The sequence below is a fragment of the Tinamus guttatus genome, unplaced genomic scaffold, assembly GCF_059628265.1.
Source record: "Tinamus guttatus ecotype Peru unplaced genomic scaffold, ASM5962826v1 Tinamus_guttatus_pri_ptg000008l, whole genome shotgun sequence".
In the NCBI taxonomy this organism is placed as follows: Eukaryota; Metazoa; Chordata; class Aves; order Tinamiformes; family Tinamidae; genus Tinamus; species Tinamus guttatus.
The window spans coordinates 3,268,222-3,340,108 of NW_028288542.1; the positions used below are offsets into that span (position 1 = coordinate 3,268,222).

General features: G+C 41.1%; 2 protein-coding genes across 2 annotated transcripts; one reads left to right on the plus strand and one right to left on the minus strand.

The window, feature by feature from the left end:
* The first annotated feature begins 3,764 nt into the window (after positions 1-3,764).
* On the plus strand, positions 3,765-22,913 carry CYBB (cytochrome b-245 beta chain). The gene is made up of 13 exons (XM_010223052.2): positions 3,765-3,834; positions 6,564-6,659; positions 8,277-8,387; positions 11,294-11,378; positions 12,497-12,642; positions 13,429-13,619; positions 16,325-16,454; positions 17,282-17,374; positions 18,850-19,103; positions 19,674-19,836; positions 20,757-20,903; positions 21,727-21,851; positions 22,500-22,913. Exons 1-13 carry the CDS (start codon positions 3,790-3,792, stop codon positions 22,624-22,626), a joined length of 1,713 nt encoding a protein of 570 aa, XP_010221354.2. The 5' UTR covers positions 3,765-3,789; the 3' UTR covers positions 22,627-22,913.
* A 13,300-nt stretch (positions 22,914-36,213) lies between these two features.
* DYNLT3 (dynein light chain Tctex-type 3) lies at positions 36,214-41,112 on the minus strand. Its single transcript, XM_088521811.1, has 5 exons — positions 40,989-41,112; positions 40,107-40,148; positions 38,537-38,660; positions 37,489-37,566; positions 36,214-36,386 (listed from the first exon to the last, which is right to left on the minus strand). Exons 1-5 carry the CDS (start codon positions 41,016-41,018, stop codon positions 36,310-36,312), a joined length of 351 nt encoding a protein of 116 aa, XP_088377937.1. The 5' UTR covers positions 41,019-41,112; the 3' UTR covers positions 36,214-36,309.
* Between the last annotated feature and the right edge of the window lie 30,775 nt (positions 41,113-71,887).

Genomic DNA, 71,887 nt, shown 5'->3' on the forward strand with positions numbered 1-71,887 from the left:
TGTGTGCAGCAGTCCAGACCCGCTCTGTGCCGCTTCTGTTGGACTTCAAGGCTAATGTGACCAGCAGCATGTAGATCATTCATGGAGCCCTGGAGTCCAGCACATGGGTCTCTTGTGATGGTTGTGAAATGCTCTGTGAGGAAGTGTGGGAGCAGGGAGCTACACTGGGCCTTATAGTGCAAAGTGAAGGCACAGAAGGACAGAAGGTCTGTCAGTCCTCACTGGAGTCTCAATGACTTTTTTTTTTCTTTTTTTTCTGGTTGATGTCTATATGTTTTTCTGCCCTGTCCTCAGCATGGAATCATTTGTCTTGCAAGCAAACTGCAGGAGTTTCAGAATATTCACTCCCTTGAGTGAATGCAAATCAGTGTGGTGACAGCTTCAAACTGTGTGTGACGGCAGCTCTTCTGTGTGATGCAGAAATGGGTCCTTTTGGCAATAGACCTAAGGTTTAGGATGAAGCTTTATCCCTCAGGAAGGAAGGCTTGACAAGACTCTTGTCTACTTTTTCTTCTTTTGGTGGAATCATAGGAAGATTGAAAAAAAGGGATTTCACAGCATTCAACAATAGATTTCGGCCTACATAGGAGGCTCGTCAGGACTTTTCCTTGGCTTTCCTCCTGCTACATGGGTAGGGGCTCAGTGACACCGTCAGTAGTGTAAGAGCTGCATCTCCTTCAGTCCGTTCTGCTCATCAGACTCCTCTGAGGTTTATACATGCACAGTCCTAACTTTGTCCCTTTTAGCGAGCAGGCATGAAGGACCTGGGCCTACTGCAGCTGCCTTGCCTTTTAGTTTGTGTAGGATTTAGCATGAGACACTGTTGCGGGGATCATGACAGGAACTAGATTAATTCATAACCTAGGCAGTAACATTACTGCAAGGATAAAGAACCCTGAGACCTGAATATTTTTACAAAAGTGCCATGCTGAAAACCATTCATTGAACTTTTCAATACAAAGAAGGGTGAAAAATGCTGTGCGTCATCAGCTAACTTGAAAGAAATTTTAGAGACAAAGATAGAAAGTGTTTAGATGGAAAGTAGAGAGAATTTTCCTACTCCTATTTTACACAATCTCACATTAATACACAGCTGGCAATGTTGCTTTTTCTGGTATACGATGTACTTTTTTACATAGACCCAAGTACAAAACATGCAAGTCTGTCTCTAGAGCAGTGAGCTTTCACTCATTCAGAAGGTGCAAGCACCACAATTAAATCAAGGGTTTTGTGTGGGTGGTTTTGATACCAGTTCTGCTCGCACCTGTTACTTACGGAAGCCAGACAAGGTTTGCTACGTGTTGTCCTAGTTTTTTTTTTAACTGTTGTTTTGTCACCAATGGAGACTCTTCCATGGGTAATTTACACAGTGTAGGGGCAAAGAATACTTATAGAACATTAAAAAAACCAATTGCAACAAGATACTTTTCCCATTTCTTTTGGAAATATAGGGTCATTTCAGAGCCGTGACTGAGTTAAGATCAGCAGCACCTCTTGGGTTTATGGCTTATCAGAAACCTCCTAAGACAGTGAATCCCTGTTTTAGTGGCTCTGGTGTCTGAGGAGCTGCCGGGCAAGCAAAGACTGCTGATCCTCAGAGCGTCCTGGTGCACGTGGCTGCTCAGCCCAGGGCTCAGCCCAGGCCGCTTAGTTTAAAGTACTGAAGAAAAGGGAGCCATGAGGAGAGTACTGCCATTTCTGAGCAGGGAGGACTTTCTAATCTTGACAGTGAGAAGGGACAGCCACCGATCAGGATCAACCCCTTTCATTCCCTGACCACTCAAGCTGCTGAGCTCCCAGAGGCTCCCTCCCTAAACACTGGCGCAAGATAGGGGACCAGACCCTCTGGTGATATCAATTTGGGAAGGTCATCAAAGCAACTGACGCTGCATGGCAGCCTGAACTATCACCAGGCTTGTCAAAAGAGGATGAACTGTGAACTCTGCTCAACAGATTCTGATGACTTCACTTTAGTTTTCAGATACTGAAACCTGGGAGTCTTCTGAGGAATAAGCAAGATGATTAAATCATGGACTATGTGACAGGATGGAGGACTGCTCTTATCACCTGGGCTACCAACTATTATTTCTATACTTCCCAATAAGAAATAATAATTTTGAAGTTGGCTGTCTATGACTTCTTTGTTTCTGCAGTAAATCTTTGTTCAAGTCCTAGTTATGTTACTTTATGGAAGTCATATTCTGGAAGACATTTAAGAAAGGCTGTAAGTTAGGAGTAGAGACAGGAAGAGATTAGTTATCAAGAACACAGGTACTTATGTTGCATCTCCTAATTCTCATTTCTTCACCGTGACCAAATGTCACATCTCTACCAGAACCAGTTTCTAAGCTAGTTTCTAGCTAGTTTCTAAGTGAATCTACAGTAAGGTAAATTGTACTGAACACTTATCTTTTCTCTCTGGTGTAAGTTGCACAATTTCTATGTCTGCCTCTACAGTTCTTGGTAGCTGGTCAACATTTTGGTCTAAATTGCAGATCAGCTCTACAGTTACTCTGCAGAGCAAGTCTACACTATTCAAGTTTGACAAGAAGCTTCCTATTTACTCCTGTAGGCACAGGATCTGGCCCTGCAAAATATCCGTGTGCTCTGAGCCTGTTAATACTCTGCATGGTTAGGCCGTGCTCTCTGAGACTTTCTAAAGCAGCAAAATTATTCAGGAGCTCATTGAGTAATGTGTTATAGCTCTAGCAGAGAGAAAATGTTGCTAAAACAGAGCTTCTGCATAGAGAAAAATAAAAGATTTTTTTTTCTTTAAAATATAAAAAAGATTTTTTAAAATGCATTAATATTATAGCTAAGTCTTTGGAAAGAAGCTATACTTGCCTTACTCACTTTCAGAAGAGATAAACATTTCTATGGAGCCATGGGTGATACACAGGAAAAAAAGTGAAGAGGAAGTATGTCTAGAAGCACTTCTCCTCTCTAGGGCACTGACCTTGCCAAATCCTCAAATCTCCCTCTAATCCTCCATTTTGTGCTCTTTACCATCAGTTGGAAAGCTGTCATACCACAAAGACCAAACATACAGAAATCATTATCTCCCTCAGAAAATCATGATACTATTTTTGAAAAAGGAATATAGTTGGGATAAATGTCCCCTGGTTCCTAAGCTCTACAATACAGTGGGACAATACATTTTCCATATGTTTCTCTATAATCACAACAGCAAAATGCTTCCTTTAAAAATTATTCTCACATAGTGACGTGATTCCTGGGGCTAGAATCCTACGAAAAATAGGATTCAACAGAGGGAAAGTGGCAGGACTTGTGCACTTGCACCAGACAAGAGAAGTGTTGGGTTACATCTGGGAGCTTCTGTGGACAGCAAATTACTGGAAGATAAATAATCCCAGTGATTATTCATCAAGGACAATCATAAAGAATAGCAAATATAACCTGAGTGATTTAAAAAAAAAAAAAAAAAGGCAAGACTGGGAAGGACTCTTCAGGGAGTTGTAAGTTGTATAAAGTGCCAATACCTTTCTGAGCTGAAAACCCCAGCAAAACCCAAACTCTGTACCACACAAGGAAGAAATATTTTGTTTCCTTGGCTTGTATATGTTTAAATTACAAAAAAATCCATGCAAAGGTGATAGAAAGATGGGTTGAAAATGAACTATGATATGATTCAATGGTTAACTTATTTCCTAAATGAATGAGAAAGGAAACAGGTTGCTGCAAGCTTCTACTCTCACTTCCTTATGAGAGAAGACATAGACACTGTCCCAGAAAGAACGGGGCCACTGTGCACGCTCTTCTCAGGCAGTCATGGGTAACTGGGTGGAGAATGAAGGACTGTCCATCTTTGTCGTTGTAAGTACAATTTTTATTGTGATTTGTGTCTAGCAAACAATCCGACAGAAAGCTGCCATAGGTAGATCTCATTGTGTCTGTGGATGATGCAGCTGCCTTTTCTGAAGCCAGGGCAGCAAGTGCAGTTGCATTATACCTGAAGGGTTTGTTTTATAAGGAGCTCTAGCTGGAATCCAGGTTGCTGCGGGCTGCATTGTCAGATGAGAAATGATTGCATATGAACTCGCATTTGCTTTGCTATAAATATTTAAGTATCCAGAGTTTCTGATGCAATAGCGATTTAAGGAAAACAAATAACATTACATTTCACTGTTAAGTATGTGTATTTTGAAAGAGAGAAAAAAAAAACAATAAAAGCAAGCACTTTTATAAACAAAAATGGATGTTACTGAAAGCACAGTGGATATTTCTTGGTAGTAGAAAATTTGTCGGTATAGTCAGATTCCAGAATTAAGAGCAGTGATTCATGAATTTCCTATTAAGACAACTTGTATTTGAGCTAAACTTGCATTCAGCTGCTCTGAAAGTGGATTCTGTTAATTCCAGGCAACATCCAAATGTACTGAAAATCATCCTTACATTTAGAAGAGCTAAACTGTAAGGCAGGTCTCCTTGTTTGAGGAAAGAATTTTGTATTTCAGTGTTCCTTTTTTTCTTCTTTTCTTTTCTTTTAATCTCTTCCCAGGGCATTAGAGTGGCCTCGGAAGAAATTAAGGATATAAGAGCCATAGGTATTCAATATTCTGTAATAGCAAAATGTAGTACCAATTACGAGATTGTTGCCAAGTATGGTTAATTACATATACACTGAGAAGAATAAAAAGAAGACATAGAACTATATTTTTGGAGACTGAAATATGAACATGTTTATTCAGAAAAGTATTTGCCTTGCTACAAATGATCAGTACTTATAAATTACATTGCCGAAGCAGAGATCTAGTTTAGAAACACAGCACTGACACTTCCGTGCTTTGAAAGAGCTGTATTATTTGCTGTACCCAGTGACTTGAGGAAGTTGAAACTGTCAAGAGGTGAGCTCTGTCATAGTTTTCCCATCAGGACTGCAATATTAACTGAATTAAGTAAGAGGCCATTATTTTGTTCAAAGGAGGAATTTGTGTTCAGAGTCTCAGAGCTATACAAGGTCAGCTCATATACAGGGAAGGAAAATAAAGAAGTCGCTGGTTAAAAAAAAAAAGAGAAAAAAACAGCTAAAACAGTTAATTGGAGGCCTTTACAAAGTGTCCTGCTTTGTTCATTACCATTTTGTTGTACACCAAACAACTACAAGGCAGCCCAGTGCTTGATAGAAACAGGACAGCCACATTTTTATTACTTTTCTCAACGAAATGGATGCAGTCTTCTTTTTTGTTTTGTTTTGCCTGACATGTCAACCTTATCCCCAATGTATGTTGCCTCCACTGGCCCTAACCAAAGAGCATGGATGGCTGCTAACTCCTGCAGCTCGGCCCAGGTTGTCACAGGGTGTCACAGTGTTTGTTGCTCAAGGGGGTCCACATTCCTTACGAGCCAACACCAAGGAGCGTGAGGCTCCGTCACAGATCATGCCAAGCATCTTAGTCTTTTGGACATGCTGTCTAGTTCCTGTGCATGGGAGTAGCACACTCCTGCTTTAAATATGCATCCTCAGTATTTTACCCTGAGCTGAGCTTAATTTTGTAATGAGGGTTTGGGGATTTCTCATATACTGGCTTATGCTGTTGGAAAATACTTCAATTCCCTGCCTTTGCACCTTACAGGTGAGGCATTTTCAAGATCTAAAATAAACCCCAATGCTGGCTGAGCTAAGGAGCTCAGCAAGACTAGTGCTTATAACTATGGGCTAGGTGGGGCAAGAGACTGTAGTATCACAGTTTCATCCCGAATTTATGACCAGGCTACAGGCCTATTGGTCTCAGTCTTTGTCTCCTCCATCTTCATGTACTACCTAGTAAATCTACTTAGAACAGAGAAGCAGTGATACAGTTTGGTTTCAGTGGGGGTGTGAAGTCAGCCAGCTGTCTCCAGAAGAGTGCGTGGCCAGATTCATCACGGTCTCCTGGGATGGACGTGCCTGTAGATTTGTGCTCGTAACTTCTTTCCCTAGAGAAATCTACCGTGTAGGATGTGCAAGTATGAGAGAATACTGAATCTCAGTTTTGGGTAGCCTAAACTCCACCTAAGTGCCTATGTTGAACTTTTCCTGCTGGCTGACTTCAGGCCTTCAGAGGCTCCTACTTAGCTGAAAATATTAGGCTTAGGACATACGTGTAATTTTGGACATCTATATTTAGACCTCAAGCTTTGTCCTTTGGCACAGCTCCAAAACTTGCCTTTGGCAGCTCCTCTTACAAAGATGAGTATGACTGAGGAACTTCCATTAAGAAGAGGCCCTACCCTAAAGGATGTTTAGAGATTCAGCTACACTTACAGATTTAGACAGACTCTTAATTTATAAAAATCACAAGCCTAAACTCTGAGCTATACAAAGTTTTCCAGTACCACTTTTTTATTGTGTTTCTTTACCACTCCAGTACTCCTATGTATATACTTCAAAGTCCATTTCCACCAGAAAAATATATGTCATTTCTGCTGATTAGATCCCGAAGTGCACCTATCTGTGCAAATAGGAATGTAATGAGCTAATTGTTCATTTTCTGAACTGTGTAAATTCAGACATATAGACTCTAACAACAAACCGTAAAGTTTGCTGTTCACTTCTCTTTCAGCTTGTGTGGCTGGGGTTAAATGTCTTCCTCTTTTGGTGGTTCTATCTTGCATATGATCTCCCACCAAAATTCTTCTACACCAGAGTCCTCCTTGGCGTAAGTAAAAAATACATATTATCCTTGACATGTACCAAACACACAGCACTTTTCCCCTACTTTGATTTGAATGAAACAGGAACAGGTTGAAGCAGTAGATTCGTGTAAAAAGTCATATGTAAACAAAAAACTGAAGGGAACAGAGAACTGAATAGAAGAGCGCTTTTGAACAGAAAGTTTATATGCAACAAAGATAAAGCCCATTTTGAAGATGTCTTCAGGAACCATTATATTCCTGATAATTAAAGAAGTGAACATATATTGTGACTGCTTTTTTTTTTTCAGAAGATGAATAAAATATTTCTATTAGAATTGCTGTGCAATCATTTCCCTTTGCAATCATTCTCTCATCGTATGAACAGGTTACATCATTGTTATTAGCCCTGAAAAGCCGGTATCATTCATATAGTCATCGAGTGACAGTAGTCAAGAGATCCTGAACCCTAGCCTACTCAATATAACATAACCGGTTATATTGAGCATAATGTGTCCTGCTGTAAACTTGCTTCCAGAGGTAACAAGGGTTAGGACCAATTGATGGTCACATGAATTTGATTATTTGACTTGTTCACATATTTTAAAAACCTGATCACAGACCCCAAAATCACAGTCATCCTTGAATTACAGAACACATTTTGTAAAAAGTTTGCCAATCTATGGTTTAATTCAACAAAGCTTGAAACCCTGTTCTTGTATCTGGCTTTGGGTCTATGGATCAATTTTTGTCTTTTATTATCAAAGGCTGCATTTGCCTTTGAAGTCACAAAGATCTGTGCTTGGTTAACTGCAGTCCAGTGTAATCCCAAGTCAGTTACTATGATCTGAAACTTGGAAGGGTCCCAGTCTATGCACGGAGAGCAAACATTATCTTTTCCTTCAATTCCGTGTGCTTGGATTAATAGAGTCACTCTCTGTCAAAATCCGAAACCCTTCAGGATATAAAGTTCAACTTAAGAGATCATATTTCTAGAAGATGAGGTAACTAATTTAGACTCCCCTTACTGACAGCAGAGAGGCGTAACAAAGAAGAGCCCCAAGCACTAATCTTCTGGAGTTAAATGAACTCTTATGAACATGCCAAAGCTTCTGTTGTATTGGTGATAGTCATAAGAGAGGCAAACCTAAGTTTCTGAAAAATTCTGGGTCAAGTCCTATTGCCTTTCTGAACATAGAACCACTTCCCTCAAGAGCTCTTCTTCCTTTTACCCCAACCCCTCAGCCAACTGAAACCACAGTGTTAAGATTGTCTGTAGCCTTGGACAGGAAACTCTACTAATGTCCTAGACTTCTGTGTTTGGCCAACAGTTTTCAGACATTGCAGGGAGTTTTTCATACGATCATGTTATTCTATGTAATTTAAAAACTGGAAATAGAAACAAGTTTTTATCTGGAGAAATGTGTTCTGTTTGCATGTGAGCCCTTGACTTGGCCAGAGCATGTCTACCCTTAAATGTGAGCCTGTTTAATTACCTTAAGTTCTCACAAAACTTTCTCAAAAAGTTGTGGTATGATGCATAAAGGAAATTTGTTTCTCCTGGATAACAGTCCCCGTGAGAGATCTCAGTCTCCTGGATAATACTTAAGTAATTATTTTAAGAATGGCTTCTCTCATTGCAGCGTGCTTTAGCTCTAGCAAGAGCTCCTGCAGCTTGTCTGAATTTCAACTGCATGCTGATTCTGCTGCCAGTGTGTCGAAACTTGCTGTCCTTTCTCAGAGGATCAAGTGCGGTAAGATGAAGAAAGAATTTCAAAATCTATGAAAGCAGAAGACCCAAGCAGCCTTGCAAATGTGCCAAGCGACATCGTCCAAGTTCCCCAGATATACTATGCTTTGGGGGTGTCTTTTTCTAGACAAGACCAGAGTTTGGCTATGATCAAGAGTAGGGTCTATATGTTAATGGTACATCTAGTACTGTGGTGAGATACTGAGCCTTGAATCAGCCTTATTTTCCAGTCTTCCTTTTTTCACTGTCTCCTATGCAACATGATGTGTTGTATATGTATTGCATGTGGGGGCTGGAAGATCTGAACAAAAGAGTTGCCTGTTATTCAGGAGTCCTCCATATAGAAGAAATGTGGGTATGTAAAAAGAAAAAGAATAGTAAGCACAGCTGTAGGGTCTAACTGGCACTTGCACCGCCCTGGGAAAGATTAACTAGTGTTTGTCAAAATTCAGACGGGCTCCACAGGATGCAGATGTCAATAACTAATGTATAGTCTGTAGGGTCTAGTGTAATTTGACCAGTGTATTTGGAAAGCAATGAGCTTGTGGGTATACACGACCTTCACGAGGTCTGAAAGAGATGCCACAGTCATTGAGCTGAAGGCCAATTGGGAAGAGAGTGTCTAAGGTCAAAGCAATGATACTATTTCAAAGGAGCTGGAGGAAATTTCAGAGAAGTTACTGCAAGGCTAAAAGCTCACTCCAAGAGCAGGGAACGGTGTCCCAGCAAGGACTTCATGCTACTTGTCCTGAATTGCTCATCTCCTAAAATAGATAGTTCAATGTTTCTAACCAGGGTCCTCTGAAGCTGCCCCTGCTCTGTTGGCACCCGAGCTACAGAGTGAATCCTCCTCCCCATGGTGCTGCTACAAGCGCCCGGGCTCACGGCAGGCTGCACGTGGGAGCCGTGCAGGCAGCGGCAGCCCCGTTTCTGCGGGATCCCCGGGCTCCCTCACCCTCTGGCTGATGATGTGGGAGTGGATGGGGAAGTGGAGGCCTCTGAGGACGAGCAGGAAGGGAGGGAGGGGCATAAAACAGCATGACAAGACAGTTGAGATTAGTTTAACTTCAGTTGCTTTTTGTAATACAGGGATACTTCAGGAAGGAGGGAATTTTGCATCTTAAGCAAAACATGCACATTCCTGTGTTCCAGGATGGTGGGCAGGGGACCGGCTGCTTTTGCCTCTTCTGCTGTTGTCTCTAGTTAGCTGTACTTGGGAGGAAAAACACTATGAGGATTTCTAAAAGACCAAGAGTTTTATAGGTCACGTAACTTATTTAAGGGCTGGTGACCTTTCCAGCGCTGTCACTGCCACCCCTGGGGTTAGGGAGATGGGAGAATTGTTCAAACCTATTGTTCGACAACAGTGTGGTGGAAATCCCTGCCCTTTACATCTTGCTGGTCAGCAATCTGCAGACTGATTTATCATTAATTGAAATAACAGCTGTACTCTTTTGCTGTATTCAGTGCTGCTGCTAAGTGAGCCTCACTACTCATTCTAGCTACAGCATTTTGCCATTGCTTTGCCACAAGCTCCTTCAAGGGAAAGCTCAAGCATCCCTACATACTGTTGCCAAGGCAGTCAGGCAGGAGGGACACTTCTTTGCCATGCTGCACTTTATTCTACAGGCTTTTCAAGTACCTAAAGGTACGAGATAGAGAGAAGACCAAATCTCTCCTGGCTGTTATACTCTCCTGAGCTCACTGGGATAGCACCAGAGTTTGCTATTTGATCAGTGTCACTGCTGGAAAGTAACCAAAGGGAACAGTTTCCTCATATATTTATTGATACAGTTAATATTCATGAGCTATTTAGTAAAGGACTGTTATGGAGGAGCAAGGTCGCTGCTCCTGTACCTCCACTACATGGAGAGAGAATCAGAAATGAAATTGTTTTGGAGGTTTTTGTCACCTCTTTTTCTAATTTGTGGCTGGATGGTTGGGATGATCCTCCCTACCCTCTGAGCTGTGATCATTATTTACCTTTCACTGCCATCTACGAAGTCCTTGTCTGGACAATTGGGAGACACTTTGTTTCTCTTAATTTGCTGTGAGAAACATCTAAGTGGAAGTAGGTTTTATGTGTAAATTCTGTATTAGTTTGCATAATGTGTTATTTCCTTCGCCAGTCACGAAAAGCAGTACAGGATAGGATACAACAGAGAACAACTACAGTTTTTATTCTATAGAGACCACAACACCAGTCTTAGAGGAATTTAAGCAACAGGAAAACTGCCATTGACTCTAGTAGAATTTTGATGGAGCCTCTCAGGCACCTACATAATTGTTAATGAAAATATAATTTCATTTTTTCTCAAGAGCCAAGGTCTTCCACTTGTATTAGCAGAGATTTTTTCATTCTGTTTCTCTTTGGATAAGTAGTAAGAAGTCCTGTAACAAGTCCTAAGTGAATTTCAGACAAGTACACCCAGGTTTTGTGGGGAGGAATCACTTCATAGGACTGTAAGAGACTCCCATGTTTGGGGTGGAGGCTCTGAGACAGTCATACCCAAGCAGTGCTGTTTATTTCTACAATGTAAACCATAACAGTATCCTAATGCTAGCGCAGGCTATTCAACACTACCAAAAATAAGAAAAATCATTAACAATCACTTTACCATGGCAGAAGGTGATCCCTCCCTTAGTTCATTATATGTAATTTAAATTTAACATGGATAAGATACCTACTTTTGCCATACTGTATCTGAAGTTTTCCCTCATGATCAAGTAATTGGTTTCAATGATGTGACATGTTAAAACATAATCTAGTATTCCTGTGTTCTGAAGAGTGACATATTTCTGTGCTGTCCATTGCTGTGTTCAGGGCTGACATTTTTTTCCTTACATTTAAGTAACTATGCACAGACATCACAAATAATCTGCAGCTACTTTTTTTCTTCACATCCAAAGTGCTGCTCAACCCGTGTCAGACGGCAGCTGGACAGGAACCTCACCTTTCACAAAATGGTGGCATGGATGATCGCCCTTCACACTGGTTGGTACCCAAATGTTTCTTCGTTTATTGCTTTGCAGAGAGCAAATGATAAATGAGGAAGGACACCCTTCTGCTGCTCTGTTAACACCATGCAAGTTAGTGTTCAATAAAGGGTATTATTAGTAATGCTCTGAGAACCAGACACTCAGCCTGTAACTCTTGTTTAGAGTTTTTTCCTAGCTGGCATGTCTGGAACAAATAATAGCAACAATGAAATAAAAGTACAAAAAGCGTGGACAAGGCATCTAAATTTTTTTTTGCATTTTATCTCTTGTTACATTAGCTGGAGAGTTTCTATTATTTTTTTTCAACAAATTTATCACCTCTCTGGCCAAGTACCTTACAAGTCATATATCCTAGAACAGTGAGCAAATTGCTTGAGCTGAGCGGGTTCCCCTCCTGAGCTGTGACTGCAGTATGGCCGCTGCTACATTGGTGGGAAGAGCACGATAGGCCACAGGGGAGCTCCGCAGCGGAGCTGAGTTGTTCAGCAGGGAAGATCAGTCCCCTTCAGGCCTTGCTATGAAGGTTAATAAGGACACGGTGATACAAAAGGGGAAAAATTTTGAGAAGTGTTGTGTGTCTGCCCCTCCTAATAATATGCAGTGTAACTAATAGCGTGAAACACCTCTCAGTTAAACTATATTTATGGACAAAGTGAGCTCAGCAGAAACATTACTAGTGGTTATTTTCAATGCGGCAGAGGAAAGAGGCACTGGGAATTTTGCCATCAAAGAGATCCAGATTTATTTGTCGACTCATCTGCAGAATTCTGGTTTGATCCAGGCAAACCGCTCAAGCCTCCCTTTCCTTCACTCTCCAACCAAAAACTGGGGTATTGCTCTGCCATTTGATTGTTTTCTTGAGCAATAATGGGCTGGAAACTTCCTCCCTTCACATCCTGCCACCCAAAAAGATGTAAGCTGCAGATGGAAGCCCTGCGATAGTAAAACATGCCAGTAATCTGAAACTGTGGTTAATAGGGTAGTGCAAGAGAGGGAGCGTGCAAAAGTTTTAAGTTGCCTTTGACAAACGTTACAAAATTTAGAATGTCACCTAAAAACCCTGAGTACTTCTCTTGTGCTTAAACCTGATTACTTGTCTGCTGTGGCTGCTAGCAATTCACACCGTCGCACACTTGTTCAACGTGGAGTGGAGTGTGCACGCACGTGTTGAGGAGAGGGGCACCTTGGCAGCTGCGCTTTCTGGCCTCGGGGATAAGCCCAATGAAAGCTACCTGAACTTCGTTAGAAAAACCATTCCGGTAAGCAACACCAGGCTGTGATGAATCACTTCCATCCCCGCTCTTCCATAAGATTACCTGAGCTCAAAGGCTACTCCTGGTGGGCACGATTTGTGTTGGAACCACTTTGCTGGGAAACCCGGTGCAATGTGGTCTTCTGTATTTGTCAGTAATCATTTTATTCTGGATGCCAGCATTGTTTCCAGCTTTTTCACCTTAAGATTTCAAAATAGTTTTAAAACATTTCTTAAAAACATAACATACCCTGTAAAGAAGCCTTCTGACTATGGTAAATGTGATCCACACAGAAATCAGGGCAATGGCTTTGAACTTGGGCTCTCCATTATTAAGATCTGGGTAAAGAAGAAAAACGAAAAAGAAACCTCAGAAATACAGAGTGCCACATTATGGGAGCCACAGGATCATAAAGCCACTGAAGAGAAGAACTTGTGCTTCCCTGCCTAAACATAGGGCCTCAAGCAGCACACGGGCTCACTTTTCTCAAGGCTACACTGCTGAACAGTGGCAGAGTCAGAAACAGTTTTTTGTGTGTAAACAGGCAGAAGTCCCTTTCTATTTCCACTTATTTTGGAGTGAAGTTTCGTCTTTTATTTTACTAAGGGTAAATCTGTAGTGCAACAAACATGAAAGGGTTTCCAACAGCACGATTGGCATGTAAATTCATAGAGGATAACTTAGAGACTTGAAACGAGGTAACAAATTTGGAAGTAAGACAGACTAATGTTTCAGCTGGCTCAGCTTTGGTGCATTGCTTTTCTCAGACAAATGTGTGCAATTATTTCACAGAATCCTGTGGGGGGCCTCTATGTGGCTTTCACGTACTTGGCTGGTCTCACTGGCGTTATCATTACACTGGCGCTCATACTAATCATCACGTCATCCACCAAAACCATCCGAAGGTCGTACTTTGAAGTGTTTTGGTACACGCACCATCTCTTTGTCATCTTCTTTATTGGTCTTGTCATCCATGGTGCTGGGTGAGTATTTGCACTTACCAGGCAATACGTGATAACTATATCTTGATCTAAAGCCCCCCGTCCACAGAGGTAGAGTGATTTCAGTCATAAAGCAGCAGTTGTGTTTGGTGGTGGTGCTGGGGCAGGACCATAGGGTACAAATGACACATGCATGAGGTTTCGTGAGAATCAGGCACCCTTAAGCTCCCCTTCTCTCGTATTTAATTGAAAAGCTTTTTTTCTCAAGATCCCGGCCTCTGCTTATCCTTGTGTAGGGAATTGCATCACACACATGTACATAAGGAGATCACTCCATAAAAATAACACAGGGCCTATAATTTTCTTGGATTGATGATAACTGGAATAGGGGTTTATCCTTCAGACTTGGAGGGCTTTTAATATCAGCGGTATCTAAAAAGAGATTTTTAGTTGCTGCAGCTCAGGTGTATGCAAATGTAAGTTTTTGTAACTTCCAAATGCCAAACAGCTTTTTCCAGTGCTGCTTTGTTCCATAGCTTCAATACTTTCAATTAGCTGAAAAGCCTATTGAAACAATTTTAGCACCCCATTAGAAAAATGAACCTCAGTTACTTTTTATAAAACCACAGAACAGATGTACAGAGAAAAAGAAAAAAGGCTAATATATCCAGGCCAGATGTCATAGCTCAAAATTGTATGCAATATTTAAAAGGAAATTCTTGTTGTTATATCTTTAAAAAATACCTGAGGATCCAGAGCATGGGGGTGCTTGAAAAGCAGAATGCTTTAAAAATGCTTTGTAAAAATGACTATTCAAAATCACTTCCTCTTAGTTCAGTGTGCCAGAGAAAAGAGAGAAATGATGTTACAACAGCAAGAGCAAAACCAGAGGGCAGATGAGTATCACTACCAGTACATTTGTCCACTTCAACTTTCAAAGCTGGAAGGAGAATGCTAGAGCAAAACCTGTTGAAGGAAAAAGACACATGGTTCTTGTCTCAAGCGGGAAATATTGGGTGATGGCCTATAAAATGTCCTACGTTGTCAGCAGTTACGCCACAACAGGATCAGAAAGCAAGCACTGCTCTTTACTCAATATTTAGCTGTCAGTGGGTGGCATATATTTCATAAATAGCTGTGTGCTATTTATGTGTTTATGTATACATATATGTATACATGTGTATTTGCACATACAGAAAACAGAATCAAAGATAGTAGAATAAAGGGGCAGATTTTTATCTGGTACAAACTGTTATAGCACTTTTGTAGCTTTGACTTTTTTTATGCATGAGTCATGTCTCACAGACAAAAAAAAAAGCTTAAAACCTCCCATCAAGGTAAATGCAAAGAGGAAAGATTACAGAGACACTTTGGGAGTGGAAGTAAAGCTTTCAACAGCAAGTAGCTAGAAGCCTGAACTACTGCCAACTTAATTATAGTACCGAGAGAAGCTCTATACTTAGTAATAAAGGAGTAAGTATCTCCTTCTCTTGCATAGGGTACCCGTTTTGCCAAACCGTGTGGTGCAAGGCAAAAAATACCAGGCTCCCCTCTTCCCCTCAGAGATGGGGTAGGAGTGGCAGAAAACAGGCAGAAGAGAAGACGGGCTCCTACTGTTCCTACAACCCACCACGCAGGATAGCTGAACTGAGCCAGTTATCACTAGTGGGGAAGGAAATTGCAGCTGGTGATGCCCCTGGAAATGGCAACTCGTGATGCTCCTGGGAACAGTCATCCCTTCTCTTTCTTTTTTCAGACAGGATGTTAATCAAACCCTTAATGAGGAAGAGGTTCATTAGTAATATTTAGTAATCTATTTTAGCTCCTAAGATTGTGTACAGACCTTCTAATAATCCTCTGATATATTTGTCATAGTTAGACATATATATGACTCAGATGCCATGTTTGTTTGAAACATGAAGTGAAAGAAATTGAAGTTTAAAGAAACCCATCTTGAAAAAAAAAAAGATAAGTCATGGAAGAAGGTATCAACAGAATCATATTGGCATAAAACTGATCAAAATCCATCTGTTTCTAGGGTAGGTCAGCAGATCTTAATCTGAATTTCTCTACAGTGACCCCGATCCTACTAATTGCCCTCCTTTAGGAGATTCTTACACTCCCCTGAGGTTGAGAGAACTCCACACAAATAGGAAATAGTGTGCAAGTTCACGACATATTTTTCCTGAAAAACAAACAAACAAACAACAACAAAAAACAGAGGGTAGATTATCAGCTGACATAAAGTGGCTTTTATGAGTCAGGTGGATCTGTGTTCATTCAGACTATGTGAACACCTATTCTACACTGTTAAATGGAGAAAAAGGGCTAAAAGTCATTGGAAAGGGCTTTCCAGAATTTCTATGAAAGACAAGAGAAAAAAAAAATGACCTATACTGCTGACTAAGAAATTGATCTTCTTGCCTATTCCATGTTTGTTTTTGTTTTTACTGAAAGAAGTAAGGATTCCTACTGAAGCCACATGCTTGAAATCATAATGAACTCACTTCTCAGTTCTCAGATACTTGTAGTCAGTATTTTTTCCTACGATCTTTCCTGCTCATTTTTATCCTCTGAATAACGGTTCTGTGGGTGGATCAGAGCAGTAAGGCTGTATCAAAAGGGGCATTACCATTTCAGAAGTACATAACTGTGCGTGATGTATGTAGCTTAACTTTGCAATACGTAATATTATTTCAGATATTCCATTTCCATGTCATTCCCTTAACTTTTTATATCATTTTCAGGCGTATTGTACGGGGACAGACAGCTGAGAGTCTGGATGAGCATAATCCAGACATTTGCTCTAAGAACTTCACTGACTGGGGGAAAAAAGAGGCCTGTCCAATCCCCCAGTTTTCAGGAAATCCTCCTATGGTAAGGACAATTGCACTGAGCATAAATCCAATAAAAATACTTGCAGTTTGTTCTTTTGTTAAATAACATATACACATGCTGTAGAAGAGCAGTGAGGTAATCCTCAATGCTCTTCAGTGGCAACCTAATATACAGCAGTAGATTGCAATACGACGAATTACAAGCAGAAATGGAATAGAGACAGACAAACCACTTCCAGTATCAAAAACTTCTCATAAAAGGAACACAGTTTATAGGCAAAGCAAAAGAGTAAATCCTATCTGAGAACTAGTTACCTAAATATATTCTGTGGCCTGTGGGCATTCCTAGCAACTGCCATAATCCACAAAATAAATAATTTCACATTTTTAGTGGACTAGTGTTCATTAAGAGATAGCAAATGCCTCTGGAAATGTGACACCGACCCTTCACTTGCCAGGGACTAACGAGGCTGGTTGTTCACAGTACAGCCAGACAGATTTGCAGAAACCATATCTTTTCCTGCAGTAATACAGACGTGAATCTAAAACACAGTCAGAGCTTCACTCCACGTTTCACTTACATACCTCCATTTTTAGGCAGATGATACAAAATTACTCATAGGAGAACACATTTCTATAAATAATCTACTCTATGTGAGCAATTTTAACTCCTGCTGCAAATCTCAGTAGAAAAAAAATCCCCTCTCTGGGCAGAAGTTATTTCCAAAATTTCATATCCTTTTTGGATTCCCTATGCTGGTTGACAAAGAACCTAAATATCTTAAATGTAATGTCCATTAATTTCCAGTCCAATTCAATGTAAACTGTCATCCTCCTCATTTCACTTCTCATTTTATTCTGTTGCAGACATGGAAATGGGTTGTAGGTCCTATGTTTTTATACCTGTGTGAGAGGCTGGTGCGCTTCTGGAGATCACAGCAGAAGGTTGTTATCACAAAGGTATGTGTTGATGCTATGCTTAACAGTGGCCAAAATATTACTGATTTTTCCACATAGAATGTGGTGCTGCAAAGCCACAGTGACTCTGACAAACTGTGAAAAGTTATCAGGGAAGAATCTCAAGAAGTGTGCTGCTACCATGCGAAAAAAGAACAAAAAACCCACTGCTTCCTAAAATATAGATATAGTTGTCTCTAAACCCCAAATTAAATGCTATGTGGTTCCCAAATTAAAACAGTACCAGAGGACAAAGTTAGCTACGACACAGGACTGAGTCTCAGGAGTGAGAGAGGGATTTTATTGGTGACCTAGGGAAACAATACACAAAGTAGAAATTCCATGGCCTTAAAAGCAACTTAAGAAGCAATTTTTTTTTTTCAAAAGCTGCCTGGACTTTCAGGAATCTTGAATTTTCAGCAGAACAAATGACTTCGGAACAGGAGACTTAGACAAGTGCCTATTTTGCGTAGCCAAAACCAATCTCAAGCTTAGACAGTATGTTCCCATAGTATTTTACAGAGATATTCAAGGTGGTTCTGAATGTATAGCCAAATTAGCAATTGCTGAATGCTGAAATGCATAAAACCTATCCTTGCCTTTCCTATTCAATTTCCTCACGTGGCACTATGCTTCCTCTCATGGGCATACCCTGTCAAAGCTAGTTTGGGGCATGACAGCAGGTATCTCTGCTGTTCCCTGGCATGGTGCTGACATATTGGAAGGCTCCTATATATTAGCATGAGCACTAGCACCAAAATATCTCTGTGTGATTTCTATGCCATTTGTCTGCCATGTCTTCTTAGTTTCCTTTTGGCAGGAAACTTCTTTCACAATGCTAGGCATTCATACTCATATCTAAATAAGATAGGCAGACTCAATCCTCCCTCTTCCGAAAACTGAAAATAATCTTGCCAGACAACTAGAACTAAAATATTGTAGTGATAGAAATACTATCCCTGCTTCTAGAATATTGCTTCTATTTATTCTTAACTAAATTAGGCACAACGCAAACACCTACAATACACTGCTCAGAACAATACAGTGAGAAAACTTCAGTTTCTAGTGGTACTATACATCCAATTCCCTATCTGTATGCTAGCCTTATACTTCTGCCACCATATACACATCCATCGCATTAGCAGTGTGTACTGTGCCACTGCGTCATGTGCATCTGGCATTAATTGTGTGTACAGACAGACCTGAGGATGTGTTAGATGTGTTAGACCTGCCCCTTTGGGGAAACTGCAAGTACAGTGTGAAAAAATGTTCACCAAAAACTCCGCATCTCCTGCAGACTCTTCTCTGGCGCTCAGATACTATTTCTCACTCTGTATCAGCTCTGCCGGAAGTGAAGTTTCACCTGCTTTTCTTGCTCCTATAGGAGAGGATGATAATGTTATGAAGGATGTAAATATATTTAAAACAGTCGTGAAACCAGCCGTTTTCTTTTTTTCCCCTCATTCCTCTCATTGCAGGTGGTCATTCATCCCTTCAAGACAATCGAGCTCCAGATGATGAAGAAGGGCTTCAAGATGGAGGTCGGGCAATACATTTTTGTCAAATGTCCTGCCGTGTCTAGACTGGAATGGCATCCGTTCACGCTGACCTCTGCTCCAGAGGAGGATTACTTCAGCATCCACGTCCGCATCGTAGGGGACTGGACAGAGGCCCTGTTTAACGCCTGCGGATGCGATAAGCAAGAATTCCAGGAAGCATGGAAGTTGCCCAAGTAGGTACAAAGAACCTCCATGGTAAAACCCACCCAGCATCTATGACACTAAAAATTTTGCTCAACCAAACAGGTCAAACCTGTGACACAGTCCTTAACTCCTTCCATTGAGAAAGCTGGCAACCATCTATTTCTTCAAGTCACTTGAGTGATTTTTTTTTCTGGATTTTTTGAGTGAGTTTATGTAAAGAAAATTGGGGAATTTTCTGTTCAATTCCAGATCTACACTTCATTGTTATCTCCACATCTGACCTTTTATCTAAATCAAAAGAGATTTAATCTCTTGTATCTCCCACTGTTTGAGAAGAACTCAGTGCTGCACAAAGCCAGAGAAGCAAAGACTTGATCATATGGGGTTGTCGAGGGAGAAAAGTTCCTCTATGACCAGCTTGCAAAAGTCTGAGCGGGTCCTAGACTGCTTCTCTTATCAACATCACCATCTTCTTTTCCCAACCATTACTTAGCTCAAACGTGCATTGTAATGGACAAATAACTCATGATTTTGTTGTTATTTAAAACAGCACCAATAAATATTCACTATTGATCTATTACTTCTGCTTTCAATTTCAGGATAGCTGTGGACGGCCCCTTTGGAACAGCTAGTGAGGATGTATTCAGCTATGAAACCGTTATGCTTGTTGGAGCTGGAATAGGGGTCACCCCATTTGCATCTGTCCTCAAGTCTGTCTGGTACAAGTACTGCCACGATGCAACCAACCTGAAACTCAAAAAGGTACCCGTGCCCTGTGACACAGGCCTTTCCGGGCACCCAAGCAGTATTTAGGGGACTCTAGCCCAGATCAAAACAGGCCAGCAAAGGCAATCTGGCTCCACAAGTGTGTGAGGCCTGAGGAAAAAAAAAAAAAAAAAAAAAAAAAAGTCCGGTTATCTCAAAGACTGGTAAGCAAAAAAGCAGAAGGGTCAAAAGGGGGGGGGGGAAAAAGAGAAAAAGAAAGAAAAAATAAATAGCCCGGGGGCCAAATACTGGCTGTGCCTCTGGGGATTTCCACGGGCAATGGAGACACAGTTCAAGCTCTGGAGGAAGCACAAAGTCCTATTGTACTTTCCAGAGATTAACTGCATCCAGACAAATACTGCACTCCTTCCCTATACACATACAGAGCAATTTTGAGCCAATATGACCCCAAAATGGGAGCCACTGCTGCCATGCTCCTCTCGCCTCCTGCTCCTGGAAACTCCCTATGCACAAGCTAGTCTCTTCAGTTACAGTCATACTCACATTGCTGTTACAAGAAGAGAACTGGTTTTGTCACCTCTTTTGATTTAACATTCCTGCCAGCAGACAGGGAGGTAGAATCTACCCGTAAGTCATTATTTTATGTCCTAGCAAACTGTTTTACAAGGATATAAATGCACAAACATTGCAAACTGCTAAACTCACTGATCGAAGAGGAATAGAAAGTTGTTTCCCTGTTTTTTTGCAGCCATATATTTTGCTTCACAACTTTCCCAGCATCTGAACTTTTGAATAGCTTCAGTGCGAGCTTGTCTCCCTGTCAGCTGAAGTTGTTGGCGCATTTTTTTTGTACAGAAACTCTACAATCCTCACTTTGTTAGCAAACACAAAAACAGAACAAAACAGAACCTGTAAGCACCAGTGCACCCTAAGACCCTCTCTCTTGTCTCCTCCAGATCTACTTTTACTGGCTTTGCAGGGACACTCATGCGTTTGAATGGTTTGCTGACCTCTTGCAATCTCTGGAGACTCAAATGCAGGAGAGAAATAATGCAGAATTTCTCAGCTACAACATCTACTTGACAGGCTGGGATGAAACTCAGGTAACAACACTGTGGAAAATGGCACAGTGTTCATGTCAGCAAGCTTGCTGTGTTTTGATATTTGGATGGTCATTTTCCTGGGATACACCTTGCTCGCTCTGAGGTTTTAAATGTAGGTTGGCATTGGCAGATAAAAAGTCTTCTGCAAACGTTGGTAATTTCCACGCTGTTACAGTTGTGCTGGTTGCTAAAAGAAGGCAGTCAAAACAACAGTCCCGTGAATGGGGTGGCAATGCAGGAATGCCCACATTTTCCAGTGCAATGTCTGCACTGTGCTCTGCCCCTCACATCGCAGAGTACCTCCTTTAGAAGATGTAGCTCATGTTGCCATGCAAAGCTTTGGGTTTGCCAACAAAGCTCAGCCTAAATTACTGTGGAAATGCTCCAGTCACTAGAAGCAGTGAAACTCTAGGAGTGCTCTGTAGTCTCCCTCTTATTCATATGGATCAGTCCTTCTACAAATAAAACTGGCAGGAGGTCAAGGGTTGTATTATTGTAACTGACAGGGGAGTATTGTGCTAGTCTACAGCTTTATTTTACACCTCTTGAACTAAAACAATTTGTGTGTAAAATAAATGTAATTGCTGTGTTTATTACTTCATAGCTTCAATTTTTGAGATAGGCCAATTTGCGAGAATGAGGAAGACAGAGATTCCTTGTCAAGTTACCTATTTCCTTTCTATCCATAATAAATTCCTCAGGAACATTTTTAGTTTGCTGACAATGCAATGCATATTGACATATATATATTTTTCTAACCAGAGATAGTTCTGTCATATCTAAACCTGTCTTTACAAGACCCTTTTGGTTTCCCTTCCCACAGGCCACTCATTTTGCAGTGCATCATGAAGAAGAGAAAGATGTGATTACAGGCCTTAAACAGAAAACACTGTATGGAAGACCTAATTGGGAAAATGAGTTCAAAACCATTACAGGGAAACATCCAGGGTAAACCTATACCTCTTGATAGTGCCTATGGCCTTCGTGTGCCTAAAAGCTATAATAGCACCAACTTGTTCCTTAGGCTCGTAACATTTGGGAAGCACCTTTTTTTTTTTTTAACAATCTGACAATTTCTAGTTATTTTCTACATCATTTCAGCCATGGACATGAACTGTAGTCTTGAAAAAGTTGTTTTAATTTGCTAGTAGTGTTTGATTGCTAGAAGTATTTTAGAGAAAAAAAAAAAAGTATTTCCTGCTCAAGTAGATAGGAATGTCAGTGACCTCTAAAAATAATATCTGCTACATCTAAAGACAAAATATGAACATGGATGACCTTTGGCTGTGCATCCAAATTTAGCAGGAAGAAAATGGAGCTTCCTTTCAAGAATTTGTACCATAAGCTCTATTTCATTGTTTCCATTGAGGTCAGTAAAAATTTCTGATTTCTGCTAAACTGAGACTTAGCCCATCACTTATTTTAAGAGAAGCAGTAAACATCTTGCAAATTTTGAAAGCTCATAGCTTTCAGAGGGGACATGCAGTTCTACTTCAGTTTCTGTAACTGGGAAGAAAAATTTGAAGACTGATTTACATGAGCAACACTGAGCTGCTCCATGTTTAGTCCTTGACCATATTTTCATTTTCTTAACAGCTCCAGAATAGGCGTTTTCCTCTGTGGACCTGAGGGCCTAGCTGACACACTCAACAAGCAGAGCATCAGCAACTCAGAAGCTGACCCACGAGGAGTACACTTCATTTTTAACAAGGAAAATTTCTAACTCCTAAATATATGGGAGTCATCCAACAGTCATTCAAAAATCCAAAGACTATATATATATATTTTCCCATTTGAAGTCTGGGAAAGACAGCCCAACTTCCAATCTCAGCTACACTAACGCAAATCCCTTTCCTTCTTTGGAATTATCTTGGCTCTGCAATGGAGTAACAGAGAGTCAAGTTTTGCCTTAGGATTGCTTGCACTGCCTTCCACATACTGGCATTTTAGCAGAAATTTGTTCTTTGTGTGTATGAGGGCATTTCCCCTCAATTAACTGTCTTTATTCTCTTCTCGTAGTGCCTGCAGCGGGGTCTAGGCCAGCATATGCATCTGAGAGTCAGTTCACACTGATAAAGCTTACTGATGTTAAACAATAAAGCATTCTAGCAAAATGCCCCTATTTAAGAGCTAGTTCAACATTGCTATAGGGAGTCATTGGAAAGATAGGGGGATTTAGCCAAGGGTGAATGGGAAAGAGCATTACTTTTGTCAGAAGAACTATTTTGCAACAGCATCTTTCAAGCTTCTGAACATAAGCTTAAATGTCTTGTGCTGGAGATAGAGGGGACAGCTGAGAACCAGCTCTAGGTAAGCCCAGAGCTGAAAAGGAACCATCTGGATGCCTGAGCCCCCCAGCTTGGGGCTGGGAGGGTGGGGGACACCACAAGGCTGGTGTCAAACCCAACCTTGCGCTCAGTAAGCGCCAGCGCGTGGCTACTCCCAACGCTCCTCTTCCTCTCTCATGTCTTCACATTTACAGTGTAGGGATCCAACCAAGAGAAAGAAGAAAGTTGTTTCTAGGACCTCCACTTCAGAGTTTCAAGGCTGAAAAAGCTCGTTGCTAAATAGGTCCCCTCTGAAGAGTTCCTAAATCCAGACGGTGGTTTTGGCCCTCTTCAGCTGTTCCTCACTGACAGCCGCGAGACAGGTTTGAGAAAGCAAAGATCGTGTGGGCAGTAACTGGAACAGCTACGAGTAAAGTTGCTGATTTGCACAAGGCACCCATGCACAGCACAGTACTTCTGTACATTACAGGTAGCAGGTTCATAAAAGAAAAAAAAAAAAAGGAACCAATACCAGCAACAGGGAAAAATAAATCATTAAACCAGCAAAAACAGCAGTAAAGGGAAATAAAAATAGTTGCAAAAGGCCTTGAAAGAGTCACATTTTAATATTCTGAATATTCTGTGAGTTTCCACAGTGCCTTGTTGTCTCCTATTCAGCCTAGCTGCCCCAGTTGCTTGTCTACCACCTTCCAAACTCTGCATACAAACCTGCACGCAGCTCCTACACAGCACTAGATCTTGCTGATAGACTCTCCCACAGAAGAAAGCGTTGGCTTATGCAGTTCCAGACACGTTTGTGCAACCACCTGGTTACCAGCATTTTACACCACAGTTTACCGGACAGGACACGTTTTCTGTTTATACCATTTTTAAATAACAACTGCCCTCTGCTTTTGCAGAGAGACTATTTACCATTTTGTATTTATTGCTACCAGTTCCTGTGAACTGTTAGTTATTAGCTTTCAATTGTGTCAGCATCTAATGGGGAGGAAGTCACAGTTGGTAAGTGCTCGTGAAGATCAACATTTGATGGGGAAATTTTGAAATTATTTCCCTCAAAAGAGCCATAGTTTAATCTATACAGTTGTTTGACACATACCTATTAGATCAGAATAGAGCATAGGCAGAACTGAATACACTTCTTTGTCGGAATAAAAATTTTGTTATTGAAACATAATAGGGGTCTGTTCCTGTGCAGAGGGCCTTGATTTTAATGGAAATATGAGCAGACTTTTACACTGTTAGCAAGCAGGCAAAGGGGAAGTGCAAGTGTTTAATGGAGAGAGCATGTTTACCATTCAAAGAATCTTTAATTATTATTATAAACCCACTAATTTTCTAAACATTGTCATGTTTTTCTTAAAAATGCAGGGCTCTTTTCTGTCGGAGTCAGTTTTAATGACATTTCCTGTTGTACCGTACACTTGTGCCACAGGTTATTTGTCACTTTCAACCCAGAGAAAGGCATCCCATGCTGATTACTGAAGCACTCTCTTCTTAAAACTTTTAAAAGAATAAACAGATGAAAATTCGCAGTTTCTTGAGTCCTTATCAGTCATGGTCTGAATATGATTTTCTTTTTTAATCCAAGGTATGCGAGAGAAATGGATAGCACTGAAACACAAACATAAGAAAAAATAAGAACTAGGTTCCGTCCTCCCTACTTTTAGCAAAGCACGGAGGGCATCAGTGGTACTGCTTTAAGCCAATGCTGCTCTCTCTCAGAACGGTAAAGGAGTAAAGCCCATCTCCTAAAGTCTTGGCACTGAGTGGTTAGACCTTTGATACAGCCTGGGCCCCTGACAGAAAGTAAGTTCCTCCTCCTGCATGTTTGTTTGGTTTGGTTTTGTCATGGGGTTGGGGTGGGCAGTAGCTTTCACAATAAACACAGATTCTTTTGCTTTCAAATTGCTGACTCCAAAATTCTTCTGCAGGGCCCGCCCTGGAAACAGAGCTTCTTCTCGCCTTCACTTGGGAACCTGTGTGTGGTTTTTAGAAGTTAAGGCAAGCTTAGCAATTCAGAAAGCTGTCCAGCACCACAGGCTTGGTGCAGCAGCACTGGTGAGATTTTTGGAAAGGCAGGGATGTCTCAAGGTTGCTCCTGCAGAGGGCTGGGGGAAGCAGAGCAAGGCAGAGGGCCATGGAAGAGCACGGTATGAGGCGGGACTTGAGGCAGCCCCATGTTTCATTGACCCCATTGGCAGGATTGATGCTGCCCCGCACTTGTTCTGTCACAAACCTCTGATACTGCACACATGTGCTGCAGCCTTTGCGAGCTCCCCACGGTCATGCCCACTTCCAGAGGGGCCTGAAGACTGCAAGTGGTCCTCCCATTAAGGCAATCCTTCTACCATAGCTTTCTGTCCTAGTTCTGCTTCAGCAATATAGAGATGACTCTAAAGGATGCGGGAGCCTCTTGGTAGTGCTGACAACACCAGTACAGTTATGGGGTCAGTCTGTGTGTGACCGGTGCTGCAGAACTTCCCGAGTTGAGCAAGTGGATTGAAGTCTTCAGGTCCATCCTTCCACCAGTTCTACAAATTTGCTAATTACATGGGAATGCTCTGCTGGCTGTAAGAAAAGCCATTTGGTCCTGGTTTAGTAAAATAAATATTTCCGCAAATGGATGCAACCGGGATCTCAATGCAAAGTGAAAAAAAGGAAACTGGCCTTACTATTGGCTTAAGCTCAGCTTGTTTTTCCCTTCCCTTCTTATGTAATATTCTGTCTTCCCATATCTTGCCATCTGAATTAGGAAGTTCTTATTCATGAATTCCAGGCCACCATAGTTACTCTTACAGTTAAAGACTTCAATGCTGCGCGGTGCTGGGCAACTCCAGCTCCCATTGATCCTGCTTGGATCTTGGAGACTGTGAGAGTTCTTCACTCTATATGATCAAATAGAGATCATACAATTGAGAGAGCCCCGAATATTCACTGGGGCTCATCTAGTCCTCCACTCCTTCCCTGCTCTACCCTTCTCTGTGCAAAGAAAACTCAAGTTTTCATATTTGACTCAATAGCTAGAAAAGTGTTTGCCCACAGTAAAACTGCTGCACTGCCTGATCACGATCACACATGTAAGAGGGGAAACCACCCTGTTGCAAAACAGATCTTCCTCTTTTCAGTCTTGTAAGACTTTCTCTGCTGGGTGGGGACTTTCTGCATTTCAATCTTCAAGCAGTGGGTTAAACAAAATTAGAAGAACAACCCAAAAGCTGCCTGTGAAACACAAAGTATTTTTGAACAAACAAAAAATAGTGTTGTGGTCTCACAATGGCACTTCATAGGAGGATCATTCTCTACTCTGGGATATTCTTAGCAAGTTAGTTGAGATGGTTTTTTTTTCTTCTTTTTTCGCCTTTCAGTGAAAGGTGAAAATTGTGCAGAAATGCGAGGGATGGCCAGAAAACCCATTCCCTCCCCAAACACACGGGCAGAAACAGCCACCCACCCTGCTGAGCTTGGCAGTAGAGAAGGAGGGAAAGGCTGGGCGAGGCAGAGTGAGCCCAGGCTTCTCCCTGCCAACAGATGCTTTGTAACTCCAGGAACAACTTACAGAGCAAACTGCCCTGCAAATAGCATTTTTTTCCGTCTTAAAAACAAAACAAACAAAAATACAAGTGTAGACTAATTGGTATTAAGACAAGGAACTACGAAAACACCATTGGCCATGAGTTTTAATACCTTCAGGGCAACTGGAAATTTGCAGAGACATCTTCAGTCAAGTAATCTTTAAAGTAAAGCATAGATGTTTCTTATGCTGATTTTCTCTTTCTATACCCATGTGAGTTATACTTAACATTAAAAAAGTCCAGGGTCTACACTCTGGCAGTTTAGGTTTTCTCTTAGAATGCCAGAAATTACCGAGAAAATTCAGGTTGAATTTTCCTCAACTTTAGTTGGTGCAGAAATGGGACAGGGAAGAACTATGACAAGGCAACTGCCATAATTTCCTTGCAGCTAACAGGTCAAAATGTGGTGTTATACCAGGGTGCGCGGACAAAGCAAGAGCCTAGTTTCATGCTACAGGATTGCCCACCCTCTCAGCTGCGTTCAGAGACTTCCTCCCCACATGCTCAATACCCAGGAGCCACAGCAAACACCCTGCAGGATGGGGCACAGCTGGCCAGCTCCCCATGAACATGAGGAGAGCTGCTGATGTAGCATCCCTTTCCCTCTCTCTCCTACTTCCTTGCCATTTGTGATCAGCAATGCTAGGTACCAAGCCAGGTTTCAGGTGGTAAATTCACACAAGCCCTCTGAGACTTGTCACCTACTCAGACAGCAGCAATGACTGTCACACCAGTTGTGAGAAACACTTTCTAGAACCAGCTCCCTTGAGGATACAAAGCCCTGGAGCCCATCAGCAATGATCTTCTGCTCTAGCATTACGGATGGTGCTGTTGTCCATCAGTAATTCATAAAATACCTTCTTGCACTCGGACTGCAAATGGTTAAGGAAACATGTGGATCGTTTTCCATCTCTGTTGTGCGTGGACATCTTACATGCGCACAAGGTAACACACTCAACAGCAAAGAACTGATGCTACAAGAAAACACATACCCATAAAAGCAGTCCGAAAAGGACAGTAAAATGGGTTGCAACAAAATCCCGCTTGAGCAGAATTCTTGCAGAGCATGCATATTACAGAATGCCTGCTACTTTGCATTCACTTTGCAGGAAACCTCTAAAGATAATGGTCTCTGCCACAGTTACTGCTGGTCCCTTCCCTGCTATTTCACCCACCCTGGGGCAGGCAAGAAAGCTGGTGTTGCAACCCTAGCTGAGTAGTTTTGCCTAAAGTCAAAATGGTTGTAGTTGTTAATTAAATTAATGCCCCAATGCCTTTATTTGAACAAATCTGTCAGATGTTGAGCTGGTACTACACTAAAAGCCATATTAATGAATTTAGTGACCTTTTGGGGAAGTTTGTGTGCTATATGCTGTCACATCACTGCCTGGGGCTCCCCACAGCTTTGCAATGCGACAGGAACACTGCCCTAAGCAACTGCTGGGAGTAGCAGCTCTGCTCCAGGATGACCACAGCAATACCAATGTTGGTCTGAGCTTTTCCTTACAAAGCCAGTGTATTAATGTCTTTAGAGGGTTTGCCAGAGTTCCTTGCTGCGAGGCCTGTGAGAAGATGATGTCCCATTTAAAGCCTTCATGCACGGCTCTCCCTGCGGAGCTTATATGCTTTAATTTCTTCTCTGGGAAACTTTAGGATAGCAGGTATGCGGTTATCAGCAATGGACTAGGGACATGAGATATCTAGTAATCAGAAAGGGAGTTAATGAGAGCTCATATATGAATTTTGGTTTGTGAGACTAGGTAGACAGAATAGCATCCCCACACCGTTAGGCTAAAACAAAAAAAAAAAAGTCTGCACTTCTCAGACTTAGTCAGTAGGGGAGAAAAACAGTCAGGTTACTGTTATGAAAACCTAGCAGGTCCAGCTACATTTATCAATCAATAAAGTAACAGCAAATAGTACCCCCCTGCCAAAAAAAAATGATGAAAACTCTTACTTTCAATATTTGCAAAGACTGAGATGTAACCCGTCACAATGACCACTTCCCCTTCAGAAGTAACAGATGTTTCCTTGCCTCCTTATTTAGCTAATGTCCACGGTTATTTTATTTGTTTCAATAGGCTGGGCATTCCCTTGGCCTCTTAGCACTGTCCATTGCTAGGCAGCAGGGATAGCTTTCGGATTCTGCAATCGCACAAGGAAGAAAACACATCTGGGGGAGCGAGCAGGCTGCTGCCTTGTGAGCTGACTGGGTATTTACTCCTGTCAAGGCAAATGCCAATGGAAAATGTCACACAGGACGGGCCCTTGCATACCTTGTAAATGCCACACAAGCTGCAAAGGAAACCTCTCACCTTGTGTGCCTCCTTCTCCACTCAGCCTCAGAGAATTCTCATCTTTAAAATAATAAGAATTTCTTGCTAATATAATTACCAGTCCTTCTCTTTCCCATCTCACTGAAAAAAAAAGTACTTTATACAATAACTGATGAGTGGGTCTCAAGTTTTCACCTTAAACCTTCTCTGGTCTGACTTCTAAAACACTTCAACTCTCAAAATGCTATGGCTAGGGTTTCTAACCAGGCAGATACATCTAGTCCTCTGTCCTCATCTCCCATGATGTACCAGCTGTCATCAACACATTTAGCTATGACCTTCTTCAGAGATCTTGGTCCCCCTTGACTTTGGTACCAGTGACACCCACATCGCCAGACTAGCTCAGGGGCCCTCCAGTCCCAACTCCGTGTTCATCCGAGCCACCTGTACACAGTGTCAGACACTGGCTGGCTTTCCTGTGACAGGAAAGCTTGGACACAGGGGTGACAACACAGCCTGGATTCAATCCATCTCATCAGGGGCACTGTGACTGCAGATTGCTTGAACTGTGGTACAGGTGAGCTCAGGTGGGGGCACAATTTCTGTGCATTTATCACCACCGCTTCAACCTCAAGCTGCTAAAAGAAGAGCTCCTGATCCAGAGCCTTCCCTCCCACCCTTCCATCACTGACTGTGAACAAAGTCAGTAACTTGGTGATATCTTTGAGTGAGACTTTCTAGCATTTCATCTCCTAAGACAGACATGCAGATATTTTTCAGAACAGTTTGGGAATGCTGGCCTTGCTATACAGCCTCTCAAGCCAAGATTCATATATAGGCTCTCAGCAGCTCGCTGCTTCATTGCTACGGTTCCTTTTCCTCCAGCCCAAAAGCTACTACAGAGATCTCACCTCTAGTCCATTACTGATCCACCGATACCTGTAACTCTTCCCTGAGATCCCTTTCTCTATGTAGCAAAGCCACTCAGCTCACACTAGTCTCCTAACTGTTCATAGCCCACCTTCCTCCTGCCTTCAAAAGCAGGAGCTGGAAACTCTCTGCTACATCAGCTGATGGTACCATCCTCTCCCTCCCATTTTTAAAATTATCAACAAACAATCTTTGATGCTCTGATCCCTCTTAAGAGAAATTTTCCCCAACCCCCTGCCATGCTATACTTCATTACCCACTTCAGATACCTCCCTAAAACTCTATTGCGTTGCCCACAGTTTGGCTGTCAGCTGTTTTCTTCAGTTTTCCAGAGTCAGTCAAGCTGCGTTTAGGGAAAACTGCCAAAATTACCAACAACTTCCAAGCCAGCTGAGCTGTGCTCCAATCAACACGGATGCTACAGCTCTCCCAAGAGTTTCCTTTCCCCTGCCGAGTATGGCAGGAGGCTCTGTCACCTCCTCTCTTTCCTACTGGAATGAGTCCTCTGTTTCCCTCCTAATGAAAAGAGTCCTCTCTTTCCATTTCCATTTTTGGAATACTTTCTGTCCTGATCTTGATAAAACTACTGGCCTCACATTGCTGTTTAGGTCTACCTTTTTTTTTTTTTTTTTTCCCCTTGCTTATATTGTTTCTTTGCATTCCTAGGCTTGTCTGCCTCCATCCCTTGCCTCTTTGTAGTTAAATTGGAGGGCTTTCAGACGGTGGCTGTGCTCTTTTTTTATGTTTAAATAACATCCAGCATAGTGGGGCAATGTTCCAAAATCAGGGCTTCTAGGCAATGCAGTGACAATAATCATAATAGTAATAATAACAGTAATTATTATCTTGGAGAGCCAGGATTACGCTTTCCAACTGCTACTGCATGGGCGGTTCTCAAGTTAGGTTTTCAGAATTATTTTTTATCCTGTTTTCCTAAATAAATGGAGTAGGAGCCAGAGGAAGGAATAGATATTGAAAAAGAAAAGGCAGAAAATAGGTTATTTAAATTCCATTGTTTGTTTCATGGTTGGCTCTACATCTTATTTTAATCATCTACGTGGAAAAAAAAAATGGAAATCTGTGTTTCTTCCTAAGTTTCTGTTTTTGCCATTGGTGTCATCCCTGCTCCCTCACACTGTCTTCTTCTTTGTCTTTCTCTGTTTCAAGTTCAGCTTATAAGAAAGAAAACACAATGTAAAATTTTAGATGCATATTTACATATAAATTGCACAGTCCCTTAATAACTGCAGTGGGTGCAGGAAGGAGTATGGCAATTTACGTACCTCTGGCCAGCTCTGTTTCTACTTTCCCAAGACTAGTTCGGTACCAGAATGTATCATTACTTTTGGGGTACGATACATGAATGGCAGCCTCGTTTCTATTCTCAAGAGACAGCATTTTTAGTAGTAGCAACACTGAAAATAGAAGCACATCATACACAGCTACATGTGCTCATAAAAAAGAAAGAGAAGAAAAAACTTATTTTTATGAAGCCCAAGATGGCATTTTTTTAGTCTTTCCCTTTTACAGGAACTTCACACAGATGATACAAAAACAGCTGCAGTCAGAAGGTGCTCCCCAGCATGGGTGAGAAACAGCCTGTGGTAACTTGTGCCATGACTCCTGACTTGCCGTTGGAGAAGCAGCACACGTGTCCGTGCGGACAGGGAAGCAGCGTGCATGTCCATGCAGACAGGGAAGCAGCACACGTGTCCGTGCGGACAGGGAAGCAGCGTGCAGGTCCATGCAGACAGGGAAGCAGCACACGTGTCCGTGCGGACAGGGAAGCAGCGTGCAGGTCCGTGTGAGGCCCTGCAGGCTGCACTAACAGGTAGCCTGCAGTCTTTCTACTGCGCTCCTCATGCTTCCTGTACAGCATGACAGCTTCTCTGAAAAACATACGTGCTAAGAGCAATGACATAACCATAACTTCCTGATACCATTTTGTAACAAGGCTACTGTTATGCATTATTATTATTATTGCTTTTAAAGCTATACTTCGGCTACTTTCACCTTAGCTCTCTCCAGTGCATGCGCAGAGCCAAGAACGCAGGTAGTGCTTGAGCCCATGAGCCCTTCCCCGGGGCCTGTCCGCTTGGCTCACGCACGGGCACCCGGCCGAGCTGACGTCTGCCGTTATCGGCGAAGCCGGCCCTGGCCGTTGCCGTGGCCGGGGCCGGGGCCGGGGCCGTTGCCGCGGCCGTTGCCCGCCGGGCGGCGCGGCCGTTTAACCGCCGCCCGCGCTGCCACCTGCTGACGGGACGTTTGATCTCCCGAGGCTGCCGGCGCCGCTCGGCGGCTCTGGCGGTTGAGGGTTTTCCCTCTCGTCTCTCGTACAGCCTGGGGTGCAGGCTCTGTATTTAGCTTGCAGGTACGGTAAAAGCAGCTGTTTGAAGTCATAGTGTCAGAACCAAACCGGCTCTCTTTTGGCCCAGGTGCCATGTGGTCCCAGTACTGCCTCTTTTAGCATTTATCACAAATGCTGTCACCTACAGAAATCAGTGTGAAATCTGCCACAGGGCATTTCATATGGGCGGAATTTGTCTCTCCGTTCCAGAGAGGTGCATGGGGCAGTGCAGGCGCGAGGTGCCGAGCTGCAGGGGAGGACCCCCAAGCCCGCTGTGCCAGGGAAGGAAGCTGCTATCTCCCATGCTCTGTGTCCAGGAGAACTTGCCAAGCAGCCCTGTGAAGCTGTTCCCCTGGAGAACCCTGTGGTCTTCCTACGAGCTCCCTGGTCCTGCAGTCTGTTTTGAGAAGATCTCATTCTGTGAGAGACCGTGCAAGGGACGTAGCTGTGATACCAACGTTGCATTGCTGCATGGCACTTAAACCATGGACATCGTACCTCTGTCTCCAGCTCTTTCAGTTCAGACTCAGTAGTGTTAAATGCAAGTAGTGGACACAGAAGTTTGGGGTAAACAGCTTCCTGTCTAATCTTGCATAGTTTACATGCAACCTATGTATTGACTATGAGGACTGCATGAGTTTTGATCAGGAGAAAAAGAGGACAAGGGTTAGACAAGAGCCTCTTTTTACCATCAAGGAATACAAGAAAGCATTTAATGTAATTAGAGGGCAACACAAACGAAGAGTGTGAAGTAACCATATTCCTAAACCTGACAACCAGCAAGGCCTGTCACTGCAACCCTATTTCTCGCTAGTTAGTAATTTTAGTTCAGATTATTACAGTGAGGTTTACACATGTGTTTCTAACCCAATTTTGTTCCTTTTAAAAAACATTTATGTAACAAAGCTGCGTGCTGCAGCTAAATGTATACCTGGATTTAAAAACAAATGTTTGATCAAACTAATATACAAGCTAAAACTTCCAGTTGCTGGAAAGTGACTTAGATTCACTAAGGCAAAAAAATCTCCCCCAACAGACAGGCCTGTGCATTAAACTGCAGCCTTCCCTCCACCCCAGAGGAAGGAGAGAAGCTCTTCCATGCAGGCCGATGGCAGGGCAGAGCAAATGCCAGAGCACGCAGGCCAGGACGCTGCCTGCAGCTGCGCTTAGCACTGCTCTCATGGAACTGCTCCCCTGCACTCAGAGCACTCCCTAGATAGGGGGGGTTCTTCTGTCCCCTGTATAAGGCACAAGAATTCCTCCCAATGATTGCAACAGCTGAGAAAACATATTACTGGAAATGTGATTAACATGTGATTGTTCCTTCTGTTTTGCAATCCAGAGATTTCTCTCTGGAAACAAACTACTTCTTTGGAAGGAAAGTGGCAGAAACTCATCTTGAGAGTTAATTATAAGCCGTTCTTTGTACCCAGAGAGGATGGGGAATGAAAAGATCAGAAAGCAAGCAGTTAACCTGGCTGTGGTACAGTGTGGAATACAAATACCTTTCCCAGAGTTGTCCAACAGCTTTTCTAAAGCACCGAAGGTTTAACATGTATGATCAAAACAAGCAGGAAGCACAGTAGCTCAAGGTAGAAAGCAGGTGTGAGATGCTAATTCAGTCCTGGGAATTGGCCTTTGACAAGTCTCACCTCCAAAACACACACGCAACTTTAAGGAATCTCCCAAACACCCCCTTTCACATACAAGCAAAAAAAAAAAAAAAAAAAAAAAAAAAGTAGGAGGACAATTGTTTTCAATTGCTGTTTATATTGATCAAGCAGGCAAAAGACAAAAATACAACTAAGGCAAATCTTTATTTTCCTTTTTTTTTCGTAGAAAGAAAAATGAAGCAACATTATAATTAAGCAGTATCTTCTTGCTTTCTAGTGAAAGGTCTTCTGCATTGGAACCTTCACCAAGCCTAATCAGAGTAATAATCTTGCTCAGTGCATTTTATTTTCAAGTAAAGCAAAAATACTAAATGAGATTGTAAACAGCTATTTGGGATAATATCCCTTCTGCCCACAGCACCTGAAGGCCTATGAAACAAGGATAACAGTCATCACTGTATTTTTACTCACGCACATTTGACACGGTATCAGCAGTTCCCAAACCTTTCCTGGTTGTGATTCCACCTAAATTTGCTGCCTTGTGTAATCCCAAACACAAGGGCAACTACTGCATTTTTGTCAGGTTCACAACTCAGGTCTTAAACGTTGACAGGTAGTTTGGAAACGGCTATTCTAACCCAGATAATACTAAATTACTATACACTGAAAGTCCGTACAACATGCAAATACATTTTCACCCTACACCTGCTTGTTAGGCAAAGGCAGTGCTACAGTGGCTTAACTTCACTTGCACTTAGGTAAAAGCTGAATTCTATTTGCCAGCAAAGCAGCAGATTTTGAACAGTGTTCTGAATGATACGCACACGTGTTCTTTCTGTAGTCTTAATACTAACAATAAACACACTTTGAGCAATGAAATGGTTTTTAGCTTGTTCTTTGCCCAGGACATTTGGTACATGTCCTAGTAGCCCCAAAAGAAACCAAACGGTGTAATAGTACTTTAATACTATTTGTTAAAATGCAAAACAGCCTTACAGGAGCTGTTAGGTAGTTATCAGTCTCTTCCAAAGACATGCACTAATCGAGAGGAAAAAAAAAAAAAAAAAAAAGCTACCATCGAGCAGCATTTGATAAAACAGCTTCATGTAGCTGCCACTTAGTGGCAGCAACCATTTAGGCATTTTTGGTATTGATAGAACTTTATCATATAATTTGTGCATTAATTGACAAAAACACAGGCCCCAATCCAGCAAATACTTATGCATGTGCAAACATTTTCTTTTTCTATGTACAGTATTTCCAGACTAATCAGATGAGTGACGTTAAGAATTTGCATAAATGTTTGTAGGATGGGAACTCTTAGTGCTTACAACTTTTCATAGAACTAAAATTTAATTCTAGACTTTGAAAATATAGCAAATATTCTTTATAGGAGCAGGTACATTGTTTTATGGTAAGTGCTTTCAGGGTAACAAGAGCATCTAGAAATGAGTGTGCCTTCTCTCTGAAGAACTTATTTCTTCTTGGAGAAGCATGGGCCCCATCTTACTCCTCTCATTACTGGGTACTTTCTTTTGTTTCATGAGGAATCAATAAAGTGCTTGTCACAAATTCTATCCTAATAGAATAAAATCAAATTTAAGTACCTTCATAATGTCTTTAAAAATATAAATTATAGATTAAATGCTATCATTTTATTCCAAACACACTTCCCTGAATTACTAACAATGTTCTTCATTCTGAATAAAAAAAACAGATCTTTTGTTAGAGCTAAGTGTATTTCATAATTATGCTAGTGAAGTTATTTTATGCATCTGGTGGAAAAAGCTTAATTTACTTCATTTCAGTGTAAGAGTTTATGCTCAACTGAAGCATGATACTTATGCATTTCACAAGCATTAGCATTCAATGAGCAAGTTTGTTTAAAACACAAAATACGGATATTGTTAACAATATATCCACTCTGACTTCCGTTCATGATTTGTTACCAACTCACCATAATTCTGAGGCCTTGCTTGCCCTTTCACCCTTCCTTGGGTTAGAAGTTTGTTGCTGCTCTTGAACAAAGCGTCCCTGATACAAGCTTTGATATAAGTTGTATTGATCTTTGTGGCATCTTCTCATTAATATCACATCTGACTAAATTTTATACATACATATATATATATTTTTTGTAGTTTAAATAAATATATGGGGATTTGCTATCTTTCAGATAATTAACCTGTAGCAGCTGGCTGAGACTGTATGTTCTCTGTAGAGAACTTGTGTATACCTCCTCATTCAAGAAAAAAAAAAAAAAAAAAGAAAATATAGTCAGTCATGTGTTTGGTAAATGATAGGGTTTCGCTGTTTTGTTTTGTCTTTCTGTTGCTGTTTTTAAAGGCTTCGGTGTTACTTATATTCATCCTCCAGTCAGCTACAGGATAATAGCAACTGCAAAAACGTTGACGATGCAGTTCATCGTTCGGTTTTCCCATCTCACTGTGCACGTTCCTAAAAGAGATTTTTATTACAAAATAAAATAAGAATTCCAGCACCTTTACTAAATTCACTTTATTTCAATGCAAATTATGTGAAATTAAATTGCAGCTGAAGTTTTCATATTGAGATAATTACTGTGTCACCTGGCCTAGAAACAGGTTGATTTCTCAACATGTTTTCATAATTTGGTACATTGTTTACTAACGAACAGGGTTCTTGTATACCTAATCCAGGAAGAGAAGACTAGTTCAGTATCTCTTTAAAAGCTGTGTTTGCAAAAAAATACCAAAGATTCCCAACGAAATTGGCAAGATAATCAGACCAAAAACCAAACCAAAACAAGCTCTCTGAAAAGTCTAGATCAAGTACATTCCAGTGCATTTATTTTCTTTAATTATCCAAATGCTTCATAAGCCAAGAAAACACAAAGTTAAGTCTACTTGTTTATGTGAAATCCATTATTTCCTTTTTGGACTTGGTTGACTTCCTAACACAATCTCTATTTTTAAACTTACAATTTGATGCCCTCTTCTGGAGAGGGAGAAAAAAAAAGCTCCTCAAACCTGGAAAGTTTTAAAAACACTCTAGTCTTATTTTCTCACACTACTCAAGCTGGGAAAAAAACGCAGTTAGAAGTTATTTAGGCACAAGTGAAGTCTATCCAAAGCCTATGAACTGAATGTGAGTTCAGTTAAACACATGCTGTTATTCAAACTATTTTCCACTGAGCTCTGTTCATCTTCAAAGTAGCACTGTCCTCTTAACGGGCAAGTGGACATGTGCAGGACTGCTGCATATACTGCAAACAGTATTTTACTGCCTCCTCAGTTGATCTGCAGTTACTGAAGAGGATTGTGTCTTTGGATCCTTGTTTCATAATGAAAGCATTTCTGCTATCACTTCTTATCATTTAAAAAACAGGCTCTCTTATGCCTGTTTAAGCCTCCTTATCAGCAAAATTGCCCAGTTCTGCTGGGATTATAAACAAGCACCTAATCCTGGAAGCTCCTGCTTCTATAGTCACTCTTGCAAAATATCCAACAGAACCGTTACAACTGAGCAACCGGTAGCATTTATTTTACTACAACTTATTAACCTGAGCGAGGAAACTCACCGTCAGTTGTGGTATCCCAGAAGCAAGAGCTTGCTGTGTGGAGACCAGCTCCACTCCTCTGCATCACTGCACAGGTTACTGAAGGACATAGTCATAAAAACACCAGAGCTTTCATTATTAAAACAAAAGAGGTGAGTCACTCAGAATCCCAGAACTAAAGCTCACATTATGATTTCAAATGGCTGAGAGGAGGCATTCAGCTAAGTCAAAACCATTTTTGACTAACCCCTTACCCCATTTTCCTCAGAAACTTAGCATTCATCTTAAATATCTTTATTCACATAAAGAGCTTTAACATAAGGCTTGTTAATAGGATTATGTTTTCTTTTTTAATCTGCTAAGATACTTAGATATGGCTTGTGACTTGTGCACCTGAGAACTGGATTACAGGTACTGTCCTCATGGTTGCAACAGAAATCCTGGATGGGGGCTGTTTCACAAAAGTACTGTCATACGGCTCTCAAACCTCTTTCAGGGCAGGCACAGCATTTACAGACTCTCTTGCAGCTGCTGTCAAACCAGTGACAATCTGAATTCAAGACTTTCAAAACAGAACAGCCTGCAAATGCAGCGACCAAAGCGAACTTGAACTTTTTTCCCTTTTCCTCCCACAGATACCTGTATGTGTGCTTATATTACGGGGCATGACCTATCTTAACAGCATTGGCAATGTTTTAAATGTCTGTATTTATAAGAAACATAATCCTACTAAAATTATTTTTAGATAAACAGAATCTATTTCCTGAACTTACACCAAAAAATGGCACAAGTGTTTGGGAGTTGCTTGCCACCATGAGAGACTGGATGACGTGTCATCTTCTGGCTAAGGGTGTTACTGACACAGAGCAAAACTCACATGCTTTTACTACAGGCATTACTTGAAATCTATATTGCAGAAGAGTTCAGGTCTTAATTCACTATCCCCTGCATTTATTTATTTATATAGTTTATAGATTTAAAAATCTATATTCATTTGATCACTGCACCAAATCCAACCTTTCAGCAATTATTTACTGTATGGGATAAAAGTATGAATACTTTTACTTACCAATGTACTTGTACGTTTTTCCTAGTTTCACCAAATGCGTCAGTGACTGTTCTACAATAGCTGCAGTCCACTGGTTGACTTTGTTGTGGTTATAATCTGTTTTGCCCAGAACACCTTCTATGCACTAAAATAGAGTGAAACCAAACAAAAATACACCAAAATCTTCAAATAGCCAAAGCCACACAGTGAAACATACCTCATAATAAGACAGGATAAGAAAGATATGAGTGCAATAGATGTGCAAAGGTCCTGTCCTGCAGCATGAGACACACCCCTGAACAGCTTCAAAATTGCATGTTCTCCCACAGCTGTAGGTATGGGCAAACCTTTTCTTAACCTTAAGACAGCCAAACAACAGAAGGTCTTAGAGCTATAACTGCTCAGCTGCATCCCCTACCCCTAAAGAAACTCAGAATCACATGCTGGGGAACTGTATTTCTCATGTTAAACAGTAAAGACAAACACATACCTGAAAAGGGTAGATAAAATGAAACTATTATTCTCCTCTAATTTAATAATACAGAGCCTCTGTGCTAATGACCCACAGACAGCCTGTGGAAGAGATTTGTGTCCTAGACCTTAGAACGCCCAGTTCCTCCAGACCGCAGTGTCTAACCCTAAACAAAGGAATCAACTGGAACATAGAACAGACTAGAAGGCAACTGAGGGACAATAATTCTGAACAAGAACAGAACCTTCACCTTCAGTTAAGCTTTAAAGCAGAGGGAGAAATACTTGGCTTTACTCCCAGGGTCGGATACAAAAATAAAGAGAACTGTCATACAGTATTTGGCCTTTCAAGGCAGGCATAGTTACAAAAAGCCGAAGGAACCGACATCTCAGACCTCGCTGCTGCACGCTGGAACAACTCTAAAAGCACAGTTTTTCTTTCTTGACAGGGCATGTAGGAAAGGATGTGCAGACTCCCTGCAGAAATTCCTTAATAAAAATGGCATTTCCCTGAGAAACCACACAAGCTCTGTGTCATGGACTCTTCTTTAATCACTTTCTCATTGTTAGGTGTTTAATTTAGACTATCATGCTATTTGTTTTAAGCCTGCTCTTTCTGAGTAAGAAAGAGCATTGATAGAGTAACTGAGGCTCACGCAGCCCAATCTGTCGCTCGAGGCACAGGTAGCTTCAATCTTTGATCATGTTGCTTAAGGCCTTGTCCGTTCAATTTTTTTTATGTTTCTGAGGATGAAGACCCCACATGCTCTCTCAGCTATCTGTTCCAGTACTAACTACTGTCAAGGGAAAAAAATTCACACTGAACTTCCTTTGCAGCCAGTGACTGTGGCCCCTCATCATCCCTCTTGTAACTCAATTTTTTTCTCTGCGCCTCTGAAACCTTCCCTCTCTTTAGGTCAAGGAAGACCCAAACGTCTTGATGAAGTTCCACAGCAGTTCCAGATGAAACTGTTTCTGCTTCATGTAAACAGTAACTTCTGTTTCACATAAATTTGACTGAATTTGCCCTGGGATGGATAATAGAAACAACTGTCTTTTCATTACATTGCAAGGAAAGGTAAAGATCTTCTTTGAAATACTACCATTAGATAAAACCTACCTCCTTAACTATGTTGTGGGCTTCATCAGCATTGAAGATCATCTGTAATAAAGTTTAGATAAAATTTAACCATTTTTTTTTCCCGATAGAAAAGCAAACACATGATGCAATATTGCTTCAAACAACATGCTATGGTCAGGCCCCACATCTAATTACTTGTACAGTATGCTTTTAAATATTACTTTTTTCCTCAGCACCTGAGATTTTTTATTTAGCGCTTCTTTGTAGTTGCTTTTGAGCGGGCCCAAAAGCTTAGGCCTCAGTGTGCTTGGAAAGAGGCCATATGTGCATTTGCTGTAAAGCCCAAGCCCTGGTGCAGGCTTTTCCTCCAAACATTCCCCACAACAAAATGCTCAACAGCAAACGCTTCCTCTGGGTTTAACCCCGCATTTTGCTGGAGCCACGGGCTCACTAACCTCTGCGTTAAACCTTATTGCCAAGCGCTAACCGAGGGCTTTGCAGACCCGGCAGGGCTTGGATGCCCGTGAGCCCCCCAGGTGCTGGCAAAGCAGCAGTTTCCATGCTGGCATTCCCCACATCCCGTTCCGCGCTGGCTCCCAGCGGCACCCGCCCACCGGGAGCAAACACAGGGCCAGGGCAGGAGCCTCGGGGGCTTCTACTCTCCGGGCAGCTCTGCCATGAAGCCCGCGGGCTGCAGACCCCGCTCCCGCGGAGGGAAAGGCCCTTCCACCCCGGCTGGCAGGGGCAGCGCGCTCCTGCCTGTTTATCCCCCCACTTTTTTCCCTGCAGGAGGGATATGAAAAAAAACGACAGGATCAAAACGGCCGCAGGTTGGCGGCACCGCGGCGAGCAGCCGCCTGCCCCGCCGCACGGCGCCACTGCGGCACCGCGGCGAGCAGGGAGCTGCCGGGCGGCCCCTACCTCGTCGTTGCGCGGGTGGAACTCCTCCATGGCGGCGGCAACGGCGGCGGCGGCGGCAACGGCTCTTCCGGCGGCGGCGGCGCCTCGGAGACGCGCGCGGCTCCGCCCCGCTCGGGGAGGTGCCGCGGGGCGGTGCCGCGGGGCCGCCCCGCCCGCCAGGGGGCGCCCGCGCCTAGCGCGAGGCGCCGCCGCGCTGCGGGCCCGGGCCCTGGCTCGGCTCGGCTCGGCCCGGCCCGGCTCGGCTCGGCTCGGCTCGGCTCGGCTCGGCTCGGCCCGGCCCGGCCCGGCCCGGCCCGGCCCGCACGGGGGCTCTAGATGCGTGCGGTGTACGTATATATAGGTGTGTGCGCACACACCTTCCTTGTTGGAGACAGGTTCTGTTCGAGTAGCAGCAAAAGCCCTGCTTCCCCCTGCCTTTCTTTCCCGCCCTTTCTGGATGAGTCTGTGCCCATTACATGGCACAGCGTTGTCATTACGTTCTATTAAGGCTGAATCGCAATGCCAGGCTTTGAATAAAGCCTACTTTATTCAAAATTATTGATTCTGATTTTTCTTTTTTATTTGACTCCGGTGGAAGCTATATAAATACATAGGAACTTGTCACTCTTTGCTTCTGAAGTTGCCTGGGAAACAGGAAAGATAGCTGGTACAAAACAATACAAAATTGTTCCAATGCTGTTAATTTTGCTGAAATCTGAGGGCAGGACTTACACAGATTTACCCCCTGCAATACATTCACTAGGGCATTTCTAACCTGGATTGAACACGAGACAAAAGGCCAAGTCTAATTTGCCGCAGTTCTCATTTCTGTTTTGGTGGTGTATATTTGGATACAGAAATGCTTAGCTTACGAAAATGCCTTTTGTTCTATGTTAATTGTGTGCAAGTTGGAAAAAAAATCCACCTTAAAGCCTAGGGAAAGCAAAGCTAAACATCTTCATGTTGGCTTCATGCTGGCTTTCACGTTTAGTGTTTGCTAATGGATACAGTAAGAAGACTGGCCACGAATACTAAATCTCTTTAAAAGGGTGTCTTTGTGAACAAGCACAAATAGATAAAGGAAAATGCATGAAAACAGCTTTTTCAATGTAGAGTTTTGTGTCCTGACCTTTGCAGTATTTTCCTGGGCTTTCACACTTTGAAGCTACTAGCAGTAATATATTTTTTTTTATGTCTTACTAGTTCAAAATTAGGGGCAAAAGTGTGTATATTTTTAAAGAAATAGAAGCTTGTGAAAGCATGCATTGTATATGTACTGGTATATTTTTGAGCGGAATGCTCACGTTTCTGTATTCATCAATAAGGGGGTTTCTCCACAGTTTGGCTGAAGAGCAGGACAAAGGGAGGGGAGACTGAGTGGAGCCATGAGCCGAGAAGGACAAAAAGAGCCATCTGCAAGGAGATGGGGCCTTTACAAAGGAGAGAAATAGGGCAATTCCCCCACATTCTTCAGCAAGGGGGACAAAGGAGTTGGTGAGCTCAGGTGAGAACAGATGGCGGGAGGCCGGAGTTCGGTGTAGGCGGGCCGGGAAGGCTGTAACTTCTGAGCACCTTGGCCAAGGGGGAAAAGGAGAGGGCGTCCCTCGGTCGGGAAATTAGGATAAAAGGGGGGCTGCGTCCCCCAGCAATTGGAGAGACCCCACAGGGATATGCCCGGTGGACTCTCCCTTTATTCGAATAAAGTTTTAGGACTCCTCTGTCTCCTTTTGGACATTCAGTTCTTGACAGCGAGATTTTCCGCACATTTTCCTGGAGAGAAAGCTAACTACTAAAAAGAGCATACCCTCAGATCTTGTTTATTTTATCTTCTCAGCATCTTCAGGAATAATGAACCTTTGTGCCTTTGGGATATAGGTTATTACCAATTTGAAATAGTTTCTAGACTTCTTCAGTTTTGTTTAGAACAAATCCTTCTCTGAAGTGTCAGTAGTAGTTATCTCGGGGGAATGTATGGGAAATAAGAGCTCCTGCATGATGGGAAAGGCTGCAGGGGGTTGTAATGCAAGAAGTTTGCTATCCTTTCTCCCCCGCTACTCTTTACAGAAGGAAGATAGCAGGACTGGGGAATTGTAAGCCCATCAAGCTCCACTCAACATCCAGAGAGCTATTAGCTAAATAATAAGTAATGAAATGGCAGAAAAGACATTTATCCAGTAAGTGTTTACAATAAAACACTCTGCATCATCTGTATCTATATATATATACACATATAAAAAAACCCACCATACACCAAGAGCATATGTCAAAGATGCTGATTTTATTCTTTGGCAGAACAACTGACTAAATGGATGAATGAGAAATAGAAGAAATGTAATTTTACAGTAAATGTTTCTTTCTATGCTTTCATATAAAATAAGGATACGCAATCTAGGGAATAAAAGTAACCAATGGCTACTAATGAATGCTTATCAGAGTCAGAAGAGTGATCACAGGAAGATTCTATTTTGGCGCAGGAGCTAATCAGCATTTGCAGCAATAACTCGAATCATAACAGGCAAAACCAGAATCTTTCTAGAGCTTCTTTCAGCATGCAGCCGTGATGGTGCTCACAAGAGCTTTTTAATTACTGCATGTCGAAAGAAGTTACAAGCATATGGATGGGCAAGATCAAAGTTAAGAATACTGACTAGGTTGGAGAAATCAACAAGAAGAAATGTGATTGATTAAAATGTGATTAATGATGTCTGTACAAAGAAGACGTCAAGTGCACAAATGCAAAATGAGGACAGATGTCTAGGCAGTCATGCTACAGAAAAAAAATATGGGGTTACAATAAATGGAAAGTATTTAAATAAATACAATTCTGCATTGAGGAATATCATGAAAGACACAAAAAGTATTTCCATTGTTTTGCTTGGTGTTGGTCAGACATGTAGCTTTCTGTGAGTTTCTCAGTCATGTAGCATTACTGAGAAATAAAAGTGATTCTTAAGGATGGCAGCAAGACTAAAGGAAGCTTAGAAAACATGGTTTGGAGAGGAGGTTTGTGTTTGTTTTATACCGTGTCCCCAGTCTTTCTTGTACAGAGATGTCTCTGCATAACAATTTACTAAAAAAAATCATCAGATAAACATAAAATGCACAGTAGAACAAGAAATACTAGGTTTAATTTGAACTAAAGGAGAAAATATTGAATATTAGAAAAAAACTAAAAAAAATCTAAAACTAAAAAAAAATCTAAATCTAAAAAAAAAAAATCTAAAGAGTGATGAGGTACTGAAATGGACTTAGTGCATGGTTTTGGAATCACCTTCACTGGATAAATAAGAACACACTATATCATGTGCCAGAGCTGATCCAGCTAGCCTGGGTTCTCCTTCGGAGATGAGGAGGTATTAAATGCTCTTCTCAGAGAGTTTTAGACTCATGGTGATACAATTTTCACAACAATTTTCACAACTTATTTTCTATTTCCATTTCCTTTCTGTTTCTACCAGATTAATCTTTTGAACTAATTCCTGTATCCAAAATCACCAATGTCTTGTCTTTTCTTACGGAGAATGAGTAATGAAATTACTGATTTCACAAGAGTAATACTAAATTGTAGCAATGAGCCAGCACACGTCTTTTCAAGAGGTGTTACCTGATCGTATTGCTATTACTTCACTTCACTAGCAAGACTGAAAGCTGGAAAATCGAAATAGCTTGGCAATATGCTTAGTTCTGTCATAATAGGAAATGTGAGAAGTACTAAAAGAGCTGGCTCAGAAATACATCCCAGACTTTGAAAATGCTGCAGGCTTTTCTCAAATGCAGAACAGGAGCTCTTAAAAGGCAGAGAATAAACATAGCAGCTCAAGTAATTTGTTGAGTAAAAGCAAATATTTGATGAGGAAAGAAACTTGGCTTATTGGAGAGGTGGCAGTCTGTGCTGTCTGTGAAAATTCAGTGCTGCTCGAGCAGCGGCAGTAGAAATGTGAATACTAATGCAGCTAAAATAGCGTGTCTCCTCTCTCAGTTTGAGCATTTTTTCCTTAAACTGTTGTAAACATCCTAAACTTCCATGATTTGCCCTAAGCCCCTGAAGACAAAATCAGTGGAATTCTGCTATTTATTTTTGAGCGGAGCCCCTAAGCTCATGTGGCTGGATGCAGGGGGAAGCATCACTGCGAGCTGCTCATGTTCTTGCTCACTTGCCACGTGTTCACTCGCAGCTGCTACAAGGCGGGGAGCAGTGGCCTACGTGAACTCTTGGGATAATCAAAATAGCACCTTTTATGTATGGCCACACCACAATACATGACCCTAGCAGAAGTTTCAATAATTTGCTTGTCTGAATATTTTTTCCCTGAGAGCTACTTCAACATTGACTGCGGTGCCTTGCTAGAAGTCCTCTGAAGAGCTAAATGCCCACTCGGCAATTGCTTGAAAACCTCTTGGTGAATTGTAGAGACGTTGCTATTTCCATAGCTACGAACAGTCCATGGAATCTTCATGGTACTGGAAAAACAAACTGCTCGTAAGGGAGAAGGTGAGTGCAGCATGGAGCCGGTGCCATGCCGGCACGGCTGCTCTCCTGCTCAGTCCCGAGCCAGGGCAGCTGCAAATACATCCCAGCTTCCTTAGAGACTGGTTGGATTTCTTAGATCAGCTTGGTGGTGTGAAAATGTACATGGTTCGGGTTAACCATAACCTGCTGACACTACCTTAAATGAGCTGTGTGCTTGTCGTCTGTAGTCATCGTTTAAGACGTGCATGAGGGCAGAGTAATGTTCCAGGTAAGCTTGCAAAGCACCACCGCAGTGCTTTACCCATTTAAATGACCCAAAGCAGTAACATCAGTGTTACAACATCAGATAAACTGATAAAAATGAAGTTTTTGTCCTGTTTCATAGTTAATATTATTTGGATTTTTTAAATACTATTTGCTGCAAGCCTCGCTGAAATTTGTTGGGTGTGTTTGATGAGAATGGATGAATATTTTACTTGTTAGATACCATTTATAAGTACATAGATGTTTCTCATGCTGCAAACTTGTTAGACATGCAGTAAAACATATTTGGCAATTGAAAATGGCCAGCTATCCAATGATATTCAAAGAGACAAATTAAAAGCATGTGCTTACTTGCATCAGGTGTTCAGTGGTGCTTTATGTACTGTTTATCTTTGAGAGTATGATACTATGGGCTCCTACAGGTGTAAGAATTAGTTTCTTTCTTAACATGTTGATGCACAAAATGTTCTATTTTTAATGTATCACTTGGTAGTGCTGCTGCTAATTGTTCAGGAGTTTCAGTTGCAAGGCTTGTTCTAGTTATTTAGAACGCTTCCAAACTTTAGCTATTTAGACTAAAACTGCCTAGGTTATTTCCTTTTTCATGCTGAGTATCTTTGGAATACAGGTGCAGAACTCATTAGGATATTTCCTAAAATTAGCAGGGGAAAAGACGTTATTTTCAACGTAGTAAAAACAATTAAAATTCTTACAGCGTTTTACTTGCAAAAATTCTAGCACTTTCATACTCCAGGAAAAAAAAATGGCAAGGAGTTCATCCTAATGTTGAGACAAATCTTAGGACAGTTTTATGGAAACCTGTAAAACTGGGCCAAATTATAAATCTCTGGAAAACATTATTTGCACATCCTCAAAAGTCATATGTTCAGGCAACCAGAGCACATATGGATGAGGAGTGAACTCATTGCATGGCTCTGAACCAAGAGAATAAGATCTGAGGAGACAACAGGATCAAAGAGGAGAGAGCAGGAGCATGGTGGGGAGAGCATGGATAGTTCCCAGTCCCCACGGAGAGGTTTGCAACGTGGAGCTGGGTAAATGCTTCTGCTGGCCAGCAAATACGTGTGAATCCTATTGGTGCAATGAAAGATACCATAGCAAAAAGTCACGCCCTTCTTGCAATTTTAGGATTGAGTTTGCTATAAAGTCTTACTCACAAGCTAATGCTGCAGTCTTTTTCATCTGGACAGTCAGAAGCACTGTTCCTATACAACTTAACTCTGCAGACAGAACCACCATGTTGGATGCGGAGACACATACTTGCCTCCTTGACCTCCTAAGCTTTGCAAATTGTTCTGTCACTAAGTTGGTCAACATCCTGAATTTCTATTTAGTGGGAAATACTGACACTTCAGACCTGATAGTTGTGGCAGAATTTCACAGTGAAGTGTGCTTCTTGAGAGCTGGTCACCTATTTCTTGTGGACTGGGCAAAAGACACCACGAACTGACCAACCCGCACTGCTTCATGTCTGATGTCTGCAGGTCAAAGCTAAATACTGCACACATTGGATCTGGCAGCAAGCTACTACCTAGGAACATATCCAGCAATAAAGAAAGGTTTTGATGAACACGAAATGAGCCACCAACAAAATGTAGAATGAGGTGATTTGAAAAAATGAACGATGCTGTGCATGGGAGCAGGTCATTGGCGCAGTGAGAACCAGAGAGAGAGCACCAGAGAAAGTGCCACCTGCCTCTGGGGATGCTTCTTATAAAACCTCCCCTTTTCAAAGTTAAAGCACAGGAGAAAGAAAATATGAGGATAAGCAAAAAGCAGCTCTTTGTAATCTGGAACAAGGCTCTTTAATTTAGCACCGAATGTAAACAGGGAGTGTGACATATCTAATTAATCTCTATAGTTTTAAAATATAAATGTTAGGCACAAAGGAAGATACAAAGGAGTTTATGCTTCTCGATTAAAACAAAGGACAGTCCCTGCGAACAGTTATCCCGTTGATGCTTTTAATAGGCAAAATCTGAACTAGGGCAAAACCAACCTGTTCTCAGCCTACCAGAGGGATCTGACTTGCCTTTTTGTTTCCAGCTACACTGGTATGGAGGTCCCAAAGAATCGCAGGAATCCCCAAAGACTGGAATGCTGCAGGCAAGACTTGCCGTGTAAACTTGAAGACAAAATGTTTCTCCAAACTGCCACCTATTCACCACATGTTCATTTAAGTGTAGCAGAACTGCCGGCACGGCTTAATTTAACAATATTCAGCAGTAGAGACCCCCAAAAGTGGGAGCATCAAAGGTTTTATTTGACGGTCTTCAAAAGTTGAGTTTGTTAAAGCCTGAAAGGAAAATACATGCACTTTTTATCATCTGTCCCACTGCAGTCTTTTTCTTGGATAAATACAAAACAGGAACAGCAGAAGAGCAGGAAGCTGAAGCAAAAAACTATCACAGTTGATATAACAAGCCATGCACCATCCTATATATTTTTAAATTGCTGTTAAAGTGATGCCTTTGTTCTAATAAGATTATGACATAAGAGTATGTCTAGCTGGCCAAAGGCAATGGACTGTATATATAGGACATATTACTATGACATTTTGACTATTACAGTACATTATTCTCTATTAACATCTTTTAGACAAATTATAGCTGTAGATCTGAATCTAGAAATTCAATATAGAATAGTGAATAGAAAATACTTGACCTCCAAAGCAGATTGCATGAGCTTTATGGATATTTTTACTTTTACAAAAATCTAAGCAAAACAATCATCAGTGCAATTTAGTGAAAATAACTAGTGATCAAAATTTAGAAATAAAAATCTTTAAGCAAATAAATTGCATGAGTTTGGTTTTTTATCTCTTTTGTATCAGAAATTGTATGGTTTCAGTTTAGAAGGCTTCCAGATCTATTTGTTCAAAATTTATTGAATGACTTCCTCCTACAAATAAAAAAATGTTACAGATGGTTCATGAACAGTGTGTGATCCATTTATTGAAATTAAAAACTTCTAAAAGTCAGAGAAAGAGAGGAATAAGCAGACTTGGTGAGGCTATTCCTACAAACATGAAAGCTCATTTGTCAAGACTTCTGGATATACAAATTTGTGGTAATGATCTTCAATGCACTAGTAATGCAAAGAGCAAAGACTACCAAGCCTGAGTAGTCACGTTTTTGAATCTTCATTTAGCCCTTTTAAATTATATTAAATGATATTTCAAAATACATAGACTACTACATTGTCTTTAATGTCATTCAAGCTATCAACATAATGCTGTAAGATTATAAATTATGAACATTTGTGTCCAAAAACTCCTACACCATGCATGTTTGAAGACTAAGTTTTATTATATGTAAACGTTTTAATGAAAAAAGAACTCTTTATAACAGAACTTGCTTAAAATCATCTGTATGAATTTCTCTCTTAAACCTTGCCTTTTATAAGCAAAAAAATGATGCTTTATCATTTACCAAATTTGTATTTACCAAATACAAACACGCTTCTATTCATAACTTGAATGCAAGACTTTAATTGCCTGAAAGGTAAATAAAGTATGTGGTTCTTTACCATGACCTGGGCACTTGTTTTTCAGACTCTATTTTATGGGGGTGAAAATATCCATTATAAGACTCGGCATCTCTGACCATAAAATACTGTTCCTGTAGGTGACAAATGAAAAAACAAACAGAAAAACTTGGCAGGCTTGCAAGAAGTGGAGCTTACTTTGAGCAGAGTACTTTCTAGAAAGAGAAAACTTAATCACTGGTTACAAAAGTGGCTCTATGCTCCTGTAGTGTTCAAGGAAACACAGTTGTTCTGTGTTTTTGAACACTGTTGAAGAAACACCCCATTCAAGTTACCAGCTTTTCCTTTATCAGAAACGACCTTGGAAGACTACAGCTGTGAACAAGCACTTTGGGCATAACATAATGCAAATGGAAGAAATACAAATGAGTGACTCTTGTCATGTTGTCTGGTTTTGTGAAGATATATTTGTATCCTTAGTCATTTTTCCAAACCTTGTTACAAATGCTGAATGCAGCTTCTCACATCATTCCTTGTCAAGGACAATTTAAACCTGCATATTTGATCTAAAATATCCTTTCAGCTTCTGACTGGAACTGAAAGTTTTGGCTTATGAAACATGCTCAAAATGGCTTATGTTGGTGTTAACTACATCTTCACTTGTGGCAAAGTACTTTACTAGATGAAAGACAAATGTGAGGGTCTGGTAGCTGCCTGCCTTTGCTTCATCCATTGCACAATCCCTGTAGTTTTAAAGTCATTTTCTGGTTGGCGTATATTGAAGTGGTTCAATGAGACAAGATGATGCAAACACACTGGTGAAACATCTTGAGCCTAGAATATTTCAATGGCAACAAAGACATCACAGGAGAGGGAGAAGTTTTGCGTGAAACCCTAGAAGTTTTCACAAGCCACATACAATGACTGGTTCTAAGAATTCTCTTTCAGCCATAACAACCCTATTTCTCTTTCAGATGCACAGTTTTAAGGAGGTTTTATTAGAAGAAATGGAGTAACTCTTCACAGCTGCAGCAAGAATGTTGAGATTATCTTCAGTATGAGAGAAAATAATTAATGAACCAGGCCAGTGTTTCTGCTCATGACTATGTGAAAGTGTTTTTTGTTTGTTTTTTTGCAGGAGGGAAGGTGCTTTTGTTCTTCGGTATGGTCTAAAAAGGCCTAAATCTTGTGCACTATTAGCTAGGCTATCAAAAACATTTAGGTGATTTGAATTACCTTCTCGATGAACTTACAAATTTTATATATAAGAAAATAAATAGTTTCAGAAAGCACTGAAATATTTCTGTATTTTATAGAAGCCATTAAGGTTGTTTACAGTAACATATGAAAAATGTAGATCATTTACTGTAGGATTTGCTAATTAACAGAACTGTAGCTAGTTTTTTGAAGATAACCTGTAAATAATTCCAAGAAAAATCTCGGTACGTTTAAGATGAAATTAGATGTTGTGCTACCAGTTTATGCTCAGCAGGGGTGTCATATATTAACAATTCCTTCACTGTTGCCTCCAGGAATACTTCTCAATATCATTTTGCATAGTTCTTGCTTGTGCAGAGAATGCCATAACTGACACTAAAATCTTTGTATGAGTAAATACACACAGTAATGGGAGCAGTAGGACCATTCCCTTAGCTTGCTGGTGTTCATTCTAGGCAGTAATTCAAATACACCAGTAATTGTATTCTCTTATTCTTTTTTGTTTCACATGTTCTAAAGAAAAGCAGGAACAAGTAAACAGATTCCTAGTTTTATAATGTGAGAGAAAGAAACAAAAATGGGTTACTGGTATTTTTTTTTTGTATCTGTAAGTCTGCCATCAGCTTTTCCTTTAAAAAGGACATGGAAAACTGTAACTACCCTGAAAGGCTTTTGCTGAATACCTCCTTTTCTAAATCTTTTCACTGGCTGAAGTAAAAATGGCCTTGTCACAGACACAGCTGATAGCATCAATTCTCCCTTTTTAATTTCTAGGCCTGTGACATATAGTTTTCCTGTTCATGTAGTAAAAAATATTTTAAAAAGCCCAAATAATTACCTTTTTCAAAATGTTGCTGTCTTGCAAAAAAAAAGAAGAGAAGGCTTCATTCTTCTTGAATTACATTTTCTACATGTCCCTTCTGCTTGTGACATCATTTGTTCAATATGGAGAGGAAAAGTAGGTTAAAGAGCCAATGAATAACTGGATTGATGCTTAAAAAAATCATTTTCCTCTCCAAGTTTCTTGGCTTCATAATAAGCAGACCTTTTCTTTCAGGTAACATAAGTGGGGGAAAAAAAAAAAAAAGGCAGGATAAGAATTTCTGACTTGCAGCCAGATACTATTGGTGCAAAAACAAAATGCCAGCCGTAGGTAAAGCTGGTGAGTTGATGGTGCATCGTTCCTTGGCAGCAGAGATGTCCCTAGCATTTGCGATGTGCATTGAAGAACCCGTAGGGTAAGGTGCTGTGTAGAATTCCTTCCAACCTTCTGTGTTACGAAATGACCATAACAAGAATTATGAAGTAATAGTCTCTCGTGGACTTTAAAATATGTATATTTTAGTAAATTCATTGCCCACTGCCTAGTAAGATTGACTGAATAAATCTCTTTTCTTTCAAGAAGGAATGTTGAACAAGTTGATGAATAGTTTACAGAAACATAGTGACCCTATTGTGTCTGCAGCAATTTCTGAATTTTTAGTTTACCCCATTTTTGTTAGTGTACTATAACAGGATTTTTTTTCCAAAAAAGAAAACCGACACCCATCCACCCTCAATTTCAGTGGCGGTGGAGAGAAGCATGCAAGTGCCACAAGCTGCAATAAAACTCAAGAGGGATCCCTTTTCCAGAAATGCCAACAAAGCCCATTAAAATATGGAATGCATCTCAAACCACTGAAAAAAATAGGCAGAAATAGGACACTTCAATAGAAGTAGCTTCCACAGCCTTCCAACAGTCTGAAATCATTGCTGAAATGTCTTTTTTTTTATGAAGTCCTCTACCATGCAAAAGCTCCATACGTTGAGGAATGAGGGTTAGTAAAAGTATAATCCTCCCTCCTCATCGTGGATGTGGTTGTACTTCTTGCAAATAGCCTGTGCAGAGCTCAACCTGATGATGGGAACCTGCATAGTTCAGCTTTCTTGAGAAAGCTTTCCTTGAAGACTGTCTTCAAATTCTGTCTTTATGCTTGTGTTATTTAGGAGTAAAATGTGAATAGTTATCCCACAGTTAGCTCTAGCTACCAACTTTTTGTATTTGTGAGAAAATCTTGATTTCATGCTCCATTGTTTCTTACTCAGAGCATTTTATTCATCAAATTGCTGCAATTGCCTATCTTCTGATATATTACTGATAGATTAGGGTTCTGGAAAGTACAGAGTGCTTCCAGAGCACTCTGCCGTGCTAACTGAAAGGAAAGCAAAAACTAGCAGGTTTTCTTCATTGCTGTTGTTGAACTGAACTCTGTAATTTGTGCAACCTCTTGAGTTTGGAAGACATTGTGCCTGTGTGGGCTGGAACATCAAGAAATATCGAACTCTATATTGATTTCTGGTGTGTGGAGTTAGCAGTTGCTTTTCCAGAGAGAGAAATCTATTGGAAACCATTGTCCCAGAGGGCAAGAGTGTTGCCATAGCACTCTGGAAATGGGCCATGAATACTAGGAATCATTCTTTAATAAAGCTTTCTAGCTTGAAGAAGGCTGCAGCCAGGGACTGGAGTGTGGTAATTCTGTACAGTGATACAAGTGTTAGCAACTGAGATCCAAGCCACCAGTGAAATGATAGTGAGAAATCTTTACCTTTCTTCCAAAGAGGCTGCAGAGTTCTGTAATCGTTATTAATACTGTGGTTGAGTCCTATGTCAGTCTCTTATGGTCTGTTACGGATCACAGGGGGCACTTAATAATAAATATGGATTTGGACAGCGCACTGCTGCCAAAATAACATGGTTGTCCAGCCTCCATGAGCAGCTGTTTTCTATACCAACAGAAAGTTTTATATTTCTCAGAAATTATTGTATTTGAGTATTCTGCTTGGTAATGACGTATCTGAGCTACCACGCTGCTGTGCAAATTGTTAATGGATCTTTTCATTAACCCCCTAATCAACATTGATGAGATGAAGCTGTAAATATCACACAACTCTGAAAATTGTGTTCTAATATTTCAAGGTAAGTCATGCCATTACAGAATATATTTAATTGTGCCCTTTTTTTGATGCAGCATAGAATTAAATTTAATGCAGATCCATCCAATAGATTTTCATAGATTTTCATCGCTGTCCTGAGTATAGCATCCAGCAAATTCAAGTTAGTTTTCAAATTAGTTTTATTTACACCACATCTCTCAAGATTGCACTTCCCAACATCATGTTTATGTATCATCATTTCAGACAAACTGTGATTTCTTAAAAATAAATGTAACACTGGGAATGTGAAGGTGACCTGAGTAACATTACATCTCTTTGTGCACAAGATGACATTTTTTGCTAAGATTTTTCATCTGGAAACACAAGAGGTTTTGGCTGCATCCTTTTTTGTTGTTGTTGTTGTTTTTCAAAAACTGGTAGTCTTTTATTAATCAGTTTTCAAGTCAGTTACAGCTGTGGTACTAGACACAGTGTTAGACCTAGTGGTAAGTATTTTCATGGGCCCTACTTTTGCCTACTGCAGCCGTTTCCAAACCATACTTTAAAATGTCAGGCAATGTATGCAAATGTGAAACTAATTTCCTTATATTTTTAGATGTTTGCTATGTGAGCTCTTCAGGTGCTGAAGGATGCCTGGGAGGGGGGATGATGATTTGTTTGACTCATTTAGGATGAATCAGGATGGTTTTAGTCAGTTACTTTTGAATTTGGTAATGTTTTCCAACACTTGCAGCTGTTTGTAAATCTCACTTGAACCACTAAAGATGGCAGTTACAAAACTTAAAATGCTCGTCCCACCTGTCCTCCCTGCAGCTGGATGCAACGCTTTTATTACATACCACTATACCCTCTGGACTCTGCCCTCATTCAGCACAAGCTGGATGCAGGCAGTTTTCCTATGGAAAACGCGTCTGGAAAACGTGACACACAATGTGTGGCGAGTGGTCTGCTGACCCGACGCGACTCTTACCACAGAGCGGCGCGAGAGCAGCCATTTCCCTAGGGATAGCGGGGCAGGCCCTGCCCGCCACACGAGGGCGGCCATTTCGCGAGGGGCAGCTCTTACCGGCCACGCGAGGGCGCAGCGGGAGCAGCCATTTCGCGAGCGTCAGAGGGGCTGCGCGCCTCGTTGGGGATGGCACCTGCTCCCCTCCATGACGGGATGGGTATGGCGAGCCCGGCTCGGCTCCTCGCAGCGTCCGCAGCCGTTCGCTCGCTCCCTGCCACGGCGTTTCCCGCCAGCGAAGGGCGCTGCGGGCGGCGGAGCGGGCATCGCCGGGTGGTGCTGGCTCAGCGGGGGCAGCAGCCGGGGAGGCGCGGGGGGGAACCTGTGGTGGCGACGGCAGCCCCGGTGCCCCTCCCGGGGCGCAGGGATGAGCGCGCCTCGCTGGGCTCCAGCCCTGGCTGCCTGCGAGACGAGAAGAGTTCAGCCGGGGGCGGGAAGGGCGAGGCTGCTGCCGCCAGCCCGCACCTGCGGGCTGCAGCGCCTGTGCCCGCGTGTGCCGCGGGCTGCAGCGGGGCGCTGCACCCGGGAGCTGCGGGAGCGCTTCGCCTCCCGGCTCCATCGCGGTGCAGAGTTGACACTGGCAGTCCTTTAGTGCAACGGCGGGAATGCTAGCAATACATACATCTATCAAAACGAACACATTTTTTTTTCTTCCTGGGGTTCCTGGTAAGTCCCTCTTTCTCAATAGCAAACGCAGCAGTTCTCTGCCAGCAGGGAGGAAGACGGAGCCTGCGGCAGCAGCTCCGGGCAGAGGGAGCCCCGGCGGGAAGAGCCCCGCCAGGTTCCCTGCATCGGGGCTGTCCGGGGGCACCTTCCGAGGGGAGGAGGGGGCTGCCCTTGGCTCCCCCCCCACAAGGAAAACGGTGACCTGATGGGAGGTGTCTGCATGTTCTTATTTATTTATTTTCTTTAGCCTACATTGCCGTGAAAATTGACCGTGGTGGACGGTGCTGTCAGTGAGGCTCTCTGCACAGGAGGTCGATAAGGAATGGGCAGTTTGTAGTCGTCGGTGCTGGGCCGGTGGGTGGCACTCAGGTGGAGACCTCTCCGAGCCCTGGGCAGCCTAAGGTATTTATTTATTATTTTTTTTACTTGAAAAAAATGTTGTTTGTCATTATGCATAATAATAAATAGTCTGAATATTATATAATTTTATAGACGAGGAGGAGTTAGTAATGGAGAGGGAGACTCACTTATAAGTGGTTACAGCCTGGGTTGCTTGATAGTTGCGAAGTGCAGCTAGCCCGTAGGCTAGCGTAACTGGTGTGGAGTCATGCCTCTGGGAACGGAGTTAGAGCATTCAGCGCCCCAAGGCTGGCAATTTTGGAAAGAGTGGGGATTTGGTGGGTGGGCAGACGGGGATGAGCCTGTTAGGCGAAGCTGAGGAGACAGGAGCAGCAAGCAAGGGGATGAGGTGTGAGGTTGCGAGTGTCGCTGCTTGGTTTGTTGGGCAGGAGGTTTCTGCTCTCACAGCCCACCCCATGTAATTTGAAGGCTTAACAGCCCCGTGCTGTATAGACTCTCAGAGGGTTTGTTGTCTTGAGTAGATTCAAAAGAATTACGGTAGTAATGGGATCATTGTCTAGAAATGTCAAGATGGCAATAGTGGGAAGCTAGGAAAGGTTTAACAAGATCCAGTGTAGAAATTTGAAATTAGATGTGCTGAGACTACAGAGTGCCTTTTTTTTTTTTTTTTTTTTTGAACAATTGAAGTACTGTTACCGTATCAGTATTATGAACCTTTAAACTGAGAGATTTTTCTAAAGCAGAGTCTCTGTTTCAGAACTCAGTATGGGGAAGTCTTGTGAGCTACATGTAGAGGACAGAACAGGTGAACACAATGGACACTTGCTGTCCTTTTTTTAGGCATATAGTCAGGAAAGCTGTGTCAACTCAGGGTGCATGCTCTCCATATATTCTCCTTCCCTCCCTTTGCTCCCCCAACTTTCTTGACATAAAAAAACTTCATAATATTGCTGATTAGCCTTTGGCTGTATGTGTTTCTGTGTATTTCTATTATAAATTATCCTCAAAATGCAATTTGATCCAGGGGTTTCATGCCACTTTCACATCCAAGTGATTGCAATGGAGCTTTGGAAGGTGACTGTTGCAGTGAAAATTGCTGTTCTCACCCTGAACCTGTACTCAGATCTATGTGGTGGATATGGTTGGAGTAGAGGTGTACAATATCCACACTATATGAGTGTATTTAGGCACATCTTAAGTAATTAATACATTGACATTTCTAAGCAGTCTTTTACACTACATGTCCACTTAAGAGATACTTATCAGCATATTTTGGCTTTTATAGTTTTCATGGTAGCTGAAATTTCTAAGTTCTTTGAGATGGGCGATTTTTTTTTTCTATTTAATCAAAACTTATCGTAAAAAGTGCTCTCTGTGTTGGCATAGTATTCTTAGTGGAAAAGCAGCAGGTATAAATGATCTACTAAATAATTTGTAGGGTGATCAGAAAATCATAGTCATCTACTTATTTGCCTGTCTACAAAATGTGTCGTTATTACGTAATGCTCTCTGTCTTCCAAATCTACTTAGCAAGACAGAGGTCAATCTGATGATTATCTGCTGCCTGTGAGACCTTATGTTTTGAAGGAGCAAGAGAGAAAAGAATCTGCTGAGGGAGTAAAAGGTTGAAGGCAGCCAGAGTGCGGGTTAGCTAAGTGACTGAACACTGTTTTCTAGTTCTTTACTGCTGTTGCCTTGCCTGAGTTTACTCTGCCTTCTAATTGGGCTTGGTAACCAAGGATGAAAAAGCCGAGGTGTTCTACCAGAGATATGTGTAAACAGAAACCAATCTTACGCTTGATACATATGTCCAGCAAGTGGTCATTAAGGTCTTCATTAGGGAAGCTGAATGTTAAGTTAAACACTGATCTCCCTCTACAGGAAAAAAAAAAAAAAGTTTTTAGTCTTCTTATGGTTTATAACAGCCATTTAAGCCGATGTCTTGGACTGCCATGGGCATGATGGAGTGGCCCAGTTCTGCATGTTTTTCCATGGGGTGAGGCACAGACAGCTTCAAGAGCATTCTGCAACGCTCACAGGCTAAATCCATCTGTTCTGATGTTTACATCAGCCAGCACTGGAATTTCTTTGTAATTAAATTCAGTTATTCTAATTTGCGCCTTTTTATTTTTGCTGTAACATTTCCCATGGTATGCTTTTGAATTGCTTAGAAACTGTAATGGATTTTAGTGATGAAACAAAATTCCATTGTGGTTTGCACTATATTCTACAAATGAGTGTTAACAGAGATCTCCTTAAATGAGCATTGCTTTTTCATTGCCTTTTTTTTTTTTTTTTTGAGTGGTTCTGCATCTTTGCTTAAATGTGCTTTTGGAAAATTTAAGCTCTGATGGATAGCAGACCTCACATCACAGTTAACTTGTGGGGTTTTTTTTGTTTGTTTTTGAGAAATTGCATTTCACCATAGCCTTTTAATGTGAGGGAGACGGTGTGTTTTTTCAGTAAACATACTCTGTATTTGGGTAACTTGTGATGTGAATGCGACTGAATTTTTTAGTGTTTCTCCACTGAGGCTTTGGTAAGTTTTGATCTAGACTAACACCTGTGCAGCCTAGGAAATTGTGGAGGTGGCGGTGGAGCAGTAAATGAGAGAAAAACACCTTTACCTAGGGATGTCTTGAATTTTTGTTATGTAGCACACTTCAGGCATGAAGCCAGTGTAGGGATTACGTGTAGCACCACTGTGTGCCTTTTCATGTTCTACACTTGCACGCTGATTCAGTTCAGTTAATAATATTTTCATGTGGACTCAATATGAATTGTTCTGTAAGATGCACAATAAGCAATCGATATATACCTAAAGAAGAATATTGAATCCTGAGGTTCATGTTTAAATAGTGTGATTTTTGAGAGGAGATGCTTTGAGAGGGGATGAGTTACGCTGGTGCTTGTGAGACAACGGAAGATTCTCATCATCAGCCTTTCTATGAGCTGCGCTACTGCTGTTTAGGAAATGTGCTGCAGATATGGAAGCCTGATTTTAGGCATCTGAGTTCTGGAGGAATTTTGATTTGTTTGTTTTGACTGTTGTTTGGAATACTGTCTAGTTGTGAAACTCTCATTGTCAGAACTATATGAACAAGTAGGACACAGCTGGGAAGGAAGAATGATAAAAAGTGCTGGAGGACGATGATTTATTAGGTGAGAATGTGAACTAACAAAATGAGAAAAAGACTTTCTCAGTATTTCTCAGTTTCTGGTTAGAGTGAAATGGGTATGGCAGTGGAGAGAGGTGAACTAGGAGTAATCAGGGCAAACAGGTGTCAGCTGGCTGGCACTGCATGAGTAATGAACACCCTGAAAGCCTGGGGGTGAGGAATCCTGCTGGCCACGGTGTTTCTGCTGTATTCGTAACTCCTGTGCTTGAGAGAATACATTATCCATTGGTATCTCCTCACTGACTTCAGTGTTAACATAATTCTGATGATTGCTGCTGATATTTCTAATATTGTCATTTTGGGGAGTAAAGATGGATTTTTGAGAAAACAGGGAGAAAGAAACACTTCATTTGTGTTCATTATCCACATGATTCAGCTGCCAGCTGAATAGATGGAATAGAGGCAGAAGCCTGGACAGAATCCTGCTTTTGTTCTGAAATTGTTTGCATTAGGAGTTTATTTCTTGTTTCAGGAAAGGGAGCTCAGATATGATCTACCTTATCAATTCCATCAAAAAATGCCAATAGTAAAGCATGTCACAAAGTACTGACTTTAAGTTCATCACTTTTCAGAATAGAGTTATGCCTATGGGTAATTTGGAAGTATCCTGTGGTTTTTGTTGTTTACATAAAGAATTATGGTTCAAAGTCAGTGATGCAGAACTGCTTTTCCACACAGACTGTTGCTTTCCCAAGATTACTCATCCCTTCCCCAAATTCATGATTGAAGGATTCGTTCAAACGAACAGACACTGTGGGGTTTGTTTTGTCTTAAGGGTCTTGGTTTCCTACTGCTTTACTGGAAGTACTTAGCAGGAAGTCTTCTTAATGAAACCTGTGGAATCTTCCTCCTGGTCAATTTCAGCTTCTCATCTCGGAGATTCTGACTTTCTTTCGCTGAACCTCTGCCTTTGTTTACTTGGGACTCTGGATGAGATTACTGCTCTGAGCAGGCATTTTTACCATAGATGGATTCACTTAATTTTTACCTTCATTTCAAAAGTACTATAAATCAGTGACATCCTACATGCCCGTAGCTTATCCCCTTAAAGTGAATAGCAATATCACAAATAGCAGATAGAAAAGCAATAACTGTTTCTTAGCTGACTTTCATTTGACACCAAAAAGATAGCTGTCAGACACTACAGTTTCTATGGCAAGTCTGCTTGTAGTTATTTATTTGTGTGGCTAGTAAATAAACCTGTTCTCAAATTTAAAAAAGTCCACGAAGAGATTAAAAAAGAAATAGAACTCTAACTGAACAAGGAGTGGAGGGGTGGAATAATTTATAGTAGTAGAGTATGTGTGCGTGTGTGTGTACATGGTTCTTTAATCTTCTCTACTCAAAAGCTACAAACAGTCAAAACTGAGTTTGATTTTCTTATTTATACTGTTTCTGCTTGTAAATAGACTTTACCTCATACATCAACTTGTACTTATTTAAAACTGTGTTTATTTTTGACATTCCCCAAAATACCCCTTTTTAACTCTTCTAGTTAGTAGTGAAGAAATGAGAGCTATTTTTTACTCCATTTTGAAGAACAGAGGAATAGTAGTAGGGGCAGAATAATGTGTACCTATATGACAGTTACAGATAGCTCTGTTTTTTGTCTTTTTTTTTTTTTTTCAGCAGTAGGGAATGGAACTGCTTCTCTGTCAGTGGTTTTACAGCAGAGCTGCTTTTCTCTTCCATAGGTGCAAGCTGAAGTGAGAGGAAAAATGGCAAAGCTGTTCTGTCTTGGCTTCTGAGTGCCTATTTCCTCTCCTGTCTTCTCATTCCATCAGGTGAAAATGCTGGTGCTCCCTCATAGTGAGTAAAGAATCTGTTGTGTCCTCTCAGGCGGCTCATACATATTGCTTTGACCTGAAAGAGAGCACAGCCCAAACATCAAATGGATCAAGAGAATGAAAGACCCCCTCTGAGATTCAGCGTTAGGGTTTTAACTATAGATTGTCAAATCTGTAGTTAAGGAGAGTGAATAGGTATATATTCATATATATAGGAAATTCTCTAGTTAATTCATGCACAGATTTTTTTTTTCTTAGATAACTATGCAAATGTGTCTGCAGACGGAATTTATGCCTGAGGACAGCAATGAAGTCAGATTAAATTATTACTATATAAATTATTTGAGAGAAAGGTTAAAATTTTAATTGCTGCAAATATTCTTGGGGCTTGCTGTACCTATAAGACCCCCCCATTGCTATATTTTGCTTTTTCTGTTGTTGTTTTAGGGAGAAAAATCAAAAGACCTGTAAATCATAAGGTGTAAAATATGTAGCAAGCCATTCTTCTTTCAGCAATGTAAGTGGATATTTGAAGGGTATATTTGAGAGAAAAGTAGCAAAATTACACACGTAAGGTCTTGAAGGTGAAATACATGTGGTTTACTAGGAATTAATAGTTCTGGCATCCTTTTAATGGGAATGTGAGCGGAGAGACACATTTCCTTTAGTGTTATGCTAATACCCAAATAGCAGTTCTCAGGCAAAAAAAAAAAAAAAACTGCAGAAGGATTATGCAGTCTCATGTCTCAAGGGGGGAAAACAAGCAGGAGGCCTGTGACAATTAAGTCTGTTGTGATTTGTAGTTTAGAAAGTGTTTCTTTTTGCCTCATGGTGGATTTTTCCAGTTTTGGAGGACTTTGTACAGCTAAGGGACTTACAGTTTGTAAAGGTAGGCAGCATAGAAACAAAAATCTTGTTGTGTTGGCAGACCATTTTAAAGCAGTAGTAGAAAATTCTTCTAATATTAAAATGTACTCACTGTTGTATGATACTCTTTTGATTAAGTTTACCGATTACTATGGATAGCCTAGAGAAAAAATGTGTGACTCCCTAGAAATCCTCCTAAAGGAGGAAATTTTAATCTTATGTGCTTTTGGCAAGAGTTGGCATCCAAGCAAATGTTTCTGAACTTGCCAGCCAGGTACCAGTAATTTTTGTACTACAAAAATTTCTTTGTTATTAATGGAACATGATTGACGGTAAATATTAAAAATAGTGGTTGACTGTTAGTAAATTTCAACTTTTTTGTTACTGTTGAAGGAGTCTCACAGTGTTGATTTATTGCTGTGCCATCTTCTGTTAAGACCTTTTGCAGTTTGAGGATGTTGGTTCATACAGAAATAGGCTAGTCCTGGCTTCCTGCTGCTGGATTTTGTAGCAGTGCAACTTCAGTAGTAGAGGCTGACTTTTCTGACAGATACCGTTTGGAAACTCTGTCATATGAAGAAATAAAATGTCAGCATGAGACAGGGTATAGAAACATATGCAAGTGCTGATTTTGAGAGTCAGTGTTAGTGGTGTGGCGCATCACATACCATTCCTGTGTCAGCAATAAGATATTCCCTGACAGAAAAAAAAAAAAAACCCTCATGCTGATTGTTAAATTTGAAGTTCCTGTCCTGTGCTATGTGTATGAACTTCGCAAAATGGAAATTTACCACTGCCACAAAATAGGAGCCACATGCTGTTCCTTACTTGTTATTGTTGCTTACTATTATTCCTACTCAGAAACTTCAGAGATAGTATTTCCCGAAAGTGTGAGAAACATGGCAAACTTTGTAGGTAACTGATAGGAAACTTGGTAAAGTAGTTAGAAAAATAATCTTTTATAATAAAATAATACATAAGTCTTTAATGGAGAGGCTTCCTAGCCCACTTAGGGTTACATTCAAAATATGAAACATGACTTTTAATGCCATATAAAATAGGTGAGGCTCTTCATTAAAATATACACATTATTTCAAATTGCTGAAAAGTTTGTTTTACCTGTAGTGTCAGGCATGCTTGCAATCCATGGTATACTTTTCTCCTTGAAATGGCACATTAACTAAGACAAGGTGCACATAATATATAAGTGGGAATTGCAGTATAGAGAATCTAAGAGACTAGGTAGGGTTTTCATCTGAGAACAGTTTCTTCTTAGTAGCAGGCTATAGTTCTAATCATAAGATCACTGCTTTTCATATTTTTACATGATAATGGAACAGTGATGAACTGATCATTTACATGGCAATGTATAACAAAAAAAGGGCTTTAAGAACCATCCCAAGAATTAGGGGATTTTAGGATAATTTGCATGGAAATTACTGGTTCAGATAGCAATTTTATCACAGAATCACAGAATGGTTAAGGTTGGAAGGGACCTCTAGGGATCATCTAGTCCAACCCTGCTCCAGCAGGGATACCTAGAGCACATGGCACAGGGAGGCGTCCAGGAGGGTTTGGAAGATCTCCAGAGAAGGAGACTCCACAGCCTCTCTGGGCAGGCAGTTCCAGGGCTCTGTCGCCCTCACAGTAAAGACATTCTTCCTCACATGGAGATGGAACTTTCTGTGTTTCAACTTGCACCCGTTACCCCTTGTCCTGTCACTGCTCACCGCGGAGAAGAGCCTGATCCCACCCTCCCTACATTCACCTGTCAGGTACTTGAACATGTTGATCAAATCTCCTCTCAGCCTTCTCTTCTCCAGACTAAACAGGCCCAGCTCGCTTAGTCTTTCCTCATATGACAAATGCTCCAGTCCCTTAATCATCTTTGTCGCTCCACACTGGACCCTCTCTAGAAGCTCAATGTCTTTCTTGTCCTGGGGAGCCCAGAACTGCACCCAGTACTCCAGGTGTGGCCTCACCTGAGCTGAGCAGAGGGCCAGGATCCCCTTCCTCGCCCTGCTGGCAATGCTCCTGCTGATGCAGCCTGGATCCCATTGGCCTTCTTGGCCACGAGAGCCAAGAAGAAGTTTGTGTAAGAATTTACCGAGCAGCCACAATTTGATTGAAGCATTACGAAGAGGCATTTAATATTGAACCTGTCTTACCCTTAAATGCCTTCAAGTGATATTAATATGTCTGACACTACAGGAGAAGAGAATATTTGAAAAGCTGATGAAAATTGTAGAGGGCTTTATATAAACAAGATGTCAGCTTTCAGAGAGGATGACTTCATGGATGAATTTGAGGAATAGTTTCTTGGTTTTCATGTATTGCTTATTATTACTAATCTTATATGCAATTATTTGTACATTTTTCTCAGCATTCTCATTCATTCTTTGCTGAATTTGATAGTCTGAGTCCTACTTAACCCATTCCACAGCAAAATGGAAAGTGAATAATGCTGAATAGTTGCTGCCTAACTTTTAAGTGGTCACTTAATACTGGTTTCTCATACACTTTTCCAAGTTGAAGGGTATTTTCCAGTGTCTTAAAGCATTCAGATGCTTCTGCTCTCTTTATTCCCAAGTCACTGAGAAGATAGTCTTCATGTCAGGTGGTTCATAGCAGCAGTAAGGCCTGGACTCGATATACCTAGGGTGAATAAATTGATTTAAAAATGAATATAAGTCCACAGCTACAAACATGGAAATCTAACTGTGCCCCTCCTGGTTGGCCTTCATGAACTTCCTTGTTTGCACACACCTGGACTGTGCATAAGCAATGATGATTTCTTTTGTATTTAAACAAAATATTTTCCAGTAGCCTGTCTTACTCCCTTTACAAACAGTGCTGTGAATATCCTGCGTGAGATCACCTCCCGTTAGCTCCTCAGCGATTACCCAGGAAGAGCCTCTCCCTGGTCTGTCTGCTGTCCGTGGGGAGATGCTTCTCCCACAGTTTGGCCTGGTGGGACATCTTGAGTTTTGCTCAGATGAGGGCAGCCTGACCTTGGCTGTCCAAGCCATCACCTCTGCTTTCTTTTTGCTGTCCGGACTTTATGTGTTGAGGCAAGTCATGAGGTTGAATGAATCTTACGAATGAGATTTGACAGGTCTGCATCTCTGATGCTAAAATTCCCCTCAAAAATTTCTACTGTTGGGAAATGAGGTCATTTTTGTAAGAAACTTACAAATGGTGCATCCCCAGTGCACCATGTGCACCCCCATACTGCTAGTTCATTTGTGTTTTTAATAGTTTGGGAAGCTGGAGGTGGTTCTTTTTGGGGCTTTGGAATCTTTGTGCACTCAGTCTTTTTGCATATGGCTAGCAAAATTCAGCAGTTTAGTAGGGAGAAACCATCCAATTATTTTCCACAAATTAGTGTTCATTACTGTAGTATTATTAAACTGTAAATGTGTCTTCTAATTTACCCAATCTACTGGGTAATGTAGACAAAATATATTAAAGTCAGCTTATTTTTTCTTGACGATAAAATACAAAAATACAAAGATGATTTTTTTTTCTTTTCATAGGAAGATGAACTTGCACCCTTTTCTCTTCCATCCTCCCCCTGCCACGCTCTAAAGAAGGTGTCTAAGCTCTAATTGAATTCAAGGAAAGCCAAACTTTTTTATTATTGTTTAATGGAGCAGTGTTCCCTGCTTGAACACCACATGTTTCCTTATGGCAGGAAGCCTTACTGAGGATGTTATATGCAAACAGCTCTGCATCCTGTGGTCTCTCTGCAAATGTTTGAATTCATACTGTGTTTGACCTATGGAATGGCATAGCTGCACTGCAGAGTTGCACGATCAAACAGGCTGCAAACAATACTAAATTAAATTAGAAAGTTCTTCCGTCTGTCATTCTGTATTATTTTGAATTGCAAAGTACTTGGATTTTTAAGAGAATACTCAGTGCTGTCATCTATCAATTTCAGAGGCAAAGGATGGAAGGGAAGAATGTCTTAAGAATAAATATATTTGCTAAAACGTAAGAATTTCTAAGACTCAGGAGGGGAAGGAATTGAATTTCCTAATGGTGAGCTGAACTACTACAGGCAGCTTTCTTGGTAACACATTAAAGTACTAAATATAATGCCATCTTCAGGTAACACGTAAATAACTACAGAAAGAATAAAGGGAAGCAAGCAAGCTGGTTTTGATCTGTGTGTGTTTTTCAATTGCATTTAAAGCAGTTAAGAGATAAAGGGTTCAGCACTTCTTTTCCTATGCCAAGGTTAACTTCAAAAGAATTTTATTCTTCTAGACCTGACATTCAAAGGTAATGATTCGTTAAGTCTCTTTAAAAACATATGGGACTGTCAGTGCCTACCATATTTGAAAAACAAGGTTATATAGGAAATATATCTTTGCTTAGGAGGCTTTACCAGTAAACTTTTCTTTCTGTCAGTCTGTCTTTCAGTCTGTCTGTCTGTCAAGTGGGGGACTCATTCTTCTAAGATACCAGACTCCAATCCAGATTCTTCTCTACGGTCTTTGAGAGGCCCCTAGCTGTTGTGGGTAGCCAGCAGTCTACGTATGGAAGCTTAGAGCACTATTTGCTGGTGAGGATGAGAAGGTCATTTGATCTAATACTGGAGTAAATAATGGACAAATTCCTGTCCTTTTCTTCTGCTCTCCCATCTGTGTTTAATATGCGTGGCATCCTTCTTTCCAACTCAGAAAATAAGCTCATCTTTGCTAGATAAGGTGCTTGCACGAATCCTTTTGAGTGGGTCTGCTAGGCTAGACGACATGAGCTGCATGCAGCAGCAAGCTGATAAATGTGGGGAAAATAATAAAATATACCCCAAATCTCAACAGGAGTAAGCCAGTGTGATTGCGTTTATACGTTGATTAAGTAGATGAATCTTACTAACCTTTCAATATTCCCAAGCTAAAAATGTCCTTTTCACTCCCATATATTCCCTGAGGGCATCTGTCAAACTCAGACTAGTTGCACATGATATGTGAAAAGAACTGTCACTACCTGTAAGGAAAAATGCTCAGCTGTGCATGGGTAGGCAGTGCTTGATCACTGGAAAAATTGCAACATTTGCACATGGGCTCTCCAGGTAAGGGCACGGAGACTCGGTCTGGTCTCTTCTGGCACAGTGTGGTTGCCTACACAGTGTTCACTGGGCCATCTCAAGGAGATCCTGTCTGTCTCTGAAGGGTCTTTTCTAGTTCTTGCACACTTCCAGCAGAAAATCTGAGCTCTCTGTCCCAAACCCAGAGCAGGGAGCAGTTTGACCCTCACATTGTGTGACATGTCAGCATCACGTTAAGTGGCATAAACTCTCTGTGCCACAAAGCAGTCAAAAGACTAAACACTGTGCAGGGGGATGGAGTAAAGCGTGGCCAAAATGAGGCAGATAGCCTTTGTGGAATGTGTTAAGTTGTCATTTATATTCCGGGAAAGCAGCTCTGTACTATCTTTTTCCTTGAATACCTTTTATCTTGCTATTTCACCCAAAAACTAGCATTAGAGTGTGCCGCCACCTGCTCTTCCCAGAGCCTAGAAGAGTAGCTCTGCAACAGGCAGCATGTCTGGAAATCCATTTCCAGGTTCCTGAACTCTCTTGCTTGTATCGCAATTAGGCATCTAGCTAGAAAAAGGGATAGAAGTAAAAAATACAATGGTATATGGAATTTTAAGTGAAAAGGTGTGATTTTATTTGGCTGTCTTGGAGTAGGAGCTGCTGCTTGAGAACTTGTATCCTTTACTGCTGTTTGCACGGCACCCACAGGTATTAGATTAGATTTTGAATTGCCTTCAAAGGTCATGGCTAGCAGATACACGAGAAAGTCTGTTTTTCTATAGCTAGAATAAGGTATTATAGTGTAGTGTACATTACGTGGCCTTTAAGGACTTCATATGCTAACAAGACTTTCCGAGATCCCAGGGGTCATGAGATGTTTCTGCAGAAGTAATCTGTCATTTGTCATGTCTCAGGAAGACATCTCTAGCTATTACATCTGCTGCCTTCTGGTTAGGGGCACTTCCCACAGAGTGGTGCATCGTGCAGCTTTCAAACTTCTCCTTTAGCCATATGATTGGCTGCTGCTTGCTAGCCACAGGTGAATAATGTGCAGCTGAATCTCTGCTCTTGCTTCTTCTGCAAACTAGGCTGAAGCCTGGCAGTCGGCTCAGCCCTTGCAAATTAGCTGCGTGCCTTTTTCTTGCCTTTTTCTAAGGAGAGATACTACTGAGGCACTGCATAGGCTGTGTCGGTTGGATGAAGATGGCAAAAAGCACATCAAATTCCCTGCCTGATGGACAGGATTATGGGGGAAAGATTGTTGATCTACATGGGTGCTTCACGCAGACCTTGTGCTGCTATTTCGAGCTGTCTCAGCTGGACACATACCTTTCAAGCCTCAGTTTGTGAAGTAAAGGAAGCCCCCCCATATGTTCTCTCACTTCCTTTGCCCCATTGGAAATGATCCTTGGGAATCTGATGTCTGAGGCACGACAGTTTTTCAGACTGAGAGCAGTGTAACCTGTGAAAATGAGATTAAATATTGCAGCTAGCTTTTTCTTTCCTACCTGCCACAGGAGTCCTGCAAACTGATGTGCTTACAGGTGCAGATTTACCAGTCCTGACACGATGGGACAACACACACATGCATTTGATAGCAAGAGTTTTTAAGTGATTTGCTAATTGTGTTTGCTGCTTGTACAGAGAAGCACTGTGGCATTGTAATGTATGAAAAACAAAATGCACAAACTCTCTAAGCATATCCTTTCTGATAGCTATCCTAAGCATAGCTTTCTGATAAACTGTGTCCTCTGGTAGGTTTCTGGATAAGTTTCTCCTAATCCTAATCATCCTACCCTAATGGGCAGAATGCATTTGCTCATGTGTTTGGTAAGCCTGCATTTGAGGTAGTCACACTCCATCCTCTTCACAGTTGTTGAAGAGAAAAACTCCTCTGACCTTTTCTAAATGCCTTTTAAAAGATGAAATGAGTCACACCCTGGACATGCCTGTTTCACTCCACTGCTTGTAGAGTGAGGCTGAAATGGCTGGATTGGAGTAAACAAGAGATTAATCCCTGCTAGATGTTTTGCACCTCTGTAGAGATAACACATGTAATGGATGATTATGTTCAGTACCTTTGGCTTGAATGGAAGCAAGCTCGTTTCTTTTCATTAACACCTAAATCCAGTTGCTTCACCAAATAAATAAAATGTTGTTAGGTATTTTAGGTATGTTACTATATGATGCTGACATCCCAGAAAGACAGTGAAAGACACCTGAAACACATGCAGATTGGATTTCTGCTGCTTCCGTCACCCAAATTTCATCATTCAAAACACAGTTACTCAAGGACTGTTTTGACAGCACAGCATCTGTGACCAGGCACTCAGATCAAGAAATAGCTGAAGACTTTTATTTGGTTGATTTTTTTTTTTCCCCAAGAAAACCTGAAGGGGTTTCCCTGGCTTGCTGGGTGCTCTTCCAAATGGCTGCTATTTCAAATGCCAGATCCCTTTTCCCTGACTCTGCAGGCTGGCTACAGTTCCTCAAGAGTCGTTCTGCAGCCCTCTTTTCTATTCTGGCATGAAGAAAGTAAAGTCAATAGCAGAATTCTAGCACATGAAATAAATCTCAGATTAGTAGTTAGGAAAGTAAATACCTGCAAAATAAATATCTGCAAATAAATATCGGCAAAATAAAACTTTTTGTTTGATAAAGTCAAAACAACTTCTTTGGGGTATTCTTAATGCACTGAATTAATGAAAGGACTTAGAAGTTTCTATTGAAACTTTGGATGGCTCTTGGTCATTTCTACAGGACATGCTTATTAGTATCATCCAAGAAATTTTTCAGACAGGAAGTAACCAGGTGAGTCCACAGCATGTCCTGCTGAAGGAATGCAGGATACATTTTTGGGGGGTCAGAATATCTTGTTAAATAGTGAAAATAATCCTCCTGTTTTACTATGTGTTTTCTACTTACTGTCAAATGAAGCTTTCTGTATTAACACCAAACTACAGATTGCTGCCCCAGAGAGCTCTCATGTATGGTGTCAATTTATGATTGCTGCCCAGAGCAGCCTGAAATCCCAATGAACAGATGTCTTTCAGGTGTCCTTGGTGTTCACTCCTATTTTGTGTTCCTCGTGTGCTGTCTGCTGTCAGATGCCATCATAGAATCATAGAATGCTTAAAGTTGGAAGGGACCTGATCATGCTGTAACAGGTATTATTTTAACTTCTTCTAAACTCATTGTGTCTCGTAGATGTGGGTTTATGTTGTAGGCAGTGTTAATGGTTAGAGGCATTAGGAGGTGTTGCTGTTAGAGGTGTTGTGTTCTGTTTGTCTGTTTCTAAGAGAACTTTCTATGAAGGGATGATTTCTTACTCCCAAAGGCAATGCCTACATTAATGTGGGAAAAGGTGTTAAAAATTCTTAGAAGGAAGCACTTGATAAGCTTTCTCCAACCAGTCATAATTAGATTTCTTCACTGTGTCTTAGTAAAATTTATTGTGTAGTCAGCTATCAGAGGATATGTGAGATGCACATTACAGTTTCTTCTATAGCTGTACGCAGGTTTGTTCCATTTTAGACCTCAACGCCCTGCTTTTCTTCCATTCCATCAAAAAAAGTAGAGTAATATAGGGAATAACGTCTATAGTACCGTAAAGTTCACTAGTGTATGAACACTGCCTTTGTACACGTTGTGAATAAGATAAGATTGAGGTGACTCAAGCCCTAAGTCATTTTATCGTGGGTGATTTAACGTTGCACAGATGTTTCTTTGTTTAACAACAGCAGGAGTATTTTTCTTTCCTTCATTCCTTGGTTCTTATCTGTTTGTTTTCTTGGTTAAGCTTGCAAGGTGAGGCACCGAATTTTATTTCCATTCTTACCCTGATAGGTATCGTCTCTTGTGGTTAAATACTCATCCAGGAAAGTGAGTCCTATTTAGTCAATGACAAGAGAAGTAAAAGAAAAAAAAATACTGCTACCCTGTTGTGTCATTTTTTCCCCTCCTTGTGTCTTTCCCCTCCTTATGTTTTACTCATAAATAGCTAAAGCAGTGTAGTGTAGAGAGGACTGTTAGAGATTTATTTATAACGTTTGTTTAAGAGGTTAAATTCCCTATTGTTTTCTTGTTTCCTAAGTTCTCTGCAGAGCCTATGGATTGTGTACATGTGTTCACGAGTGTAGGCCACCTTTTGTACTCTCTTCTGTTGTTGTTCTGCTGTCTGTGTATCTGCTGCCTTTCTCCAGGCGCAGAGTATTTTAAAGTTATTACAAGATTGTTGTTCAACAACCAAGCAGTGAATTCTGTAGGTGTTTTTTTTTGTTTGTTTGTTTGTTTTGTTTTTTTTTTAATTGTGCAGCTGTGAATAGTTGTTAAATGTTCTATGTAACCTCAACATAAATTCAGGTTACAGTAGGGTCAGCATAAATTTCTATAACAAGCAAACTGAAGATGTTACAATTCTTTTAAAGTGCTTGTTTATGTTACTTAAAATATTTTATAGGGGCTTAAAAATAAGCAGAGGGAGACCTGTAGTAATAGCATGGTTTGTTGAAGGGAATGAGTACCTGGAACTGTGGAGCTTAGACTTAGCTCTCCTATTGTACAAATTGGGCATTTTAATTTACTCTTTTCTTCCACCATAAGATAGAGGAGTATTTAAGCTTAATGATCATTAACATTATTGCTTTAGTCTCCAAGCATTTATTTAATCTAAACGTTTATGATTTAGGTTTTGAGGTTTTATGATACCAGTGCTCACAACTGGCTATAGCCTGGAGGTATTGACTACAGTTAGAGAAAAAGCAGCAGTCTTGTAGTACAAGCTTTGCCCAGGTTTTGTAAGAGAGCTGGAATAGTGCCTGCTACTTCTAAATCCGTTGCTTTTGTCTGATTGATGAAGAAGTTGCATACTACTCATTATACTTAAAACAGTCAAACAAGGTTAGATGGCTTATAGAGGTTGAGACTTAAAGTCAGGTGTTGCAGCATTTCTCCGAGCTTCTGTTCATCTTAGTGCACTAATACATGTTTCTGAGCAGGTACTCTGTGCTTGTCAAAAAAGTTCTGTGTCAAACAACATTGCTGCCACTTCTATTTGGCCTGTTCTATAATGCTGTATATTTCTTGCCAGTTCTGCAGTTCTTCCAGCTGTTACATCTGAAAGTCTCTGAAGTTAGTGCTTAGTCTTTTGGACAGAAGAAATCTGTTTGCTTACTACTTGCCTTTAACACCTACTAGAGATTTCAGTCCAGTTAATCCATTTGCCATCAACTGAGTTTGCATGCAAGCATATTCTGTTTGTTTGTTTTTTTTCTCTTGACATTTGACTTCCAAGTTTGCCAAATAAGGAAGAGTCATTCTGCTTTTCCTTGCAACTGTATTGGTTCTGTGCAATGAGTGTTTCCTGGTGCTTTAGTACCTGCTAATGTTTAGTTTGCTTAGCTGGGTGTGTGCACGTTGTGCAAACAGATTGCTGAGAAGGGAAGCTGGTTTTTCTTGCTCCTCTGTATGTTGTTCTGGAAGCACGGTGCTATAGTTAGAAAAAAGGATGAGCTGGCTATTACACTGTAGGCAAGTTATGCTTTATTTGTTAAATGTTCTCGATATGATAAGTTTCTTTATTTCTTAGGTGGCACTGCCTCTCTTTCTTCCCCTA

Coding starts and splice junctions, on each gene's coding strand:
- DYNLT3 (XM_088521811.1), bottom strand. CDS start 41,018: ATGGAGGAGTTCCACCCGCGCAACGACGAG. Junction 40,149..40,988: donor TCCACCCGCGCAACGACGAG/GTAGGGGCCGCC, acceptor ACTTTATTACAG/ATGATCTTCAATGCTGATGA. Junction 37,567..38,536: donor AAAAACGTACAAGTACATTG/GTAAGTAAAAGT, acceptor TATGTCCTTCAG/TAACCTGTGCAGTGATGCAG.
- CYBB (XM_010223052.2), top strand. CDS start 3,790: ATGGGTAACTGGGTGGAGAATGAAGGACTGTCCATCTTTGTCGTT. Junction 16,455..17,281: donor TTTCAGGAAATCCTCCTATG/GTAAGGACAATT, acceptor ATTCTGTTGCAG/ACATGGAAATGGGTTGTAGG. Junction 19,104..19,673: donor GAAGCATGGAAGTTGCCCAA/GTAGGTACAAAG, acceptor TTTCAATTTCAG/GATAGCTGTGGACGGCCCCT.